General features: G+C 51.6%; 1 protein-coding gene and 1 long non-coding RNA gene across 4 annotated transcripts; one reads left to right on the plus strand and one right to left on the minus strand.

Annotated features, from left to right (window-relative positions):
- Window positions 1–4333: 4333 nt before the first annotated feature.
- On the plus strand, window positions 4334–51105 carry CTNNBIP1 (catenin beta interacting protein 1). Of its 3 annotated transcripts, none has more exons than XM_074334082.1 (5): window positions 4334–4783; window positions 26679–26763; window positions 31461–31579; window positions 32193–32283; window positions 48679–51105. In XM_074334082.1, the coding sequence occupies exons 3-5, from the start codon at window positions 31484–31486 to the stop codon at window positions 48735–48737; spliced, it is 246 nt and encodes an 81-aa protein (XP_074190183.1). In that variant the 5' UTR covers window positions 4334–4783; window positions 26679–26763; window positions 31461–31483; the 3' UTR covers window positions 48738–51105. The 3 variants fall into 3 exon arrangements, with proteins under 3 accessions (XP_074190183.1, XP_074190185.1, XP_074190184.1); XM_074334083.1 differs by lacking the exon at window positions 4334–4783 and adding an exon at window positions 11590–11643; XM_074334084.1 differs by lacking the exon at window positions 26679–26763 and having other exon boundaries at window positions 4432–4783.
- A 1384-nt stretch (window positions 51106–52489) lies between these two features.
- Window positions 52490–54229, minus strand: LOC141572049 (uncharacterized). Its single transcript, XR_012497072.1, has 2 exons — window positions 53787–54229; window positions 52490–52870 (listed from the first exon to the last, which is right to left on the minus strand). It is a non-coding gene; the product is annotated as an uncharacterized LOC141572049 (long non-coding RNA).
- Window positions 54230–55036: the final 807 nt, after the last annotated feature.

Genomic DNA, 55036 nt, shown 5'->3' on the forward strand with positions numbered 1-55036 from the left:
AGCTGCACATACCCCACTCATGACACAAAATACGCATATTCACTGATCTACAAAATGCTTTCATCATTGTGTTTAATAATTCCTTATTATCTCCAAAGTAAAATTAGATGACAAGTTATTTGCAAAAGCAAAACACAGGAGAATGACGCATGACTGTGGCATTCTTTGTCTCCTGTGTGCCTAGCTTCCTTATCACTGTCCTCAGAGAAGTTAGAACTGTACCAAATGTCAACCGGATGACAAACAGCAACCAAAGCAAAAGACAATTTTTTTTTCTACATTACTGGGAATTATTAATTCATGTTTAAAATTTGGTTCTCAGAACAAAAAGAATTGGTTCTCACTTTTTCTTTACTAAAATAATCTCATTTTATTCGGTACACAGTCTTCCTTTCTCTCCCATTCTCACTTTGCACCCATTCAACTCATAGGCAGGAAGGCCGTCTTACGGGGTAAAGTTTGAGGACCACTGTTGCTATAACTGTGTCAAAATAGTTCCCCTGCAGTGGGCTGTGGCTCCACAGCTGTTTGTTTCATACTTGACCTGAAGATTTTGCTCTTATAACTAATCCCTTTGGTATAGAGGATAGAGATTTGTTTTTTTCCTCCAGAAAGTAACTAAAGCTATATATACGAGTATGTCTGGGATTACAGAGACCCCTCCCCAGAGCTGAAAGGATGAAACAGAGAATCAAAATTTGAAGAGTGAAGAGTGAGGAGAGGGTTGATAGCATTGGAGTTGGGGAAGTAGAAGTGGCTGGCTAATGGGAGGGAACGTTCCAGGTGGGGTATTTAAACATTTATTCATGCAATAATACCTGTCGGGCATCTGCACGTGCCAGGTACTGTGCCAGGTGGGAGTGGTTCCCAAGGAGGGCCTCCTTGCCCTGCTGGAGTTTATGACCATACTGGGACTGGATCTAGCACAGGTTAAGAAAAGTCTCCTTGAAGAAGACCAAATATTCAGTCAGGTGAAGGGGGGAGAAGTGGGGAAGAGCCACTGAGGCCAAGAGAACAGCACACTCCAAAGTCCCAAAGCACAAAGAAGTATCTGTGATCAAGGAGCAGGGAGAAGGCCTATGTGTAGCCCAGGTGGAAAAAGTACTTCAAGATCAGGCTAGAGCCAGATCATGCAGGACCTTGTAGCCATGCTAAGGATTTTGAACTTCATCATGAAAACGAAGAGAAATCATTAAATAGTAGAGGTGTGACGACGTCAGTACACTTTAAGAAAATTCCTCTCGTTGCTGTGAGGTTAAGGAGTTGGGGGTGGTAGAGAAAACCTGCATGAGAGAGCACTCGGAAGCTACTGCTGGTGTCAAGGTGAGAGCTGATGATGGGTTAAACTGGGTCAGAGATGTGGAGATGGTGGGAAGTGGAGAGATTCAAGATACGGTTTTGGAGTGGAAGCAACACAGACTGGGTATAAGGGATAAAGGGGTAAAGGAGACTGGTGTCAAGGAGACTCATTTCTGGTGTAAGCAATTGGGTGGAGTGGTGCCAGTTACTGAAGGGGGGACCACCAGAGGAGAGGCAGCTTTGAGGACCTACTAAGTGTGAGATAGTGTGAGCAAAGCTGGTGCAAGATCTGAAACTGGAACACGCTGTTAGGGGTCTCTCTCCTTTTCTCTCCCTTTCCTTTTCCCTCCCTCCAAATCTTGTTTCTGTCCAGGAACATTGCCTCATTCTTTCAGAATTTTCCATGTGGCAGGTGAGGATGATGCTAACATTTTTGAGGTCACATCCTTATAGTTCTTGATTCAATAGGAAAGAGAGACCTTCCCTTAATTTCCAATTCAGAAATTTAATGGGGCGGCTGGATGGCTCAGTTGGTTAGAGCATGAGCTCTGAACAACAGGGCTGACAGTTCGATCCCCACATGGGCCGGTGAGCTGTGCCCTCTACAACTAGATTGAAGACAATGAGCCGTCACTGAGCTTCCGGAGGGGAGGCCAGATGGCTCAGTTGGTTAGAGTGCGAGCTCTCAGCAACAGGTTGCCGGTTCAATTCCCACATGGGATGGTGGGTTGCACCCCCTGCAACTAAAGACTGAAAATGGCAACTGGACTCGGAGCTGAGCTGCGCCCTCCACAACTAGATTGAAGGACAACGACTTGGAGCTGATGGGCCCTAGAGAAACACACTGTTCCCCAATATTTCCCAATAAAATTTATTTAAAAAAAATAAATTTCAGGGAAGAACTCTGATTGGCCCAGCTCCAGTCACATCCTACTTCTTAGGCCAATAGTCAAGAGAATGCAGCACTTGCATTGGTCCAGGTAGGGTCCCATGTCTTCCTTGTTTTCGGTTTGTTTGTTTGTTTGGTGCAGGGGAGAGGGTAGATACTGTAATTGATAGCCTCATTGGCACCTCAGTGGGGTAGAGGGTAGGGAGAAGCTGATCCCCAAGGAGAAGAGATGGTGCTGAGCTGTCAGTACTAACATGTTCCCTATCTCCTAAGCCTTCACTGTTTTCTTCTAAGACCCTACAGATGGATGGAGCCTGAGTTATTCCTGAAGTAACACTGCAATGTAGAAATGCAGAATTTTCCACCTCTGTGCTGACGGGGTAGTTGAGATACTGGCTGTGTTGATGAACTTATTGTAATTTTGAACTATAAAAATATATTTATGAAAGCTTAGAAAAAAGGACAATCCATTTCACACTGACACATTTTCATTTTATGCATTCTTTCCCACCTTCATCCTTAATTAAGCATATAGCTTTTAAAAAATATGTAATTTATACATTGTGTCTCGAATAGCAAGCATCTTGTTAAATTTTAATTCATTTGTTTAAACATCAATATTTACATAAAAATAATTTGAATGTGTAAGTTTTTGCATTGGTGTGCTTTGGGAGACTTGAAGGATCAACTGGTACATTGTATTGGCAAATATCGGTTGAGCTCTTGGTATGGGTGTAGTAGTCTAGACACTGTTGGGGCTACAGACATAATTAAGATCTATTTCTGGCCTCTCAAAACTTGATAAAATTAAAATATTCCTCAATTGTAACTATAATACAGTGTTAAGTCAGAGTAATATGGACATTACAGAAAATAAACAGTAGGGCCGGCCCGGTGGCTCAGGTGGTTAGAGCTCCATGCTCCTAACTCCGAAGGCTGCCGGTTCGATTCCCACATGGGCCAGTGGGCTCTCAACCACAAGGTTGCCAGTTCAATTCCTCGAGTCCCGCAAGGGATGGTGGGCTGTGCCCCCTGCAACTAGCAACAGCAACTGGACCTGGAGCTGAGCTGCGCCCTCCACAACTAAGACTGAAAGGACAACAACTTGAAGCTGAACAGCACCCTCCACAACTAAGATTGAAAGGACAACAACTTGACTTAAATAAATAAATAAATAATTTTTTTAAAAAAAGAAAATAAACATTAAGTAAAGTATCTCGTATCTTTCTTGCATAGGGAAGGGGAAGAAATGATGTCGGGGGAGTGGAAGAGGATGAGACAGAAAAGGGGTGAAAAGAAAGGTTGGGGAAAGCCGGGCAGGAGTGCTTCTAAAATGCGGTTAGTGTCACACTATGTATCTGTTAAAATGTTGAAAATAAGACCACACTTAAAGTCCCTTTAAAAGGGATGGTGGGTGTTCGAAGCAACTCGCATTTTTCCTATAAAGGGCTGTTTCTCCCTGTACTCTCTCCAGAGACCAGGTAGCAGATAGAATCAGACTTTTTATAGAAACATTTTAATCATGGGCCGCTTTTCCCCAACAAAATGCACTCACTACCAATGCACACGATATTCTAAGTTTAACGGTCCCACGGAGGCCCATCTATGGGCTCTCTGGGCTCCGTGGACACAGGTTAGACAGGCCCCCAATTCAAGAGCGGGCCTAACTGCTTCAAAAGGTAGCAATGTTCCCAACTCCAAGACTCAGGAAGACCACGCCTCCAAATGTCCAGCAACCTCATCCATTTCACACTTTTTAGGGGCCCTGGGTAAGACGGACTCACCAAGGACTCCGCCGGGTCTAGCAGCTCCCATTTTTAAACACAGACCCGTGTGTGGGAGAGGCCATTCTTTCCACGGGATCACTGTGCTCCTGCAGCAGCGAGGGACAGGCAAAGTCGCCTTACCTCAGCGCCAGCTCCATCCTTAACTGGGGCTCCGCCCTCAGGCCACCTCCTTCCCCGAGCCCCCGCCCCTGCTCCCCAGCCCACCTCCGGCCCCCGCTCCTCCCCTTTGCTCCAAGTGCGGCTCCGCCGCTACCCGCGACCCTGTTCCACTAGCCCTTTTCGTGGCTCCGCCCCGAGCCCATGGCCCCGCCCCTTGACGAGTTGCCTAATAAGCGTCCCCTAGCGCCCCGCAGCTCCCGTCCCGCACCAAGAAACCCCGCCCCACTGACCGATGTAGCCAATGAACGCCCCCTGCCCCGAGCCCCGCCCCACCGCAGACCCCGCCCCCGGCGCCCGGCCCTCGGCGGCCCCTGCACCCCCGGGGCGTTGCCTTGGCCGCGCCTTCGCCACCCGCGCGGAGCCAGATGCCGCCCCCTTCGCCGGTCCCTCCTCCGGCCGCCTGGCGCCTCCCTCCTTCCCCGCCGCGGTGACTCACGGAGCGGGAGGCGGAGGCTGAAGCGGCCGCTCCCGCTGCTGCTGCTGGTTCTGCTGCTGCTGCTACCACCGCCGCCGCCGTTGCTGCTGCCGCCGCCGACGCCGACGCCGACGCCGTCGCGGTTGCTCAGGCTGAGCGCGCCCCGGAACAGGCCGCCGCGCGCTGCGCACGGACCCGCAGCCCCCGCCGGCCAGGCCGGGTCGGGCGGCCCAGGTAAGCGCCGACGCCAGCTCGCGCTTGTAGCGCCCAGGCCCGCGCCGCGCTCGGGCTCCGGGGAGCCGCCGGCCCTTTGTCTCCTGGGGAGGGGCCGCGGAGGGCGCCCCCGACCCGGCTCGGACCCACCGGCTGGGCCCCCGGCGCGGCGCCCTGGTTGGGACCAGGCCTCCTCGCCCGGCTGGGCCGCCCCTGCCTCCTGCCGCTCGCCGCCCGCTCCCCAAATCACCCTCCAGGCGTCCTCACCTTCTCCCGGGGGTCGCTTCCACAGGTGTCTGAGCCACCCACTCGCGTCGCTCATCTCACCGCGTCGGGTTGGTTGTCACCGTGTGTCAGCACTCCAGGTCCCGCGACCTCTTGTCTCTTTCCTCACCTGAGCCCCACTGTCAGCATCCTGACCCTGGGTATGGAGCTCCTCGTATTTCCCCAAACTAAATGCTGCCAAGGTGTGGCCACCGGGCTGCTCTTCCTCTCCACACTTGGACTGAACTGCCCACTCCCCATTCCACCTCTCCTGGTGAGCGGTCCTGCACGGCACGCTTTGTAGGCATATGTCTCTCCGCTATGGCCAGCGGTATATGTGAGCCTGCAAAATTAACCACTTGGAGCCCCACACCGCACATCTCACCTTCTTTTCATCACCCCCACCCCAACCAGGTTCCTTTTTCTTGAACCTGGTAACCAAGCCACATGGGTCTGGACACCCAGCCTGTTAGGCCCCACATGCCCCCCTCTCTTGTGTGCTGAACTTGTCTGAGCAGTGCCTGCTGTCAGGTTAGCCCCTCGGAAGGCCGAGGAGGCCTGTGTTGGCAGCAAATCAAGAGTTTTATGAATAATGAGATGTGTGGCTTGCAGCACCTCTTATCTGAGGATCTAAGTACGCTATAGCTATTAATTATTTTGTCTCCAGCCACTCACAGAACTTAGGGAAGTGTGCCTGGCTGACTGCTGGGTAAATTGAGGCACAGGGGGTGTCGGTAAAGGACCCGGAGGCAAGTCAGAGTTTGTTCTGAAGTTCTGTTTCCAAACGCCTTGGCTCTGAGCTCCCTGTTACAACTGTTGGGCTCTCGTTCCTGGCTTTAGAGCCTAAGTGATACTGATCTCTTAGGCCATTAAACTGTCCAAAGATACCAAGTTTCCTCTGATTTAAAGCAGGACTTTGAATCGTAAATAAAGGTGCCAGCTGGTAAATGCCAGTGTGTCATTCATGGTTTCCTGGTGGAATTTGTGGTCCTTGTAAGTACAAGTTGTCTCAGTGGGATAGAGAGTCATCCCTTCAATAGTGAGTGCTTACTATGTGGCAGGCACCATTCCAAGCACTGGGGCCACAGTGGCGAAGATAGAGGCAGCCCCTGCCCTCCTGTAGCAGGACATTCTAAAGAGGAGGGGGTCAACGAATAAGCAGACAAAATACTTTCTATAACAATAAGTGCTATGAAGGTGGGAAGAACCAGTTTGGATTTGATTCCAAGTGCAGTTAGAAGCCATTGGAGGATTTTAAGCAGAGAAGTGATATGATCTGGTTTAAGTTTTCAAAGATAGTTCTGTCCTCTATACTGGGTCTGGATTGTAAGATGCAAACAGAAGCAGGGGTACCAGTTGAGAGACAAGACTATTGCAGCTGCCAGGGAAGAGATGAGGGTGGCTTGGAGGACCAGGGTGGTAACAGTAGAAGTGAAGAAGTGTCTTGAATAGCAAGCAACTTGTCTGCTCCCCCTGGGAGAGGCTGAGAGCTGTACAGCAAAACTTCAGGCAATGCTGACTGAGATTGATAGGTCTAGCAGAGAGTCTCGAGACTTCACCATGCTCAGGTTTAGCTCAGCAAACCTTACTCGCTGCCCATCGTGAGCCAGGTGCTGTGCTAGACTCTAGGGATATAGACATGAACAAGGTACCTAAGGAGTAGTCTCCATGTTATAATGTAACATGCTCACAGAAAGGGCACCTCCTTGATGGAAGAGGGTTTGTGGATTTAAAAGCCAGTGAGAGGTGGAGGAGGGCAGAGCACATTGGGCTGCGTTCCCACACCTGGCTGCCCTTCTGCTGCTTGAAGATGTTGCCCAAAGAAATTGGGACTGTTCTCCTGATAGGTAGGAGAACAACAACTCAGTGGCCATGAACTTGAACCACGAACCAGAATAAAACTTGATCTCCATGCTGCTCCAAGGCTGTGCTATCAGAACATGTCAGAACTAGAGGACTGTGGGGATTATGTAGGCCAACCCCTCTTTTATGGTTGGGTACCTGTGGCCCCTGGAGGCTGAATAACTCTTGAAATCCCATAGCAGTTTGTACATTTCCTTATGGTATCTGCCACTCTCTTCCTCTATTTCAGCAGGATCTCTATTGGATTCATCTTTGCATCCCTCACAGCATTTACAAAAAGTAAACTCATCACGTGTTGGTTGATGTGCCTGGGTGTTTCACAGCACCGAAAACTAGAACCCAGGAATCCTGACTCAGTCCCTGTTTTTTCGTCAGACCATGCTTCCTTTCGGATGCCTCCTCATGCTTCATTTCAGATGTGTGACACAGTGGTAGACCCGGCAGTGTCCATCTCACTGAGCTTGGAGAACAGGGCAGCCCTGCCCTGATGGGTCTGCTCTCTCTCCAGCCCTGTCTACAGGGGGCAGCTGCTGAGAGTGCTGACCAAGGAGTTATTCAACGTGCAGCAAATATGAAGTGTAGCTCGTAATCAGAGCGTGGACTTTGTACCAAGACTATCTGGGTTTGGGTCTTGGTTCTGCCTGTCATGAGCTCTGTGACTTACAGCAAGTTACTTAACCTCCCTGTGCCTCACTGTCCCCGCTTATAAATTAATAATACTTCCTTCATGGGGTTGTTGGAAGGATTAAATTAAGTAATACCTCGCTAGCAGATGCTTAGAACAGCGCGGAGCACTGAGTACCTGCGTGGTTGAGGTAGCAGATATTATTTCACCATTATTTATTTATCTTATCTCCCAAAGAATTGAAGCTCTTTGAAGGCAGAGATTGTGTGGGTTTTTTTGTGTGTGTGGTGTTTTTTTTTGATCTACTGTTATAGTTCAGTGCCTAAAGTTTGTAGGCACTTAGTAAATATTTGTTGAACTGAATGATTTAACGAGCACCTACTATGTGCCAGGCACTGTTGTGGGTGCTGGGGATATAGCCAAGATACATAGTCTAATGAAGTTTATCTTCTAGTGGGCAAGACAGACAGTAAACAAGTGAACAAGTGAACAAAATAACCTAGAATGGTGAAAAGAGATACAGGGAGAATAAAGCAGGGCAGTGAGATGGAGAGAGACTGGGACGAGGTGAGAATCATCACTTTAGCCAGTTCTGAGGTGGTGACTTTGAATGGAGACCCGAATGTTTAATTCTGAACAGTGGGAAGGCACTGCATGGGAACTTGTTCTGGTGGTCCATCCTCAGAGAAAGAGCAGGATGCTAGGACGAGCAGTGAGTGGGCTTTCCGTGTCCTGGGAAGGCTTTTGGAGGCCAGCAAGCAGTGTCGAGTTTATTTCTATCAGGTTCCTCATTTTTCTGGCCTCAGCACCCAGGAGATGTGGGCTGGGTTAGTGGCGGTCCAGGTGTGTGTCTGTGTGCCCTGGCATTTCCACTGAGCCTTCTTTTCCCCCGAGTATGTAGGTAATCAGTGAACATTTCTTGAGTTGAATGGATGAGCACTGCCAGCTCTTAGCATCTTGTCCTATAACAGTGGCATGTCCTGTGTATTCTGCTCGCCTCTGCATGACTGAAAGCTTCACATCTTGGCAGTGACTCTGAAGGAACTTTGGCGTTTTGCTGCTGTTCTTCATATGTGCACGAAGGACACCCACACACAAGTATGTGACAGTGTCTTAGTTGGGGGTATACCGGGATCGACTGGGCAGCTTTCCTCCACCACCCCTACTTCTCTTCCGGTCTCCCGCTGAGTATCACCGGGTCCCCTGTAGAGGGTTGAGCTACACTGTCACCTCTGAACAACTCCTGTTGGGTCACTTGATCAGGAACACGGTGGTACCCAGAAAGCATTGGCTGTCTTTGGTCTGGTCTGAACGGAGTTGGGTAGCTCAGTAGAACACTCAGAGAAATGGCATTTCACACCCAGGGCTTCAGCTCGCCAGGAATCCAGAATTTGCCTCTGGAAACTGGGTGCATTGACCAGCTTTGCAAGTCCTCACCCAGGCATCCTCTTGTCAGTGTCCACGATGCGACTTGCTCTTCATCTGAGAGGCCAGCAGGAATAAGTGGGAATCAAACAGGACTTCTGTGTTGCGAGTCACTTTCGGGGTCCTGGGGCATTTCATTGGCAGCATCCGAAACGCCTGTTAGTCATATGTCATCTGTAGCCTTATAAAAACTAAACCCAGAGTGAGTGCAACCTTTTTCTCATCTAACTGGTTTTTTTTTTTCATTATGAGTGGTGTGTGCTCATTTAGAAAAGGAGAAAATGAATGATACTGGTATTTTACATACGTTGTCTCATTGAATCCTCACTAGTTTCTGAGATACACACTGTAATTACCAGTGGCCCAGATCATATATATTCAGAAACTGAGGCCTGGAAGGATTAAGTAATTTGTTTGATGTCAAGCTAGTTGAGAACAGAATTGGATTCAAACCCAGAAGAAAGTCTCATGAGCGTGAGTTCTAAGCACAGTATTAGCTTCTCAGCAGAAATAATAGAGAAGAAAAAAGATCGCCGGTGAGCCCAGCGTGGGTGGATTTGTTAGGGTGGCCAGAATCAGCTCACTGGCTGCTGCAAAGAGTTTGAATCCTCCGCCCTTTCCCTGTCTCTTTTGACCTTGGGCAAGCTAATTAACCTCCTTTGCCTTACTTTCCCCAACTGTAAATGGGGATAATGATACCTGTACCTTCATAGCTCGCAGGGGCATTATGTGTTTGAGCCAAAGTGCTTTTGAACTCCTTTTATAAAAGGGCGCCGAGCACCAACTGCTGTTATACTCGGTTATTAAAGACCTATTACGCCCTGATTCTCCCCGAAGCCTTGTTAAAAGGGAAACCAACAGTCCACAGTGGGAAAGGTGTGCTTCCGTGATGGGCACAGCTGGACCAAAACATTGCTTTCTCCTTCTGAAGTGTCTTCCGGATTGAGGGTCAGGAATGTTTCTCCGTTCTTCGTGGTCACGTACTGTATAAGCTCCTGTAAACAGGTGCGTGTACTGTGCATCATACCACGATTGAGGACCACGGATGATAGCGGGGCAGAGAAAGGGTTAAAGGGCGTGGGTGCTAATCCTGGCTCTGATGTCTTTATAATAGAAGCCAAGAACACGGAGATGCCAAGAAGTGATGGCTGTCTTCCATTCATCCTTCCTTCCTTCCCTCCCTTCTAATGATTCATTAATTCAATTAATAAATATTTACTGGGCTTTTATTACGATCTGGGCCACTGGGAATTCTGTGGTGAGCCGGATAAAAATAATTCTTCCCTTACAGTCCAGGGCCAAGAGGCTTATTATCTAGTTGGAGGCGTGTGAACAAAGGATGGACGTGTTGGTGAGGGTTTTGAACTCTCAGGGGGGAGAGTCAGGATATAATTTCCTGATGGGCACATTGGTCCCCATGGGTACCTGCCCTGGGAGGGCATTAAGGCAGTGGTCTCTTTCCACAGATTTTTGAAATTACCATGCACCAGTGCACCAGTGAATCGGTTCCTGTCATGAAATGACCGCCAGACCTTGTCTCTCCAGAATTCTGTCCATGCCTGACAGGTCTGCCTCTGCCAAATTTGGAAAGCAGTCACATGGCTGCAGGCAGACTGGGGGCTAGCTGCCCTGTGCTCTCCCGTTTGCCCACGGGTTCCTAAAAGAACTAATGCCTGTGGACACCCGTGTCCTTGAGCCCCTGTTTGGGGTCAATCCATGCAGAGTGGGGTGAAGAAAGTTTCTTTCTTCCCCGAGTCTGCCCAGCACCAGGCCTTGGGATCCCTTCAAAGAGCCAGGTCAGGGAGGCCCAGCAGTTCGTGAGAAAGCAGTGTTCTTGCTCTCTCTCTGCAGCCAGGACGGGTGGAGAGGGCAAAGGGCTGGCAGAGGCAGCTGCCCACAGTCGGAGTGAGAGGAAAAGTGCCAGGACAGTGTGGTACACTCCTGAGTGATGGTCCTTTCACCCAGCCCCTGGCATGCCACTGTCTTCCTGGTGCTGGTCAGCTGCCCCCTCAGTCTGGGGGGCCCCAGAATCAGTCCACATCTGATCAGGAGGAAATGGCTGGCCTGGCGAGGAGACCAGGTCACTCAGTGTCCCTGGACTTCTTCAAGTGTGGTTGGAGCCCACAGGGACACAAGTTCAGCAGGGGGAATGTGACCCACTTTCATACCCTCTCCCACGTGGAGAACTAGGGGGCAGGCTTTTGGAGACCAGCTCCAATGGAGGTTTTTTCAGGCCTGAGCATCTCCTGAGTATTCAATCCCCCTGTTTCCTGCTGTGGAATCCTGCTGTCCACGGTCCACGTCCCTGAACTGAATAAAGACATGAGACAATGAAGTTACCGCCTTGTCATTCCTCAGTCCTGTGGGGATCAGGGTCCCTTGTGATTCAAGCACCTCTCACAAAGCGAGCCCCACCCTTGCTTCTCCTGCTAAATCACTAGGCAAACCAGGGACCCAGTTTCCAGGGAGATGGGTTAGCCTTGACCCCCCTGCCTAGGCCAGGACCTCACAGACCCCTGCCCCTGCCCCATCCTGACACTTGTCTTTGCAGAATAGTCTTCTGCTGCAGGAATATGAACTGAAACGTGTTTCGGACCCTCAAGGTCTCTTCTGTTCTCTGCAGGTAGAGGACATTTGAATGATTTTCCACTTGTCATTTTATGTTCTGTGAGGCGGAGGGAGCCTGATTAAAATACATGAGCCTGTGAGTACTGCCAAGATGATTTGGGGATTTGAAGCTGGGTAGTAGTTCTGAGCCCTGAATAATGATCCAATTTTATTTACAAAAGGGGGGCCAAAGGTGGGGTGGGGATACTGCCAAGGTGAGCTCCGGCGAGGCTGTGATCTCAGCCCTGTGACCTCCGTGTGCTGCACACTCGGCTTCCCCACCGCGGCACAGGGTGACCCGTTCCCCGCAACCCTCTGTCTGTCCCTGCTGGTGGCACTGCCCGGTGGCCTTTCAGGGCACATAGCGTTCCTCCGGCCGCTTGCTGAAGTTGCAGGAAGATGGGGTGCCAGTGATTTGTTAGGAGGACATGGTGGGGCTCCTAGGCCAGCTAGCTGGTTGTGGGGGCGTCTCTCCGGGGTGCTGGCTGTGCTCTGCACGGAGCAGCCTTCCGGAGCTTAGGTGGGACACGGTGGAGCGGAGTCGGCTGGCTGGAGCCAGTGTCTTCTCCCACCTGGGCTGAAAGTGCTGCTACCACCTTACAGGCCGCACGTGCCCATCACCCTCCGTTTGCTCCAGGTGGTGGCTGCCCACCCTCTCCCACTGTCTCCGGGAGGAGAGGGTTTCCTAGGCCGTCCTGCGAGCATCCCTGAATGCTCAGCAGCAAGCACTGCCCTGGACTGGCCGGACCTCCCAGAGGGGGAGCTGCCTTTTCCTCTCATCTTCTGACCCCGTTCCACTTCCTTTCAAAAACCAAAATCATTCCTTGTTTTTGGAGTGGGTAATATGTACATAGTACAGAATTCAAAAGGCCGTATGGTAAAAACAGTTTTCCTCCCTGGATTCCCAGCCCTGAAAGAGACCGCTGGTAGCCAGAGTCTTGGGACTCTTCACCAGACGTTCTGCACGTGTACAAGTGTACCGTGCACGTGGCTGACCTCACGCAGGCCTGACACGCACTATTCCTTTGACACTGTAATGCGCAGTGCTCTGCACCTAACTTCTTCACTTCACAGTAAATGCTACTATAGAGCTGTGCAAACCACCACCACCACCAGCACCAGCACCAGCACCACGGTCGCCGTCATTCGGCTAATGCCTCGTGAGCGTTTCCTGTGTGCTGGGTGTTGTTAAAAGTGCATTCCTTATATGATCTCTTTCACTCCTCCCAGCAACCCTCTGACCTAAGGACTGGTATTGTCGACCATTTGCAGATGAGTAAACTGAGGCACAGAGAGGTTAAGTCACTTGTCTAGGTCATTTAGAACTACAGCACTCATTTTAATGGTTCCAGGGCATTCCTTGGATTGGTTATATTTTAAAACCAGTCCCCTGTTGGTGAGGATTTAGGTTTTCTGTCTTTTGTTAGTTAGAATTAACAAGGAGTATTCTTCAACATATATCTTTGTGCATTTGTGTAAGTGGATCTATAGGGTAAATTCCTACAGGCTGAATTATTAGAACAAAAGGTATATCTGTTTAAATTTTTAGTGTTGCCAAATTGCCCTCCGTGGAGATATTAACATTTTATATTTCCCCCATACCTTGGCAGAAGCTGTTAAACTCTTTGATTGTTGCTAATAGATGAGACGTGGTATATCATTATATTTCTAATTTGCATTTTCCTTATGAGGAAATAAAGTGTCATTTCTTATTTTAAGAGCCATTTATGAACAATCTGTTACATTATTTACCCATTTCTTTCTTGGGTTGGCAATCTTTTTCCTATTGATCTACAGGTATTCTTTATACATTGAGGAAGTTTGTCCTATAGCTGTGATACATGTTACATGTATTTCCATAATTAGTCATTGTTCTTTTGATTATGTTTCTGATGATATGATTATGTTTTCCATGCAGAGAGTTTGATTTTTCTATAATCAGATTTTAATATCTTTTATGACTTCTGGTTTCATTTCCTATTATTTTCTCCTCCCACTGTTTTCTTTCCTGTGTTTGCTTCTAATATGCTTACTCTCTATTCTGTCCAGTTAAAACTTTGCTCTATTACCAAGGGATCAAACCTGGCATCATCAGAAATGGGGCGAATGGGCATTGTGTGTCTCCAGTGGGACACTGACACCGTCAGCTATGACAGTTTCTTGCCATTATGTTTAACCTTACTCTAATTGTAAGGAACAATCGGACAAATCCAGGTTGTGGGACATCCTAAGGACAGTGGTCCTGGTCTCTAAAAAATGCTAATGTCCTGATAAACAAAGAAAAGCTGCTGAACCATTCTAGGCTAAAGGAGGTGCAAGTACGGGAACCAAATGCAATGAGATTCTTGATTGGGTCCTGGGTTGAAATACAGTAAAGGCCAACGTGAGGGGAGTGGGGCCGGGGAAATGTGGATATGGGCTGTGCATCAGAGAATATTAGTGGGCCAGTAGTAAATTCCTTGGGGGTAAAAACGCTATTCTGGTCATGTAGGAGAAGGGCCCTGGGAAATACATGATAATACACTTAGCAGAGTATCGTGATATCTGCGACCTACTTGCACATGGCTCAGGAAAATAAGCAGACATACCCCATCTACCCACAACAGGGAGAGGCATGAGACAAATGTGGCAAAATGTTAACAACTGCTGACTCTGGGCAGGTATTGGGATGTTCCTTGTACTATTCTTTCAGCTTCTTGGTGGCTTTGAAATTTTTCAAAATAAAAAGGTGAGGAGAAAATCAACTTTGTTCCATCTGGAATTTATTTTGGTTTCAGTTCCCTTGGCGTTGCCTGGCTCTCCTGGATTATTGTCCCGGATTTCTGGTTTCTTTCCCCTCTTTTTTTTGTGTTTTGTTTGTTTTTTATTGAGTTGTTAAAAAGATGCAGCCTATTCTAACAGGATAAATATTTTTAACCATTTCACTTCAAGTTAATGAAGGCTCTCAAATGAGCAACACTCCTCATTGAGGAAAACAAAAAGCTGCTGTCGACAAGCGACAACACACACACACAAACAAAAGAACTGTGTAAAAATAACTAACTGCTCCCATATTTTTTGAAGTCTCCTTACAATGGGATGATATGCACATGACCTTGCTGCAAACTTGCCATACAGACTCGTAGTACATGTGGTCTGGGCGATTCGGTCCACGAGGTGCTAACTTCAGACAATGCAGCACTGTAGTCCTTTCAACAATGCAATTTGTTTTACTCATTATCTTTTCTTCTAGACTGAAATACAGGCTAGAAAGAAAATGCTGCCTAATTAAAAATTGGTATTGTTTACAGGAAAACTTGTATAATTTTGTATTAGAATTTACAAGTATATGTTCAAATAGAATTTGCCTCTCCACCCCCTTCCCAGCCACAAAATGGGCATGAAGTAGAATTTTTAAAAATGCCTTAATTTTCAACTTCATGCAAACTAAATAAAGAGGACCAAAACAAAGCTTAAACAATGGATCCCCTCTTTTTACAGCATGCGCAGTTGTCTGTTTCCCTTTCTCTTAGGAATTTCTGTTTTGGGTGAGCTATTCTTTTTCGGACTTGGAAGTTTTTGTGATTGAGTGTCTTTCTGTCAGACTTACATGCCTTTTCTAGCAGCAGGTAAGAACTAGTGTGCATTGGTGCCTGTATTTGTTTCGTTTTGTTTTAACATTATGTTACGTGCTCCAAGTACATTGGAAGGAAGTTTAGTTCTCTGAGAGACTTAAAGTCTTCATGCTCAGGATACCACCAAACGGATGTGCAGTGTCATTAACCCACTCTCAGTGAACCTTGATAATAAGATTTTCCTCTCAGCTAAGAGTTTTTGCAAGAGGTCAGGTTCTGCTCGCATTCTGTGGATATGGGCTTGTAAAAGGCTCCTGGGTTTCATTTTATGAAATGTCACAGTCTTGGGTGAGTAGCCGGCCTGTAAAACCAGGAGGCTTTCAGCCAGGGGAGCACCAACAGGCCAGTTTGCCAGGAGCTTCTCCCTTTCTGTGGCTTGATGACTAAGGGTTTCGTGGCTTTGGGAACGGGGATGTCATTACAAATGGATGTTGGCGATTTGGCTCCTGAACTGGGTTATCTGGGTGTGCCTGGCCTGGGTGATTATGCCTACACCCATTGGGAATGGGGACAGTTTCTTAGAGCCCTCACACGGGGCCCTGCGGCCTCCACTCCATTTCTATCCAGCTTGAGCTTTTTGCGTGGTGGCCACGGCCCTGAGCAAACCCTCCAGGTGCTGTGGGTGGGTCCCTGCTGTATTCAGTGCTGTGTTTTCCTGGGTCCTCAGAGCAGCGTGTATTTGTTCTGGTCATCCGTGCCCTCCCCTCCTGCCATCACCACCCTCGCTTTCAGACTGGACGAGGTTTGTAACCCCTCCGACATGCTCATCCTCATGCTGCTTCCCCCACAAGCTAATGGAATAAACGCATGTAGATTCTGCAGTTTCTTTGTTTAAACTGTTTTTGATTTTGATTATCAGCTTGTTCAACATTTAGGGAGGAAGGAAACCAAGTCTTCAGCAGCCTCTGAGGGGGAGATTTCCTCCTTCCTTGGATTATTTTTTGTTTGGAGGGAACTGGGGAGGGGAAGGAGAGGGAAGGCCACTGCCTGTGTAATAGGGCAGAACAGTTATCCAAACAAGTCATGTGGCTTGTGTGACGTCTAGGTGTAATGAATCCTTGCAATTTGTAGCAATGATGTGGGTATGTTTTCAAGGTAAACAAACATACCTGCATTTTAATGCAAATTAGCCATACTTGTACGCTGAAAGCCTATAGAATAGTGGAGGCAGGAACTCTAAAACCTATTTTCTTAAGAGTTTTCTTAAGAGTTTATAGAAGGTTCACCCAGGAGACCACTCCTAGAGCCTCTCAGCTGGGTCCTGAGGACAGCCACCCCCAGAGCTGGGCAGTGAGCAGAGGACTGGCTCTGGAGGCCATGAGGCTGCCAGCCTGCCCACTTTGGGGGCACAACTCGGGCCCGAGCGACCTAGTTGATTTAATGACCTAATTCTTGCAACAGGAAGTTGGAGGCTTTCCTGACCCTGGGATTCTGAGGGGCTGCAGTGAACCAGGTTCAGAAGCTTCTTTATTTGACCCAATTCTAGGAGACTTTCCTGGAGGGAGAGTGGGGGCCAGGAGAAGGGCTGGGTGGTGATTTTGGAGCAGACCAGCCTGCTGTTGGGCACCGAGAGGGCCGGGCAGGCCATGTCTGGGCCTGCCTCTGAGAACAAGGCTTGTCCCGGTGTGAATGAGGGTGGTGTGAAGGTGTCCGGATGGCTCTGAGTGAAGACCTCATGCAGCTCCTGAAAAATACACGGCACTGTGTCAGATTTCCCCTTTCCTTTTAAAAAATAAAACAAAACACCCAAACTTTAAAATTTCCCAATTGAGTTAACAATTTAAATGGTGACCCTGTAAGAGTTGGCATAACTGTGGGCAGCAGGGTTGATGGTGCTTCTACGGGTTGAAATTAACATTCTGGCATCCTTCCCTGGAGGTGACCCAAGATCTGGGACGCCTCCTGGCCAGGCTCCTTCCCCGGGATTATTAGGCTTGGAACTGGACCTTCCAGCCTAAGGTTGACTTCAGCTTCCTCCCTAGGACGACTGACCAGCAGTGCAAATGGAGTTTTCCCTTGGTGAGGGGCAGCAGTGTTGTCAGCATGCTGGGGGTGTCTCGGGCTGACCCAGGTCACAGGAGAGGAAAGGGTCCGTCTGCCACCAGCTTGCGTGGCTGAGCTTCTTGACACTGCAGGTGTTCAGCCGTAGTGAAGGTGGTCCGGCCTGGGAGACCGCCTGCCCAGAAGTGGGGGTGGGGGGCACTTGCACCCTAGAGCTGAGGGTTCCAGCCCTTACCTTCACTTATAAATGGACAAGGGCTCTGCAGTCTGCTTTACCCACCCCCCTGGAACCTGCCAGAGGCCGAAGGTCAGGAATCAGGTTGAATCAGAGGAAGATCCGGAGCCGGATTTTGTAGGCGCCCTGGCTCCTGCCTGCAGGTCTCAGGCTCCTGCTCCACCGGGTGTCAGGGCTCCAGCTGTTCTCTGGGAAGAAAAAAAATCTGCTTTTAAATTAGGTCAAAAGATGCCTTTCTTTCCTTCTGTCCTTGTTTCCCCTACTGTGCGGAGAGAAAAGCCCCACCAGTCAGAGCGGCAGAGCCGACCGGCTTGGCCCAGGATCCGGAGTGTCCTGCTGCAGCGCGGAAACTTCCTCCCACTCCACGTTCCCTTCCTGTTTGCATTGTTCTCAGGCTGGCAAGCAGGCCTGCCAGGTACTTTTTCTTAGCTGTAAAAAAGTGGGTTTCACCCAATTCAGGACTCGAGTGACAGTGAGAGCTGGGTAACTTTTTTTTTAACCAATCAGGCCAAAATCAAAGGATAAATTTTTTTTTCTAATTTTTATTGGGGAATTTGGGAGGACAATGTGTTTCTCCAGGATCCTCAGCTCCAAGTCAAGTCGTTGTCCTTCAATCTAGTTGTGGAGGGCGCAGCTCACTGGCCCATGTGGGAATCCACCTGGCAACCTTGTTGTTAAGAGCTTGTGCTCTAACCAATTGAGCCAAACGGCCGCCCCAGGATAAATTTTTTAAAACTAGAAGTTCTAAAGAGGTGCCTTATACCAGTCCAGTTACATCAGCATTATATTCTGGGTACAGACAGGCTCCTTCAGTTCCTCCATGTCTTAGATTCTCTGAGGAGGGGACATTCCGAGACCAGGGGGCTTACTTCGCGGTCCCCAAGTCAACAGAACAGGCTCCTCAAATCTATTCATCCGTCAGCACGTTCGGCGCGCCCCATGTCACTGGCAGCACTAGTTCATCCGTCCAGATCCTTCAGCACAAAGACCTACAGGCTTTTCAAGGGTCCACAAAAATACTGACGACGTGGGAGAGAAAGGATCAGCGCCCTCTGCTCTTAGGAGTTACATGAGAATTGTAACCTTCTCTGCTAGAACCGTGAACACTCAGTAGGGAAGGGTGTTCTAAGGCACGGAGGGGTGAAAGGAGCCTGGGGCAACTGGTCACTCTGAGGTGACCACCACACAGAGTTTCTCACCCTCGGTGCTATGGACATGGGGGCCAGACCACTCCTTGTGGGGACTTCTCCTGTCATTGTAGGATGTTTAGTGACATCCCTGCCCCCTACCCAGTAGCATCCTCCAAATTATAACAGCCAGAAATGTGTCCAGACTTTGCCAGATGCCCGTGACTGAGTCCCACTGCCGTGCAGGGAACCCATGAGCATCTGGAATCTGACCACCTGCCCCTGCACGAGGGCACAATGGAGGGAGCCCTTTTCTCTCACTTCCTGTCCAGGGTGCAGGTCCTGGGGGAATTGGCGCCTGGGCAGGTTTGTGCCTGTCCTGGAGCTCTTTGTATGTATGATGTGCCTGCGGGCCTGTGGGGCTTGCTCTGAGGGGGAGTCACGCCACAGAAAGGAAGAAGCACCCCCAAACCCCAACGGTGCTTCCAGGCACCGCCTTCCAGCTTAACTGTGGTTTTCTGTGTTGATACCTTTCCTGTGGTCATCAGGACAGCTGGGCAGGGCGGCCACGCTCTGGTTGTTACTGGGCCGTTTGGAATCAAGTCAGGTGGATCTGATTTTAATGCTGCGAGAATCTCCCCCAAAGGGCCTTCAGCAGGGTGGTTCGCCCCTGGAACAGAATGCAGTGCGTGAAGGGGCAGGTCGCAGCTCGGAAGCAGGAGGTGTTCGAGGGTAGTAGTCATGAGTTCAGAAATCACTCCAGGGCCAGCAGACCAGCAGCCAGAGAGGAGAATGGCCCATCTGCACTTGGGCTCCATAGCTGCTCCCCACTAGAGGAGGGCCGCCTCTGGCTGACGGGGCCGTCTGATGGGTTACGGAACTCCACACAGATCCAGGGGTCTTCAGAGAGCAAGGGCATTCTTCTTCCCACGGCCACACCCCACTCCCCATTTCCTACTGGCTTTTTAAGATTTTCCCGATTTTCAATTTTGATTTCAAATCTACAGAAAAGTTAAACTAGTGCAGTGAAACCACTGTCTGCTTCTTACCTAGTTCATCATTGTTAACGTTTTACACACACACGCACACACACACACACTTTTTTCCTTGAACCATTTGAAACTAAGTTGCAAGCATTGAGGCATTTCACCCTTATGGGCTGCAGCCTGTATCTCTTAAGAACCAGGATATTTTCCAATATAACCACAGCATAACCATCACACACAACACATATAACATCGTACAATACTGTTAGCTGATAAATACTCCCTGTTAAATGCTCTCCAATTGCCCAGTCATGACTCCTCCTCCTCCCCCTCCCTGGATCCCATCAAGGACCATTTAGTGTATTTAGTTGTTTTGCTGCCTTATTTTCTGATTGGCAGTAATTTGGGGCTCTAGCTTTCTTTTTTTCTATAGTAGATTTTCATTTTAATTTCAATTAAAATGACTAATGCTTCAATCAATTTCTGAGCCAGAAGAGGCTGATAGGCTGGAGAAAAAACATGAATTCAAATCCAGGCTCTTCACTTATTAGCTCTATGGCCTTGAGCGCTTACTTACCTTCTGAGCCTCAGTTGTCTTGTCTTTAAAATGGGAATATTCTTACCTTGCAGACTTGTTGTGGACTCACATTAAATGAGACAGTGTGCTGAAATATGACTGACATTGCCTGGTCCTTAGAAAACAGCAGTAATTGTCATTGTTCTGCAACCTTGCCCCGCTTCAGAGAGCTGGAAGGAGCTTTGGATCAGCTTTGAATTTGGGTTGGCGATCTTGGGACACATTCCTCATCGCCTAAGAATGGTGCTGCCTCCTGCTAACTCCCTGACTCTCAGGGCCGTCATTAGACCTGTTTTGCTCATGCTGGTGGAGCGTGGTTCGAGAATGCTGAGCCTAGCTCTGGATGGAGGAGGCTGAAATGTGGAATTTATTAATTAAGGAAGTTGCTCATGAGGCCCTAGAGTCTGGGAGGTTGCAGTTTAATTACTGAGAGTAGAACTCGTGGAAATTACCTCTGGTGCCCCAGTTTTGATGTCACTAGAGGACCTGAGGTGCTGCCCAGCGTGCGACGTGCAGACACAGCGGCAGATCAGGCCTCAGCCTTGCCTCCCTCTCCCTGGGTCTGAGCTCGTTTTTATCCATTTGCTTGTATACTGGAGAGCAGGCTAGCAAAGGGGTAAGAGCTCAGGCAATCTGGGGAATGGGTGAGTACAGGCAAACGACTCGGCATCTCTGTCCTCATTTGTGAAACCTTGTAGGGACGTTGGTTGTGAAGACTGAACAAGTCACGTAAGTGAAGCGTTAAGAACAAGGCCTGGCCAATTGTAAGCTAGACAATGTGTCAGCTATTTCTTTAAAGCAGTGTTCTCAACCGGGGGTGACTTTCTCAACCCCCAGGAGACACATGACAACATCTGGAGACATTCTTGGTTGTATCCACGTAAGAACATCCAAACCTGGAGAGAATTTTTATAAAAGTGTATTTGAGCCAAACAGAGGACACACCCAGAAGCAAGAGCTCTACAGAATGAGGAAAATGCTTCCGAGAATGACAGTGTGCAGCTTCTTTTATGCATTTGGAATGAGGGAAGGAACAAGGAAGATTACCTGAAGATGGGAGAAAGCAAGATGGGGATGGGCCTACAGGAGCGTTAACAAGACTTGAGGGTGGTTTTACCTAGATGCACAGAAACAATGGTCAGGGCTTGCTTAAAGCAAAGATAAACCTTTTACTAAAGAAGTTGTATGTCTGGGGCGTGTCTTCCTACTGTGACCTGCCCGGTTAGGAATTTATGATCAGATCACCCTGTGAGGTTATTTTCCACAGAACTCTTTGTCAGCCACAGTTGTCACAACCAAGGGGGTGGTCCTACCGGCATCTACAGTCATGTACTGCTTAACAGTGTGGACACATTCTGAGAAATGTGTCGTTAGGTGATTTTGTGGTTGTGCGCACATCGCAGAGCGCACTAACAGAAACCTAGAAGGTCCAGCCTACTGCACACCTAGGCTGTAAGATGTAGCCTATTGCTCTGTAGGGGAGGAAAAGTCATTTTCCCTCCACCCTTCTGGGTTCTTGGCTGAGACCTCTCTGCAATACAAGACAGATTAACAGAAGAAAAACACGTGTAATAACATGTGTACTTCCTGTACACATGGGAGATACCCAGGGAAGCTGAGTAACTCACCAAGAGGGTAGCAGTCACCACCTTCAATACCATCTTCAGCTGAAGACAAAAGGTGTTGGGGGTCGGAGATGTTGGGGGAGTCAGTTATGGGAGTAACCAGCAGAAGCACAGGAAACAAGAGTAAGGTTGCTATGCAGATTTAAGTCTGCACTGATAAGAGTTTCTAGAGAAAAGGTCATCCCTTCTTCCTGGTACAAATGGAGATCCCTTACTCACGTAAATATACTTTACAAAGGGTAACTTTGGTTTGCATAGCTTCTCTCATGTCTTCTGTTTCTTAAAATTAACCAGCCTAAAATAATCCTTATGCCAAATAGACGTATTTGGGGGTGACAAACTCTCCCCGTACAGCTCCTAGGCTACAAACTTGTACAGTATGTTACTGCACTGCATACTGCAGGCATCTGTAACGCAATGGCATTTGTGTAATTACAAGGGCTACAACGTCACCTCGTGATAGGAATTTTCCAATTCCATTGTCGTCTTATGGAATCACTGTTGTATATGGATCCATCGTTGACTGAAACTTGACTATGGTAGGTAGGGTCCCGGGATGCTGCTAAATATTCTACACGACAGAGAATTATCCGGCCCAAAAGGTCAGTAATGCCAAAGGCTGAGAAACCAGAGATTTGGGGCAGCATGTAGAAAACATGCAAGTGAGGTCCTGTTCCCCCGCCCCCGTCGCTCTTTACCCCTTGTCATTCCTTTGAGTAGGTTGGGGGCTGTGGGGTGAACTGGGAGGGAAGAAGGGAGGAAAAGGAAGCTGGGGGTATTTTAAACCTTTGAATTCTTACTGTTTGTTTCGTTTTACCCCCATCCTATAACGAAACGATCACTCACTGACATTGTCTGTGTAGCCTTCTGATCTTACCACTAATAATAGTAACTAAGTTACCGAGTGCTTGCTATGTACCAGGCACTATGCCTCGTGCTTTCTTTATATATTATCTCATTTAATTTTCACAGCCAGCACTTGGGGCAGGTACCACTGTCACCCCCATCTACAGATAAGGAGACTGAGGCTCAGATGGGAGGGAGCTAAGCTGTCTAATATTCAACTCCTGGTCTTTCCGCAAAAGTTCTCCACGTGTGTCTTCCCCCATCTCAGTTGCTAGGAGCTCCCGCCTTCAGTGTCTCAGCCTAAAGCCTGGCAATCACTCTCATGCGCCCCTCTTCTCACCCTTCACACCACGCCTGCCAGCCCCCCTGATGTCCTGCCCACTCCAGACCCCACTGCCACTGCGGCCCTTTTGCGTGGATTCCTGCCACGGCCTCCTCGCTGGTCTCCCCGCTTCTCCGTCTCCGAGTCAGGTGGCCCTGCTAAAACCCAAGTCAGACCAGGCCACGTGGCTGCCCTTTCTTATAGGTCAAGGCGGGCTTGTCACAGAGGCCTCCGTGGCCTCCCGTTGCCCTCCCTGGCTCACGTCCTTCTTGTGGCACTCACAGGCTTTCTTCCTGTTCCCCCAGCACCCCCCACGTGCCCCCACCCCAGGGCGTCCCACAGCTCGCCCCCTCACCTCCCTCACGTCCCTGCTCAGGAAGGCCCACCCGACAACCCCACACTCTGGTTCCGGCTGGGTTTTTGTCATAGCACCTGTCACATCCTCCCGTACTATATTATTTACCCGCTGATTTGGTTATTCAGTTTTGTCCTCGCTCTTCACTACAATGTATATAGGGATTTTTGACTGTTTTTTCACTGACGTAGCCCAATACATACTAGTAGCAGGTGCTCAATAAATTTGCTGAATGAGTGCATTCTCCACGGCCACATGGCGGGCTGGTAAGTGGCGTGGCCAGGATGCCAATTCTTCACCTTCTCTCCTTCTTCCCAAAGTGTCTCCCCCCCAAACTGTCCCCCACCACCCCATCCAGAGCACGGTGTCTCCCAGAAGTGCCCTAGGTGTTTCCCAGGTCTGGTCGGTCACCATGTTTTGACTCAGTCTCCAGAACGCTTGGCAGATACTCATGGTGGTACTAACTATCTGAAGAACGAATCCATGCTTTCCATACCCCACGGCTTCTCTGTGGCCCACGGAGTCCAGTCCTAACCGTTCAGCCTGATCTCAGAGCCTTCGCTGCAGACCCAGCAGGGCAGGGCTCAGGTCAGGCCTCTGGCCCCCACTTCCTGCAGCCACGTGGCATTCCGGGCTCTTACCCTATTCCCATCCGTCAGTTCCACTTGCGAAGGTGTCCCAAAGCCTCCCATCCTCACTGTCCCTTCTGCGTCACCCCCCAGCCCAAGCCCCAGCTCTCACCTGGGCCAGCGGGGCCTCCCCTCCAGCTCTCCACATTGCAGCCTCACTGGTCTCGTAAAGCTCAGCGTCTCCCTGACTCCCCACTGCCGAACGCCTCTTCTCACCTCTCTTAGGGACCCACCTGGTCTGGCGCTGGCTCCCGAGGCCTCAGCCGCACCTTCTTCCTCCAGTTTCTCCGAAGGTCCAGTCTCTTCCTGCTTCAGGGCTTTTACGTGTGTGCCCCTGAGCACAGGAGTGGCCCCCCAACCCAGCTCCTCATCCTTCAAGGAACAGCTCAGAAGTTTGTGTCATTTATCAGAGTGTCTGTGGAGGCATTTGCCTGGGTATGACTGGGTCTGTATTCCCCACTCACTGGGGGCCACTCAGCACAGTGGCCCATGCTCTTTTGCTCGCCTGTGTATTCTCAATGCCCAGCACAGGGCCTGACATATAATAAATAGATGCTCAGTAATTGTTCAGGAATGTCTGTTCCCTGAGCCTGTAATGCCCTTCCCTTCTCTACCAGCAAACTCCTATTCATCCTTCAAAACCCAGTTCCAGTGTCTTCTGCCCGGAGCCCTCGGCAGCTACTCCCTCCTTCTCCATGTTCTTGCAGAGCTTTGCACATCCTCTTACTCTGCCGCTTCCTACCCTGGGTCAAGGGTCTTTTCCTCCTGGCTCTGAGCTGCTCAGGGGGAGGTGCCGGCATTCTGGGAGAGTTTGTATCCTAACGTGACATACCTTTTGGTCGCGTTATTGCGTATTGTTTGTGCTGTGCTTTGTTTGCCTTGTGCAGTGTGCTTTCCTCAGCCGTTTGGTCACCTCCTGGGAGGCGGGCTCAGTGGCACAGCCCCATTTTTGTATCTTCCACTCCCTGAGCTGACGACTAGAAAGGTTTTGGTGAATCCTTCTTGCATCCACGTCATGTCTGCTTAAGGTTACAGGGCCCGTGGCAGTTTGAGAGCACCCTGGTATCCTTTTTGGGTCCCTTGTTCAAAACTTATTAAGAATTTTGGGACAGTGACAGCAGAGCTTTAAACCCGAATGAGGCTCTTCTAAGCGCCCAGGCCTCATGCTCGCGAAGCCATCCTGACCTCGTGTCTCCTCCGGGAAGACGTGGGGTGGAGGTCATGGTTTCCTTTTCACAAATGGCAATCTGCAGGCCCCAGAAGGGCAGTGGCCGACCTCAGGCTGCATAGCTCATCAGCGACAGAACAGAACTGGAAGCAGTGTCTGGCTGTTGGGTCATGTGCCCCGTCCTACGCTGGCTCTGGGGCCCATGGACTTTGAGCCTCGGTTTCTTCCTCTATGAATTGGGGACATTGATCTGGTCAGAAAATGACAAAAAGCACAGCTGGCCGTGACTCCCTGGACAGTCCTGGCAGGAACGCCACAGCATCCCTGTGATGCCTTCAAGTCGTGCAGACAAAGTTCCTCTCTGCTCCTTGGAAGGGCCGAGCCCTGGGGACAGCAGGCGGCTAATTGGCGGTGGTGGGGGGTGGAGAAATTAAAGCCCCCTCAGCAGTGGGAGGAGGTTGTCTCTTTTCATCTCTTTTTGAAGGAATGTGGAGACTTGGGTGGAAAGTTCCCTGGGAGTCCGTGGTATTTGGGTGCTTTGCTATCTAGGGGAAAGAAAAGCAATTAGTCACTGTCACTATCTGTCCTCGGAGGGGTGGCGGGGTGGCCATGCCGGGCGATGGCTCTTCCATCCCAGGGCCATCCCTCGTCAAAACGATACATTGGACAGAGACCCAGAGCTTAGAACGGTGCCTAGGGAAGGCTTTTGAAATCTCACTTTCTATGGGAAACACGTTTTCCTTGGCCCCTTGGGTGAGCGAGCAGCTTTCTTTGCAAAAATCGCTGAAGACAGAGAGTTTCAAAGCTCCTTCGTCTGCCCCTCCCTCAGCATGTTTCTCAGCGGATTTTCCTCAGACCTCCGTCCCACTGGGAGTGGCAAGGCTGCCTTTAACCCTGGTGCTTCTAGGGCTGTGTCCCCCTGCGGAGGAGGTGACCTGGCAGCAGCAGGCAGGCCAGACCTGGGTGCCCCCCTCCCCTGCCTCCCCGGTGTCCCCGCCTATTCGTTTGAGCCATGCATTTGTCAGATTAACCTGCAAAGGACCTGAATGGTGAGGTTGTGTGTGGGAAGCGAAGACAAGACAAGTGTTCTTTGATGCCTGGAAGAGGTGTTGGGGAGAGGTGGACAGACATGTGGCCAGGCTAGGAGGTTGTAAGTTATCTGCAACTGTGCTGTGTGTGCGTCAGTTTCTTTCCATGTGCCAAGTGCACAGGCACCGCGTGCGCAGAGCTCAGAGGAGGCGCAGCGCCCGGGTACCTGTGCCGGTGCCTCCTGTGAGGTGTGTGGGTGCGCCTGCTCCTGCAGGTGTGGGACTTGCCCATCAGCTGTCCTGAGTGATTCACGCTGCTCCGCGACATCTCCCAGCACAGATCTCAATTGGACTTGGTGACTAACCCCAGGGGAGGAGGGTGACCTGCTTCTGCCGGAAATGACAGGCGAGCACAGCCGCAGTCAGCACCTTCTCCCAGAGGTGTTGGTGCAGATTCCCTGGGCTGGCCAGACACACAGGTATTTCTGGACTGTGGCAGAGCCTGTTGCCATGAGCTTCCCTGTGGTCCTGTCAGCATGGGCGGCTGCTCCAGGTGCAGCTCTGGCAGCCATAGGGCCCTGCTGGCTCCTCCCATGACTTGTGTTCTGTGTTTCCACAGGGCCGCACCTTCCTATTTCTCCCCGACCACAGCCCGCCCATCCCAGTTGAGCACCTGTTTGCCTGAAGTTAATTTCCAGAAGCAGGTAAGGACTCCAGGGGAAGGACGACCCATGATGGGGCCGCAGAGCAGTGTGGGGGAGGGGACTTTGGGTACAGGCTCCAAAGGCGGGCCATGAAGTTAGCACAGGTCATTGCCAAATAATGCTCATTTCTTCTTCAGGCGTGTGGGTTCTTACGGTGAATGTTGTGGTACTGCTGGTTTCTTTTAGGCTGTTAAGATGTGTGCAGTCTCTGAATTCATATTTTACAGAAGCTCTGTGAATAGCAGTTATATGGCGTTGTGCTTTTGTGCAATGTAAACATTGTACAAATGTAAACGTACATTTTTAAATGTGAGCATTTAAAATAGGTCACTTTTTTTTTTTAATGGACGAAACAAAAGACAAGTGTTGGGACCCATGGGGCAGAGGGGCCTTATGTATTTAAAGCACCCCTGCTGTCTGGCCCAGCCTGAGGTTGCTCAGTATTTTCCAATCAAGGACCAGATCACCGGTATAAATGTATATTCCTTTCTATATAAATGTGGGTGTTCACACAGCGTTGGCTTCATGTTTGTAAGTAAAAACGAGTGCAGGTGGCTATGTGTGTATTCAGGGCTTCTCATGCCTGTCAAAGGGAGGCCAGCTTTCAGAGCTCTTGGTCAGAATGGGTCTGCTCTCCAGGTCCCTCCTCTGTTGCCTCCTGATTCTTCTAAAGTGAGATCAGCGGCTTCAGAGCACGACTCATGTGCTAGAGGAGACTAGGTCCCTGTAGAGACTGGGCAGAATGTCTCCCAGAGGACGCAGTGTGGCCTCTCAGGCCATGGGTTCCCTTTGTCACTTGGGATCCTTACCAGTGGCTAGAAGCCCCTTCCTCACTGTCCATTACCAGCCAACCTTCCTTCACAGAGATGTGGGCTTAGGGCCAACAGGAGTGTTTGTGTGTCAGGGTTGGGGGATGTTTCTGTGTGTCTGCAGCGAACGTATGTACCTCCTCGTTGCATCTGTCCCAATCATGTGTAGTTTTCTGGAATCACTCCCACTTTTTGCATAACACATGGATAACTGTGGCCTGATAGATAGTCACAGACTTCTCTTGTCCTGTTCATGTGGATAGTTGACAGCTGTCTGTTTCTTTCTATTTTCCATTCTTTAGCTCATCCATGCCTTTCCCTGGTTAGCTTCCAGAATGTTGTATCTTAAGAGAGGGAGCAGGTCTATCTCTGACTTGGGCAGTTAACACAGAGATTTTCTTAGGATTAAGAATGGAAGTGCCACCCTGGTAGGCGAGGGGACGTTTGTGGGGTTGCCTGGAGGCCATAATCGAGAAGCATCATTACTTTTGGCTCTCATGGCTGAGGACTGAATAATTGGTGTGTCTAAATTAGTTTCACTTTGGACTTACGCAATTTAAGCACATTTTAATGGAGACCGGTTCTGGGTCCCTACAGGGGAGAATAAGAATTCTCAAATGAACTTAATCTGATGCTTGTCAGAATTGTGATAAGAATGTAATAGCATGTTTGCTTAGCTAGGCACCCAACCCGAACCCACTTCACTATCCTTATAGCACACCAGCGACTGAAATGTCTGTGTCGTTTGGGTTATTATGATTTCTTCTCATCCATTATTTTCTTCACACCAATACCCTTGATGCAGATTTTGTTTAGGATGGAATGGTGTGAACAGGTCACGAAGGTCTAATCCTTTTGGATGGGAGGTGGGACTGTGTGCCCGTTGGCACATTCGGGCCCGATCCAGCCCTGGCTGCTCCCTCTGTCAGGAGGCGGGGTGGGGTCAGCTCAGACGGGAGCTGGAAGCAGCCTAGAAGACCACCGTTTTTAGAAATGACAAGCATCTTCCCCAAAGCAAGAAGAAACAGTTTAAGTATCAGTCTCTGCCAGGGAACTGTGCTGAGGGGGGAGTGACCTGGCCCCAAGGGCACATTCAGGCACCTGTGACCCTGTAAGCCACCCACCTGGTAATCACAACACGAGAGTGGGAGGTGTCCGGCGACAGGGAGGCTGTGATGGTAGAAGATGATGGAACGACAACAAACTGTATAGGGTGCCGGGGGTGGAATTGTTGTTCAGAGCAAAATTCTGTAAAATAGACCTCATGTAAACGATTCACAGTGTGTACACACACACACACACAGTCACACACTCACACACATATGCACTCCTGTTGGTTCTGAGCTTGTGTCTGTTGGAGGAAGCTTGGCTGGTCAGGAAAGGCCAGTGAGGAAGAGGTTCCCATTCACCATGCAGCCAGGACCCCTCCTCCTGGGATGTACAGCAAACCCAGATACATACCCTTGTCTGGGTAGAGCTGGCCCCCAGAATGAATGAGTTAATGAGTGAGTGAGTGAGTGAGTGAGTGAGTGAGTGAGTGAATAGATCCTGCTCTGGGACCTGGGACTGGGGCGTGGTTTGTGACAGGAGGATCAGAGTAAGGGCCTGGGCCAGACGGGCCTATTGGGTTGGGGGGCTGTCTGGCAGTGGAACTCGGGTTCTTTTGTGTGTGGCGACACCTAGTGGCCAGTGCGTCGTCTTCCACGCTGTCTTGACAGGACAGAGTTGGAAGATTTTACTCCTGGAAGCCCTCTCTCTGTGTGAAGGCTTCACGGAGCGTTTCAGGTGTCCTTTGGACACGATAGCCCACGGCACACAAACTACTCAGGAATGAGAGTCCTTTGGAAAAGCTCAGTCTGGCTCTGGAGCCTGGATTAGGTGCTTTGGTCTCTTTCAACACGATGACATTTGGCCCTAAATTGATGTGGATGATGTGGATGGCAGGGGGCAGCTTAGCCACCACCTGGGCTGTTTAGTAAGCATCTTCCAGGCGCGGTGCTGGGCTGCAGGAGGACGGGGTGACTGAAGCAGCCATGGCCCTGGCCTTCTGGTCAGGCTGGGGAGAGACAAAAGCAAGTATTCCAACAGGGTGCTTTCAGAAAACTGGGACAAGACAGGGCTACGTGACTGGAAGGGCTGGGGCAGGGAGGGGTGGGGAGGGAGAGGGAGGATACACAGAACCGGCTCTGGCTTTGCTGTCAGGAAAGGCTCCCTGGAAAGGCGTCTTTGAGTGAGACGAAGGATGAAAAGAATTCAGTTCCAGGCCCAGGGGACACTCAGTGCAAAGGCTGCCGGGGCGGGGGGTGGGGGGGAGGAGAAGAGCTTCTTGGCACGTTCTAGAAACAGACTGGGGCCAGGAAGGCAGAGCGGCAAGGGGAGGAGGAAGGAGCGGGAAGCAGCCCCACCCCCATCCTGTGCGGGGCCTTGTGGGGGGGCCTCATGGGGTCCTGACAAGGATTGTGAGTGTTTTCTGAGGTAGGGTGAAGCCAGGAGTGATGTCATCTGTTCTGGCTCTTTTTTTAAAAAGATCACTCTGGTGGGCTGGTGGGGTGCTCAGCTGTTAGGACGGTGGGGTTGTCCGCAGCCTCTGTGCGTGAGGCCCTGGACGGCGGGGCTGCCGCTCTTTAGAGAGCGTCCTTGAGGCGGATTCCCACTCTTTCCCCGATACCAGTTAGGCCCTTTTCTGAACCCGGAGGAGGGAGAAGGGGGCAGACAGTAGATGAGGGAGCCTGCGGCTTTCGTGGTGGAAAGGGAAGCCCTGAACGGGACCCTGTCACATCAGGCCTACAGCTGCTACTTCGGCCCCAACTTGCCGGCTCTTTGGCCTATTGTGTGGGCGTTTAGCACCCGGGCCCCTCTTTGCTTATGGGGACTGAGCAGTTGACGGGCTCTCCAGGGAAGCTGCTGTTCAGGGCTCGGGCACATTTCTGAGTCCACCCTTTCCATGGAGACCCCGTCCCTAGGAGAGCCCCCTGCCTGGGAGAGCCTGCTGCTCCCGAGCTCGCTGGCCCCTGACGGATGGATGGTGTGGGGAGTGTCCTGGGCCCGCCAGCCCCGTTCCTTGCCTTGGTCCTCCGAGCACAGCTCCTTGGCACCAGGGCTGCTGAGGCTCCACCCCCACCAGCTGCTGCGTTATTTCTGACTCATCCAGGAGTTACAAATATGTAACCTAAACTCCTCCACACCCGGCTTCCTCTCCACCAGCTCCCGGAGGGGAAACCCTGGGACTTCTCTCCTGGGACGTTTCTGCAGGTCGGGCCCCTGCTGCCTGCAGGAGCTGCCCTCCGACAGGTGGGGTGGGCCTGTGAGGGCGGTGGCAGTGAGCCTGGGTGGGTGCCTGTGCCCTACAGCCCCAGGCCCAACTGTCCCCGTCGAGGGACTCCTTGGAGCCCAACCCAGTAGCTGGCCTCTTGAACTCATCAGGGGCTTTCGCTGAGGGAGCTGTCTTGGTGTTTGGGGGCTGGGTATTGACGTCACAGTTTCTCCCACAAAGGCCCAAGCCAGCTGCTTCTGAACATATCACTTTTGCTCCTTGTGGAAGTTGCTTGTTTTGAAAACCTGGGCTACTTTGGGGTCATGTAGCACATCTCTTGTGGCTCGTAGCCAGAGCCTTGCTGGCGGGTGGCTGGAAGGTTGGGCTGGCTGGTAGTCTGGGTCAGCTCAGCCCCTTGGGCCCAACAGCTCTGTGCACAGAGGGGCCACCATGCCTGCTCTAGGTTATAGCTGCTCAGTCTGGCGGGGCTTGTGGGGACAAGGGAGGAACAGGCAGCTCACCACCTGGTCTGGGCTCAGAAACAAGAGCCTGCAGCATAGTGGGCTGCCAAGCACCGTGTCTCTGGGAGTATCTCGTCCTGACACCCCCCCATCACTATGCTTCTCGCTCTACAGGAGTCTCCAGAGCTGGCCAGGGGATGAACCGCGAGGGGGCCCCCGGGAAGAGTCCGGAGGAGATGTACATTCAGCAGAAGGTCCGCGTGCTGCTCATGCTGAGAAAGATGGGGTCAAACGTGAGTGCCGGTGGGATGTCACACCACAGCCCCCAGGGAGGGTGCCTGACGGGCAGAACAGAGGCTGTGGCCACCTCCTGTAGCCCCCGTGGTCCAGGAGGGGGCTTGCCAAGCCTGTGGTTTGGATCTGTGGCTAATTCATATGGCACAGAGCCCAGCAGGTCCAGTTCCGGGGACACTGCTGGGGCAGTCTTCCCAACCTTATGCCAGCTTTGGGCCAGGAGGGTGAGAGTTCTAATGGTCCCGACCTTCCTTTCCTCCCCTCTCCCACCTGCTGAGAGTCTTCTCTCCCAGAGAGGCATCCAAGGGGCTCTAGGCAGGACGGGCACCCAGAGGGCAGCACGTGTATGTGCAGGGACGTTTCTCCAAGTAGGGCCTGCGTCTTCCTACAGGCGCTGCACTGCACTAGGTCGTCTCAGGGCCGCTGTGTGTAGCAAGGCCTGTGGGACCCAGGGACCAAGTGTCGGGGACGGGAGAGGGATGCTCGCTCTGGAACTGAGGGGTCAAATCTCAGTAACTGAGGCCCAGGGAGCAAAGAAGGATCACGCAGGCCTGGGCAGGTACCTTCGGGAGCCGTGGGCCCACCCTTCACCTGCAGCTCTCGCCCTTGCAGCTGACGGCCAACGAGGAAGAGTTCCTGCGCACCTACGCGGGGGTGGTCAGCAGCCAGCTCAGCCAGCTGCCGCAGCACTCCATCGACCAGGGTGAGTCGAGGGCCAGGGCTCTGGCCAAAGCCTCCTGGGGCCACCCGGTGGTGCTTCCTGTAGAAGCATAGCCCAGCCGTCCTCCATGGGCGGTCCAGGAGACGGACACAGGCAGACAGGGAGGGGCTGCAGCTCCTGCCTAGTCTAATCCTGCAGAAGGTGAGAAATGGAGGTGCCTGGGGACCCATCACTGCAGAGGTTCTGCTTGTTGCCTTCCTCAGCCTTTGGCCTGACCCCTGCCCACCCAGTGCCCTGTCCAGGGACAGCAAAACTGCCCTTATGTGCTAGGACCTGGCCTGGGCGCAGGCTACGTGGTGGCTGGGGTATTCCTGTTCCTAACTGTGCTCAAAGGGGAGGCCCCACAGGCCCTGGAAGGCTGTGTGCCCTAGGGAGTTACTTCTTTTTGGAGGTGCCCTCAACCAATCATAATAAGAGTGGCGGGTGACATTTGAGTATATTGTCTAGCAGGCGTGTGCCAAATGCTTGATACGCTTCATTTCATTTAATTGGAGTTAGCTACTGTTTATGTTATTTTCAGTTAACTGGCAAGGAGACGGGCTCAGAAGCAACAAGTTATTGGCTGCCCTTGGTCGTGCAGCCAGTTACCAGGGGCCCCAGGATGCAGACCTGCAGCCCAGCTCGGGAGCTGGGTTCTGGGTCTGTCACTGTCTGTCCTGGGGCAGCAGGAGGCTGCAGGGCACATACGGGGCTCCCTTTCTGGAAGACTTAGCCTGGCCCTGGGGCCCAGATCCTGACCGGCATCTCCATCTAGTCCTTTCCTTTTGTTCTTAGTACACTGAGTTCGATTATTGGTCCTAAAATACTGGCGCCTGTTGCATGTCCCATGTAAGGGGCTCCCCTAAGTAGCGTGCTGAGCGGCTTGTTTGTCCATCCGTGAGGCCAAAGAGGAGAGCAGGTCTGGCACACAGGACTGCTTGTCTTGAAGCTGCCCTTTTTCTCCTGGATGTCACAGGGCTCTGCCCTGGCACAGGGCCCAGTTCCTGAGCTCTGACGCTGGGTGTGACCCGGCCTGTGCACCCAACTCAGCAGAAACGTACAGGATGTGCCGGTGCCTCGGGCGGCTCTCAGGGACAGCGGCCTGCCAGGGCCACACTCCTGTGGCCATCTGTGCTGCACTGACTGCACGGTGGGCAGAGCTGCGATGGAGTTGAGGGGGGTGGAGTCTGCCGCTGCTCCCCCCCACCACCACATGGCGTATTCTTTCTGGGAGAGCTGTTTTCTCTTCCAGGTTGATCTGGGTTTCTAACATGGGCTCCTCTCCCCTGCTTGCTGAACCATATCTTCTTGAAACCCTCAGGTTTCTGAGTCCCTGGGACGTTTCCCTTCCTCCCACCCCAGTCGTGGGTGACTAAGTTAACCTGAATTTGAGCTGGGGTGGTACGAAGGCCTCTAGTAGAATGCTCTTCATGGAAAAAGTAAAAATAAGCTGTAGAATTGTATGTCAGTATAGAAAACAACAAAACAACACTTATACACCTCCCCACACACGCACACACTCAGGCGTGGACGTGTATAGAAAAAGAAAACTGAAAGAATATATTCTGTCAAATATATACCAGGCTGTCAAATAGAAAATTTTGATAGAAGGTAGAACTATATAAGGGACTTTCACTTTCCAAGTCACACATTTTTGTAGAACTAACTTTTTTAACATTGTACACACATTTGTAATAAAAGGTAGTTTAAAAAGTATCATTACAAGAACTTTTTATCTCGATTAGCTAAACCAACAATTGAGAATAAAAATGAGCTCTGTCAGTTGTTTAAGGAGGTTACGGTGACCTCACCTGGCCTGAAACCGCTGAGCAGTCAGGAGTGAGTCATAGGCCTGTGGGTGTGACCATGTGGGCCCCAGAATCCAGGCCCTCCTGATGGTGGGGCTTTCACAGGACACCCAGGCCAGCCACAGACATGTCTCTCTGGAGCTAAACCAGGAGCTGGGGTGGGGGTGGGGGTCATGTGGGGGCTTGTGGCAGGAGTGGCTCTCTGCTGCTGGGGTGCCCTTCAGACTGCCCCTCACTTCCACAGTTGCCTCTGACCTGAACCTTACGGGAAGACATGCACTGCAGAAAGCCCCAACCTTTCGGCATTGGAGATGGGAGGGGGCTGTGCCTGGAAGAGCTTCACAAATACACTGTTATTTTCCTTGGGGGCCTAAAGACACCCCAAAGAGACTCACGATAACAACAACAAAACAGCAACCAGTCCAGTCTCTCCCATTTTGGAAGTACATACCTGAGAGCAGGACCTTACATTTCTGCCCTCGCAGTGGGGCCAAATGGGTCTCAGCTAAAATTCTAGTCTGTCTCCCTTCTCTGCTGGTAGAGCCGACCTCAGCTGATGCCACAGGCATGCTTTTATCAGAGGCTCCGGTGCTGCCCAGGTGGCAAAAGCTCTGGATCATTGCTTCAGTGCACGGAACCCCAGCATGAAAGGACCCCAAAGGCCCAGGAGCACTCCAGGTGATGGGCTTGCCAGTTCTGCCGAAGCCTGGTGTGAGTGCCTCCTGCCACTAGGTGGCGCTGTCTCTCAGCAAATGCCCTGAGCTCCCCTGGGTGCTGGCAGCTGTGATTTATTGCTGTTCCAGCTCCCCTCAGTAGGGGGCCTAAGGCTGCCCAACCAATGGAACAGCGGATGGCATTGGTCCTGGGGTCCTGCCCACCAACTATAGACCTGCACACGCTTCCCTTCTTGGGCTGGAGGGGTCTGGTACCAGGGGCGCTGCTTCCCCTCCCCAGACCCACCGAGGAGAGTGGACTGGGCATCCCTCCCCCACTGCAGTCTGGCCCCTAGCCCTGCACCCAGGCCTCCCAGCCTCCCCTCATCCCATTCTTCCCTTGGTGAACTTGTGTCCAATATCTGCTGGGTCCAGGCAAGTGCTGGAGCATGGCCTGCCCCTTGGGGCTCACTAAATGGTCCCAGCAGAGAGCACCAGTGGCCCCCGGTACTGAACTGAACAGTGGACCTGCCTGGCCTCTGCTGGTCCAAGACCACCCATGGCAACCTCCTTGTAGGAGCCCTCCTTTTCCTCCCCTGTCTTCCATGATACTTCTCTCTCTCCCTCTCCCTCTCTCTGTCTCTCTACTCTGCACCCCACCCCATTTTCTACCTCTCTGCTTATTCCCCCTGTGAGCACCTCCTTTCCCTTCATCATATCCTCTCGCCTCTCAGTGTCATACGGTCCCTTGGGAGCTCTTATCCACTCCTGTGACTTCAGAGAGCTCTGGCTGGCGCCCTCAGCCCAGACCCCTCCCCTGACCCCAGAACTCTGCGCTGGTCTCTACGGACCAGCCGGCCACAGACGTCCCACACTCAGCAGGTCCGGGTTCATAACCTCTCCCCGCCCCACACTAGCCTCCCACCCGTGTTCTCTGTCCTGACGAATGTTCGCCCACATACCCAGTGTCCTGGGGACCCACCAATCGCTCCTATCTTCCCCAAGTATCTAGTGATTCTCCTGCCTTAATGCCCCTCAGATCGGCTTCCTCTGAACCCCCATTTTGGTCTGAACCCGTATTCATTCTTGTCTCGATTGCTGTAAATGGCTCCTAACTGCATCTTGACTTCTCATCTTGCCCCCTGCAGTGCACTATCTATTAATACCTCATAGCCAGAGGGACTGCTGAAGGTTACATCGGCAGGTCTCTCCCTCACTTAAGATCTTTCTGTGGCTCCCTACTACCTTGAGGATAAAATCGTAGTGTGTGTTGGTGCCTTTCTACCTCTGCATTTGCCCCTTGGCTGCCAGGAGCCCAGCCCTGACCCCTGACCCCTGACCCTTGACCCCTAGCTTCCTCAGGCCAGTTCTGGCTCTCCAGTGATTTTCTTCACACACGTGCGCCTCTGCTGTGCTACTCCCCACACCGTCTCCTGGTTATCTCTTGACAAACTCTGAGCAGCTTGAGCTTGGGACTGTGGCTTACCTCTTTGTATTTGTGGGGTTAGGAGCCCACGGTGCCCCAGAAAGGCAGGAAAGTGGAGCCAGTTCTCTGAGCACTGTCTCCTGCTCCCTGAGAGTGGCCGATTGGACCTGACAGCCAGGCAGGACTGACTTTGAACCAAAGGAAATCAATACTCTGTGGGAAGGTCGTCTTGCTGAGAAGGCCCAGCTGTAGCTTCCAGAGCAGGCTCGGCAAATGCTGAGTTCATTCCTTTCTTATTACCAGCTTCTCTCTCCATAACATATATCAATTGTTTTTCCTGGCTATAAAATAATGCATAGTCATTGTAGAAAACCAGGGAAAGGTAGAAACAGCTGCAAAGCTTTAAGGATTGAATCCTTCTACAGAGCTATAATTGCTATTACCTTTTGTTAAATCTTCCGTCAGCCTTTTAAAAATATGTATTTATTTTTCATCATACAGTTAGAACCATATCATATAAACATTTTAATATCCATTTTAATACCTATTCTTTACTTAATGATAATTTTACAATGTTCTTAAACAATTTTTAGGAAAACATTTTGGCAATTGTATAATATGCAGCCATATGACTGTATCATCATTTTTGGCCAGTCTTTCACTGTTGGACATTTGTTTCCTAGTTTTGTTATTAATTACAATAACAGCAAACAATTGTTGAGCTCCTCCTATGAACTGGGTTCCTTGTCAAGCAGCATACAAGGGATATCCCAGTGAATCCTCACAATAGCCTGTGAGGCAGGTGCTATCACGGGCCCCTCTTTCAAGAAGAGACTACAGGCCCGGAAACATTAAGTAATAAGCTCAAGGTCATAGAGACGTCAGTCAGACACTGCACATCCTTGAGCATAAATCTTCATTGATTTTAAGATAAATTCTAGAAGTGACTTACAGGCCATATGCATTTTTGAGCAGGACAGTGTTTTGCCTGAGGAACAGGTGTGATTCAGGCAGTGAACATGGTGTTTCAGGAGGGCACAGGCAAAATTTGGAAGTTTTCTATTGCCTTGTTATTCTGGATCCTGCAATGCCTTTGAACATGCCGGTTCTCTGACAGCTCCAGTGTCTTCCTGCCCTGGCACTGCTCAGGGTACAGGACGCCCAGCGAGTGCCCATCCAGGCCCCAATGCACTTTGCAGTCACCTGCAGAACTGTCACCCTTGTGTGGTGCATCCTATAGGCCTTTGTCAGGGTGTCTGGGGGCTGTGAGGGCCCCGTCTAGACGTGGTCCATTTTGTTAAGGAAGCCCTTGTCCATTCTCTTGCCTTTTCTTGGCCCTGCGAGCTGTGTTGCTGGCATGGTGGCTCCTCAGGCCTGTTGCAGCCTCCGTCCAATCACATTCTTTCTCTAAGAGACTTTCCAGGGAAGGTCCCCAGCCTGGAGCCAGCTGGGCTCTCTCAGGGCTCTGCTGGCTCTCCCCCTCGGAAGCCAAGGCTGCTGGCCCAGGATGCTGCCAGCGAGCCTAAAATAGGTCGTTTGGCCTCAGGGTTACACTGGAACCTTCGTAAAGGAGCTGTGCTCACGGACAAAGCAGCAGGCAGCCAGCATCTCCAAGGGAGTCGCCCACCCCCTGCACAGCGCTTCACTGTCGATCACCCCACTTGACCCTCTCAGCGGCCCGTGTGTGGGGGTGCTGGCACCATCTTCTCCGTTTTATAGCCAGCGTTCTTCCTGGAACCCCGGCCCACACCCTTCTAGCTTCTGCTCTTTTCACTTCCTCTGTGCAGCCCTCTCTGGCCCCTTCCCGGGCCGGTCACTGCTCGCCATCTCCTGAATTGCCTGTGGATCTCTCCTTCTGTGTATCCATGATCGTATTATGTCAGGAGCCCTGTGGGGCTGGGTCTGTGCTGTGTTCAGCCTGTAGCCCAGCTTCTGGCACAGAACAGGGTTTGCTGGATCCTTGTGGACCGAGCCTCGGAGGCGAGTCCCGTGAGAGACTCCTCTGTGTGGACCACCTGCTGGGGGTCCTGGGACCCCTTTCCCCATGCGCGGCTCTGAGGCTTCTTCTCCCAGATGCTCCAGGTGATAAACTCTGGACTGAAATTACAGTCAGGTCCTGGGAGAATTCCAGTCTATGGATGGGAAGCTAATCTTTTTTTAACTTTAATCAACTCTTACATGAGAATTACCTGTAACCTAACAGTAATCAAGTTGGACCAAAAAAAAAAATCACACATACATTGAATCCAACAGAAAAATCAACCAGAAGGATGTGGTATGTGATAACTTGTGTCAAAGAAAAAGGAAAAACAAAACAAAACCCACAAAGGGGTAAGGAATGTGCTGAAAGGCAGGGCCATTTGCTCAATTCAGCATCTGGTTCTGGCCAGGGAAGGGCTGGCTGCTTTGACCCTTCCTTCACCAGCTAATGGGTTCTATTGTTTGGAACTGAGAACAAAGGCCTCCAAGCCCTTATGCTACTCTAATTAACCTCCAGACACCCTGTAAGAGGCTGACCTCTGCCAGGAGAAGAGCCTCAAGGGGCCGCTCTTCCAGCTGTGGGATACTCGCTCACATGAGCCCATGGGTCTGTGTGCCAGGCGGGCGTGCTGCCAGGTAACCAGGTGACGGTTCCCGCCCTCGAGCTGCTGGCCCAGCATGGCAGGCAGAAGAACAAATGTGTAAAGACCTTGGGGCACACAGATCACAGTATGACTAACCCTGAGGGAGGGGAAAGCCACAGAGAAGAGGTGCTGTTTGCATGGGTCTTAAAGGATGCGTGGGAATGTGTGGGGGCCGACGGGGAGGAGGACGTCACAGGCTGAGGGAGCCCCTGGAGCCGGCCCAGCCTGGGCGTGTGGTGGGGGTCTTCGTGTCCCCCCGAGAGATTGGTGTGGTGGTTGCCGATTCGGTGGTAAGTGGCTGGAAAGGCCAGTGGGTTCAGGACGGAATTTATTCTGAAGATTTCAGGGGTCACCACAGGCCTGAAGGGGAGGGATAGCCAGGTCGATTGTCCTCTTAGGGTGAGCGCTGGGGAGAGCTCACGGGGCAGAGGGTAAGGCAGGAAGACAGCCAGAAGGTCACTGTGATGTCAGGTACGTGATGCAAGTGCATTTCAGAAGCTGGCCGTTTAGGACTGAGAACCTGCAGGCTGGGAGAAGAGGTGGGGATGGGGTCTGAGACCGAGGGCCGAGTGGATGGGCAGCTGCAGTGGCTGCAGTGGAGAGGCAGGGAGGGGAGCTCTGAGTGGGAGGTGCCTGTGGGGTCCAGGAGGGGACCGGAGCACAGTCAGCTCAGGTCAAGGTGGGAGTAGATGGAGGACTGGGTGTGAGTGAGTGAGGGCAGGAGTTGACCTGGTGAGGACGGGAGGGGGGCGGGAGCTCTGGGAGAAGGGGAGCGGGGAGACCCCCCCCTCCCCCCACTGGAGGCCAGATTGGCGTGCTAGGGAGGAAATGGGAAGTGAGGCAATGGAAGCAAGAGGACAGGTCTCTTTCAGAATGTTGGCCGAGAGGGACCACAGCTGGGGGCGGGGGTAGTGGAGGTCAGGGGACCGTGGAGCATTGAGTTCTCCCAGTGTGGCCATGGGCCCCCACCCTGAATCGCCAAGGGTAGTCATTGAAGTCCAGACTCCTGGGCCCTGCCCCAGTCCTAGGAATTAGAATCTGCATTTGAAACAACCCCAAAGGTGACTAGGCCCCCACTAGAACTTGGGACCATGACAGGAACTTGAAGAGGGTCATTCCTGACCCCTGAAGGGAGCCACACACTCCTCCCAGATGCTGTCCCTTCCCTGCAGCCAAGCTGTCTGGTCTAGGAGCGTTCACGTTCGGGGAGACCAGAGTTAGAGCAAAGAATGGGTGCCTCACCTGGGGAGGCAAAGACCAAAGATGGGTGGTGCGTTAGCCTCAGCAGGGGTGTGGTGGGGGTGATATGGGTTTTGGGGAGCCAGGCTGGAACTAGAGCAGGGGGTTGGAGGGCAGGGCTGGGAGTAGAGCAGGGGGGTTGGGGGATGGGGCTGGGACTAGAGCAGGGGCTTGGGGGTGGGGCTGGGACTGGGGGGCTGGGACTAGAGCAGGGGGTTGGGGGATGGGGCTGGGACTAGAGCAGGGGGTTGGGGGCGGGCTGGGACTAGAGCGGGGGTTGGTGAGCGGGGCTGGGACTAGAGCAGGGGGGTTGGGGAGCGGGGCTGGGACTAGAGGGGGGTTGGTGAGCGGGGCTGGGACTAGAGCAGGGGGTTGGGGAGCGGCGCTGGGACTAGAGCAGGGGGGTTGGTGGATGGGGCTGGGACTAGAGCAGAGCAGGTAAAACCCGAGTTATGACCCCACAAGATGCTGTTTGTGATACTTGATGCTGCGACGTTATCCTGGTTGGTCAGATGGCTGAGACAGGTGCGATTCATATATTTCACAACTGAGGAAACCGCGGTGGGTGTGCAGGGACTCGCCCTGCACTGCACAGGAGGCAGGGTCAGACCCAGGCCGGGGTCCTGGGGTACTAGAGTCCCCCAAGGTAGCCCAAGCTCAGGAGGGCCCTCGATGGCTGGTCAGGGGCCCAGCGCCCCTCCCAGGAGCCAGGTCCACGTCTTGGCCCACATGCCCTCTTCCAGCAGCCTGGGTGTCTGGTGATAAGGTTGTCAGCCAGGAACTCAGTAGGTGCCACTAAGCCTGGAGCCTGCTTGGCTGCTGAGACCTTGGTGTATCAGGGCTGCTGTCCCCATGGCAACCAGTGTCTTGCTGTCTCTGGGTAAAAGCCATCTCCTGGGAACTTTGGGCATCAGAGCTGATACATATAGAAGCCCAGGGCTGCTAGGCTGCAGCTGCTAAAAACAGCATGTGCCACCCAGCGGTCTGGGTCTGTGGGAGGAACCCAGTCCGGGGTGGTACCTGAGCCTCATCCCCGTGGAAAGTTTCCCCCTTAGAGGAGTGTCTGGGACCTGTTTTCCCAGGAGCCTTGCCTCCTTGCTCATCTCCCCAGAGCCGGTAGCTGAGCCGCTGTAGTGTTGAGGTGCCAGGTAGCAGATGCTGGTTGGTACTGACAGCAATATAACGAGCTCACAGGGTGAAGAGATTCCACAACCAAAAACTGTGTGGCCAGAGAAGGGGACAGACATCATGTTTCCTCTCCAGCCCCTGGCTGTGAGCATGGGGCATGGCCTGGGCCCGGCAGGTCGGGTTCCCTGGATGGCTTTGAAGCACTTAGCCAGAGTTCCTGCTCTTCGCTGTCTCCTGCTTCCAGCAGCCATGGGATTTTGGAGATGGGGTTTCAGGGTTGTATTTCTGAGTTTTTCAGGCCGCAGAGGTTTGCCCTCATTAAGAAGCTGTTAGGCCCCTGGGGAGACCATGAGTCATGAGGTCCCTGCCCTGCGAACGTCTGACCCTGGAGTAGTCCTGAGAAGCCCTGGCCCGCGAGAGGTGTGGGGGTTTCAGAGAGGCTCCTGTCCCCCGAGCACGTGGCCATGGGGGGCTGGGCTTGAAAGAGCCCATGGCTCCAAGTCGGGTAATGTGGGTGCCTCCACCCGTGGCTAATGCCACTCTGGGAATCCCCCTGTTTTCTGGTGACACCTGCACAGGGCTGTGTCCTGGACTCGGGCCCGGGCCAGCAGCCTGTGGGAGCTGGACCAGGCCTTGTGGACCTTATGTCAATTTCTAGGCTAGGGTTTGCCCTCAGGGTTGTTTTCTCTCTCCCCAGCCACCTTTGAGCACCAGCTCTGAACTGGACTTTGCAGGAGCTGGAGCTGAACGAGCTCTCGAGTTGGCGTGTCCCCCTGCAGCCTGTACGCTCCGCATATCGTAGCCGCCGGGAGGCCTTGTCCTTCCTCACACGGTCTCTCTCTGCCGGGTCCCTCCTGGAGAGGGAGGTTGGTGTTGGGAGCTGTCATCACCCTGGGGCCTGAGCCCAGCTCTGTGTGAGCTCCAGCGCCGTGCTTTTCTAGGACTGAGCTCTGAGGTCCTGGAAAAGCATGAGGGGCTCCACTAGGACTTCCCTACCAGGTCTAAGTAATAGAAGCTGTGAGTACCCCTACCTACCCATTAGCCTCAGGGCTGCAGCCATGTCCGGGTTCATCCACTATCACTGAACCAGCTGTGAACATATAGCCGCAAGGAGTACGTTCTGGCAATTTAGGAAACAGATTGCGGTGCCTAGTGTATTGATGAAAAGACCTTTGCAAGACTTTAACTTAGAGCCTCAAATACCAAGAGTGATTCTCCAGACATTGGGGGCTGTGTCTGAGTACCCTGAGGGCTTTCTCCAAAGCACACTGCCCCTGCCCCCTGCCCCGCAACACCCTGTCGTGAGCAGGGCTTCCTGATGGCAGCATGCAGCTTCCCTTCAGTCAGCGGGGCATGGGCCGAGGGTGGTGCTGGCGTGTGCAGCCTGTTCTGGGCCTTGGATTCTGCTGTTGTGAATTCATCCTGAGCTTGCAAACAGACCAGTGACCCCATTGTCTGTCTCCCGCCCTCGGCCAGTGGCCAGCTTCCCTTTTATAAGCTCTCACATATTTGTCATTTTTCTCTCCCCAGTCACTTGACTGGACTCTGTTACAGGGGCACAGCTGGCATTGGGCGTGGGATGGGATGGCCTGCTGGGTGCCCTGCCCTGGTTCAGGGAGCTGTGCCCTCGCCAGCACCTTGGCCCTGCTTTCCATAGCAGGTGAGCCATGGGACTAGGGGTGCGTCTGGCAGAGCAGCAGGCCAGGGCAGGGCGTGGGGTTTGGGACAGGGGCCCAGATTCAGGACTACTCCCAGGTTGGCATTCTGGGTTCGTGCTGAATTTTCTCCAAGGCACCTCAGGGCTGCTGTGGTGGTGTGTTTTAAATCCTGTGTCTTGGTTCCATTCCGATCGGGATGGATGGATTGCTCCAGTCCCTGCTGGAATGTGAACAGCTACATTGCTCTGGGTGAGTGGGGAGGGCAGGCATTGCCTTCTCCTGAGAGCAAACAGCAAAGTGTGTGGTGGCCATGAAGGCGTGGAGTTCGGAGTCCGAGTCCGATCCTCCCTCTGCCTCTGATTCACTGAGTTGCTTCTCTCTCTGAGCTTTCAGGTTCCTCATCTATAAAATAGCGATTCGTCCTGTAGCCCAGGAACTTTCCCAGGTGCTGTGAATATGTGAGTGAACAAGACAAAGTCCCTGATCATATGGAACGTGCTTTCCAGTGGGGACACAAAAATCACACCAGTATGTAACTCCACGGATTGAGCTGAGGTACTAAAGCAGACTACAGCCGCCTGATGACGCAGACACATTTAGAAGCTGTGGTCAGGGAGGGCCTGGGAGGTGATTTTGCACAGAGACCGGCCTGAAGTACGAAAGCTGAGATGGACTCGGGGAGAAGCACTGAGGCCAAGGAAACGGCAAGTGCAAAGGTCCTGAGGTGCAAGTTACTCGTGCCTGGAAGACAGCCCGGCGGCTGGAGCCCAGTGAGGGGAGGGTGGATGTAAACGGAGGAGGTGAAGAGGCAGTCAGAGGCCAGGTCGTGATGGGTCTCACAGGCCATCGTATGGAGTTTAGAATTTACTCTGAGATGAGACATCCTGCAATAAAAAGGCTTTGGAGAGTTTGAGCAAAGGAGTGGCTGTGTTTTTAAGAACTTCCTTCTGACTGCTGTGTGGAAAATGGACCATCAGGGCCCAGAGTAGGGAGATCCAGGAAAAGGGGTACAAGAGGCTAGTGCGGGGTAGAGGTGGTCTGGACCAGGGTGGTGGTAGGAAGAATGGTAATGTATTCAGGATATATTTTAAAAGTAGAGTCAATGGGATTTGTTGATGTGTTGTGTGCAAGGTGGGGGGGTGAGGGGAGGAGGAATAAGGAAGACCCCAGGGTTTTGACCAGCAACTAAAGGATGGAGGAGCCATCCGCTGAGGTGAGGAAGGCTGCGGGTGGCGCAGGCTTGACAGCCGCACCATTTCACATCCCACCAGCAGTGTGTGTGGGTTCCTTTTCTGCACGTCCTTGCTCACGCTGGTTGTTGTCTCTTTTTGGTTCCAGCCATCCTAGTGGGTGTGAAGTGGTATCTCATTGTGGTTTTGATTTGCATTTCCATAATGACTGACGATATTGAGCATCTTTTCATGTGCTTGTTGACCATTGGTGTATTTTCTTTGGAGACATGTCTATTCAAGTTCTTGGCCCATTTTCAAAATTGGGTTGTTTGACTTTTTATTGAGTTATTTATACCTATGTCCCAGATACCAATCCTTTACCAGATATATGCATTGCAAATATCTTCTCATTTTTATTAATACTTTGCTTTTAAACTTTTTAAAAATTTATTTTAAGTATGTTTTTCCAGGACCCATCAGCTCCAAGTCAAGTAGTTGTTTCAATCTAGTTGTGGAGGGCGCAGCTCACAGCAGCCCATGTGGGGATCGAACCGGCATCCTTGTTAAGAGCATCGAGCTCTAACCAACTGAGCTAACCAGCCGCACCTATTAATACTGTTTTTATAGTATTTGAAGCATAACTGTTTTTAACTTTGATAGAGCCCAAATTATCTATTTTTTTCTTTTGTTACTTGTGCTTTGGGTGCCATAGCTAAGAAACCATTTCCTAACCCAAAGTCATGACGATTTACTCTTACGTTTTTTTCTAAGGGTTTTATAACGTTAGCTCCTATATTTAGGTCGTTGGTCCATTTTGAGTTATTTTTTGTATATGGTGTGTGGTAAGGGTCCAGCTTCATCCTTCATATGTGAATATCCAGTTGTCTCAATACCATTTGTTCAATCCTTTCCCATTGAGTTGCCTTGGCACCCTTGTCAAAACTCGATTGACCATAAATGTCACGGTGTATTTCTGAACTCTCAATTCTATCCCATTGATCTACATGCTTATCCTATGCCAGTTGCACCTGGTCTTGTTCACTGTAGCTTTGGAGTAAGTTTTGAAATCCGAAAGTGTGAGTCCAACTTTGTTCTTCTTTCTCAAGATTATTTTGGCAATTTTGGACCCTTCATGTTTTCATATGAATTTTAGGAGCAGCTGGTCAATGTCTGCCCAAAAAGGCAGCTGGGATTTTAATAGGGATTGTGTTGAATTTCTTTCAGTGATGTTTTGTACTTTTTAGAGTACAAATTTTACACTTCATTTGTTAAATGTATTCTTAATTATTTTATTGTTTTAGATGCTATTGTAGATGAAATTGTTTTCTTAATTTCCTTTTCAGATTGTTCAGTGCTAGGGTATAGAAATACAAATGATTTTGTATTTTGATCTTGTCTCCTGTAATTTTAACTTGTTTATTAGTTCTAATCATTTTTTAGGGGATTCTTTAGGATTTTCTATATCCGACGAGATCCATGTCACCTACAAATAGTTTTACTTCTTCCTTTCCAATTTGGAGATTTTTCTTCTTCTTGCCTAATTGCCCTGGCTAGAACCTTCAACACAATATTTAACAGAAAGGGTAAGAGGAGACACCCTTTTCTTGTCCCTGACCTTGAAGGGAGAGTGCTTTCAGTCTTTCATCATTAAATATGATAATAGCTGCGGGTGTTTGGTAAATGCCCTTTATCAGATTGAGAAAATTCCCTTCTATTCCTAGTGTGCTATGTGTTTTTCACATGAAGTGGTGTTTAATTTTGTCAGATGTGTTTTCTGTGTCTAATCAGATGATTATATGGTGTTTGTCCTTTTCTCTATTGATCTGACATATTACATTGATTGATTTTCAGATGTTAAACCAACATTGCATTCCTGGGCTAAATCTCACTTAGTCAGAGTAGGTAATAATTTTTATGTGTTACTGTATTCAGTTTGCTAGTATTTTTGCATGTCATAGGTATTATGAATATGTATAGTAATAGGAAATACTGGTCTGTAATGTCTTCGTCTGGTTTGGGCTATTTTTATCTTTTAATGGATTAGAGAGTATGGAACAGGAGAGACTGATCAGCTTCTCCCCTCCTGTAATCACCCACATCTGGTGGGAAGGGACAGGCAGAAGCTCTGCTGAGTCCAGACAGTGTCAGCAGAGGTACCAATGGGGTAGACACAGCCCCATCTGTAAAATGAGATAGGAATCCTTGCCAACTGCCTGGAGGTGGTGGGCTGGGCCTGCTGGCTTCTTTGCAGCATCTTTCTGTTCTGAGCTCTGTGATTCCAGGACAGTGATAGCTCCCAAGGGAGACATCACATACTCACCTTTAGAGAAGAAGGGAGGACCGTGGTGATCAACCTCTGAGGGCCCTCCTGGCTCTAAAGCTCTAACAGCTTGAGTCATGATAACTGACTGAGCAGCTCACTCTCCCTGTTAGGTAACTGGCCCAACTGTCATGGAGAAAAGGAGAGGGAAAAGGTGCGTCCTTGCCTAGAGGCCTGCCGTGTTCATGATCAGGCCCTTGTTGAACGATGAGTGCCTGGCCAGCTGGTGGTAAGGACGGGTCAGAAAACGCTCTGCAAGAGCCTGCCCCCTCTTGGGGTCCGAGGGAAAGTAGAGCCCTGTGGTGAGGCCTGGACAATAGCACGGTCCTCTAGGAACAGAACAGGGCCTGGGATGGGCAGCAGCTCTGCGGGCCCTTTCCACACCTGGCTCCAGCAGCAGAGCAGGTGGCCCTATAAATGAGAGCCATGGATTCCCAGCCTTTCACACCATTGCCAGGGCTGGGGTGACCAGCTGGCAGTGTGGCACGGGTGGGACTCGGGCAAATCCTCTGCCTCAGGTGTCTCATCAGAGTCCCTGTGTGACCTTGAGGAGGTTACTTTCTTTCCCAAGTCTCAGAGGATAGCCCAGGTACACACACCGGGCAGCTGCGGTGTTGGGAGCCCGGCCTCTGGGTCTGGTCTCCTCCAAGGAGTCAGTGGCCATTCCCTCTGCTGACCCTCCATTTCCACCTGGGACAACTGCAGTGCCTGCAGCTCAGTACAGAGGTCTAAGGTCCCTGGGAGAAAGCCCCAAGGCAGGCAAGGAAAGAAGTGAGTGGGCTGCCACTGCCCGTTGCTGCCGAGGCATCCTGTGCTGACAACTCCACTTTCACAGTCACCCTCTAGCCCCCCACTGATTATTGAGCTGGGGAGGCGGCACTCGGGAAAAGCCGGCATCTGTTAGGTAACTAGCTCAGCTGCCATGCAGGGTATGATGTAATCCTGGATTCTGTGGTTGCTAGGAAAATTCTGCCTGCTGATACTGCGTGGTCCCAGGACTGAGGTGAGAACAGAGTGTTCCCGAGAAGAGAGGGGAAGGATTTGTAGGGCTTTCCAAGGAAAGGAGCCCCATCCCAAAGAGTCAGACAATCTGAGCTCCTTTCTAGAAGCTTATTCTTCTTCTCAGGAATAGAAGTTGTGCTGGTGTCAGGCAGGGTGGGGTGTGCGGGGCAGGGTTACAGCACCTTGTGCTCTGGTGCCACACAGAAGGCACGTCTGTGATGTTCCATCTGGTGGACGGGTCCTCCTGTTGCAGCGTCCGTGGTGGGGTGCAACCTCCGCACCTCCATGAGGCAGGACAGTCAGGAAGGAGGTCAGTAGAAAGCTGCTAGTGTGAGAGAGCAACAGCCCTGTGTGTGGACAAAGACGGCCAACACCATGGCTGGGGGGTGGGGTACGGAATCCTGCCCTCTCCCCGGCTCCATTTCATAGGCCAGAAGCCTCACTGCCACTACCCACACCGGCTCACCCCTCGGTGGCCTTTCTGTGTCTGCTCCGCCCATCCTCCCCTCCCAGGAGAATTCCCAGTTAGGACAGAAGAGAAGTATGTCAGAAAGGCCACGGGCAACATGCTGTTACTGTTCTGGGCACAACCCAGAGAAAGGGGAGAAAGTGGCAGGACTCAGGGAGGTCCGGGCCCAGGGCCCAGGAGGCTTTGTGGGACCTGCCCGTCACCTCACCTGCCCCGCAGAGTCTGTGGCTCAGGCAGCTCCTTCCTTCCCCAGCAGCTTTGCGTGGGGGGCGGGGGGGGGGACAGGTCAGTATTTCAAGCAATTTCCCTCCTCCCTCCTGCCTTTTCTGGCTGCATGTCAGAGCCTGTCTTATGGAAAAACAAAACAAAGGAAGTGATTTCACCAGAATCTCAAATCCACGATTAAAAACAATAATAAAGATTATGGCTATTATCTGTCTCTGTAGGAGCCAGGCTGGCTGCAAGCTGGAAATGGGCCTGGCGATGCTCCTTGGAGCAGGTGTTGGGTTTGGACAAAGAGGAATGGCTATTAGAAATCATAATGAAGAAGGTCCTCCAAAGGGATCAAAATAAGAGTCTCAAGAAGAAAGAGGGAGGTTCCCAAGGGCCCTGGGCTTTGCTGACCTTGAAGCAAGGGATGTGAGCGGGTCCCTGCTCCAGGAGCAGCAGCCGTGGGTTTTCCTCACGCTCACCTCTTAGCCTTGAGCAGGCCTCAGCCTCAGCCCTGCAGCCCTGCAGCCAGGCTGCTGGGAGGACCCAGAGGGGAGGTAGGCTTCCTTGGAAGTCCCCTCTCTGGGTGGACTGATGCTGCACCTAAGGGCTGCGGCCTCCTTGCCTGGTCCCAGGTTGCAGCCCATTGCCAGAGGTCCACCCAGCAATTCTCTTCCCCTGGTCTGCAGGTGCAGAGGATGTGGTGATGGCGTTTTCCAGATCGGAGACGGAAGACCGGAGGCAGTAGCTGTGAACCCCTTGGAACATGCTGGAAGCTGGCGGAGGCCAAGAGATCTGTGTGGACCTCGGCCGGCTGAGTGGCAGCTGGTCACCTTCCCCACCCCTGCCCCACTCCACCCCACCCCACCCCATGGCCACTCAGCGGGGCTGGCGTCGAGGGAGACACCAGTGATGCAGTTACGATTGGCTTAAAGGGACGGACTCATGATTGGCTGCAGGAAGAAACGTTTTTATTTTTAAATCTTGACCAATGGAAACCTTTTATTTTTATTTCTGACTCTTTATTTTTTTTTAAATTTGCGCCTCGGTATATGGCTTCTCAGGAAGCTCTCCGAGCTCTGGTGCTTTATTTAGGTCATGTTTTAGGAATGTGAAGAGGTTGGATTGGCTGCTCAAACTGGAAATGGATTTTGATTGGCTGGCTAATGGGAAACTTTTTTTTTCTTTGATTGGCTGCAGGTGTTCTGCTGGGAGCAACAGCTTCTCTCTTTTGAATGCTGAAAACAGGGTTTGGGACATTGGTTGTTATATTTGACTTGGGAAAAAAAAGAAACCAAGTGCGCTTTGCAATATTTATTACACAAAGAGCTTGCTGCTGCTTTCACATGCTCTGTTTGTGTTTGCATTTGATTGGCTTTCCATACGTGTGTTTTGTTTCCCATTGGCTCACCCCTGACACCCGTTGCCATGGCCTCACCACCACTCTGCTGTGCACGGTCCCTCTGCAGCCCAGGGTCCACCTGGAAAGTGCATTTGCTTTAATGACCACACCTGGCTCCACCAGCACGGGGACCTTGAGGACCCCAAGCAGGGTCCACAGCTGGAAAACGCGGTTCCCAGGGAGGTTTGTGTTGTCGTGAAGGAGCAGCCCAGAGCTTAGAGGTGACCATTAGCCAGGATGTATGTGCAGCACTTCCAGGAATTGGCAGCCAGCCAGCTTCCTTAGGCGAGAATGGAATTGCTTGACCGTCCGGGCCTCTCCGGCCTGCTCGTGCTGAGCAGAGGCACTGCACTGGGCGGGCGGCTCTGCCTTTCGCCATTCCCTCCGTATCCCTCTTCCTGAGGCCTCACCTGGGAGTTTCTCCTGTAAAGGACAGGAGCTGCTCCTAGCTGTGAGACCCCACAGTGTAGCACAGGCTTTGGCCCCGGAGTCCAGAACCCACACAACAGCCCCAGCTTGGCTCGCAAAGCCCGGGAGTCTTTGGCTCCAAACACCCACCCCTGACCTCCCCCAGCCAGGCTCCCGAGGTGTCTGCTGCAGGGACAGTAGGTCCTGGCCAGCTGGAGTTCCCTTATCTGAGGCCAGTGCCCCTCACTGCTGGGCCTTCTGAAGGGTCACTCTCTATGTCAGCCTGGAAGGAACAGCGTCATTGTTTATTTATGAAGTGCTTCACTGGGCAAGGCCCACCAGGCTGGTCCTCAACCCTGACCCCTGAAACCCAGAGCAGCGGTCTTTGAATGGCTGCAGGCACCCCAAGTCTTCCCACTTGCCTTCCGCCTTCCCCTGCAGGCGGCCTGCCCTCTCCTTGCATCTCTCACAGGAGTGGATTCTAGGTGGGGAGATGGAGGAAGAAGCAGGCCTGGGGAGGGGATGCCACCACCCTCCCCCTGAGATAGATGGCTCAGGCCCCCTTCTTGCCTGCGTACCCAGAGCCAGGAGAAGACTCTCAGAGCCAAATACCCGCTTCTCAGGGCTTGGGGCTGTCGTGGAGCGCAGGAGCTAAACGCCAGTGTGTCCCAGGCCTGAGACACACTAGAGAGCCCGATGGCTGGTGGGCGCTCCCCGGTGCTCGGCTTGCCCCAGAAGGAGGACTCGCGTGTCATGGCCTGGACACCGCATCCTCCACACACGGCCCCTGGCCCTAGTCAGTTGACCATTAACTGCAAAGGCCGTTGGTCCCCAGGAGACGAGGACTGTGGGGACCCCAGCAGGGGCCCGAGAACATCTTCCTCCGGGGGGCAGTGCGTGTGTGCACGTGCATGAGTGAGCACACACACAAATACTCACGTGCACACTCAGCTCAGTGGCCTGCAGCGCCAGCTGAGCCCCTGGGGAAAGGTGAGTGTTTTCAGTCCCTCTTCCCGCCCAGGTTGTAATATCTGTTACCAGGTGTCAATGCCAGTGTTGCTGGCTGCCCCCTCTCCTTGTACCTGTAGCTCCCACAAAGGGTCTGTGTCCTGGCCCTTGGTGTGTTTTCTGCCCCAGCCTGTCCTTGTCAAGGTCATGGGCCTTCCTCTTGTAACAGTGACAGCCCTGATCTGTCTCATCTTCTGAAGAAAAGTGAAAGTGTTGCCGTGGCTTCTTATTTCAACTAAAAATATATATGTTGGAGAGAAAAATTAACAATAAAGATTTTTAATAGCTTGGTACGTGAGCTCAGTTATCTCCCTCGGAGTTGGGTGTATTCACTGAATTCCCGCATCATATGGGCCGTGCTGGTGGGGCCCTCCTTCCCCAAGGAGGCGCCAAGCAGGGACAAAAGAGCTTGTTTGTTGAATTGTCTGTGACCTGGAGTAGAGCTCAGGGTTTGGAAGAATTTCCAGGTCTACCCAGCCTGACTGACAGGTCTGTAGGAAGGTTGAGCCCCCTTTTTTTTTTTTTTTTTTTTTTTGTTTTTTTTTTTTTTTTAAAGATTTTATTGGGGAAGGGGAACAGGACTTTTATTGGGGAACAATGGTCAAATTGTTGTCCTTTCAATCTTAGTTGTGGGGGGTTCTGTTCAGCTTCAAGTTGTTGTTCTTTCAGTCTTAGTTGTGGAGGGCACAGCTCAGCTCCAGGTCCAGTTGCCGTTGCTAGTTGCAGGGGGCACAGCCCACCATCCCTTGCGGGAGTCGAACCGGCAACCATGTGGTTGAGAGGACAAGCTCCAACCAACTGAGCCATCCGGGAGGCAGCTCAGCTCAAGGTGCCGTGTTCAATCTTAGTTGCAGGGGGCAGAGCCCACCATCCCTTGCGGGACTCGAGGAATTGAACTGGCAACCTTGTGGTTGGGAGCCCACTGGCCCATGTGGGAATCGAACCGGCAGCCTTCGGAGTTAGGAGCATGGAGCTCTAACCGCCTGAGCCACCGGGCCGGCCCTGAGCCCCCTTTTTGACCTGGAGATCCCAAATATCGTCCTAGATTGGTCTGGGGTCAGTAATCTCTAGAGGTCACCTCATCCTCCAGTCTCTGGAGCAGACACTGAGCACCCCTTAAGGCTATGGGGACCCTTCCATCCTAGACACCGTAACATCCTGTGTGATGGCAGTGGTTCTGAGAATGCTTGTAACAAAAGTCCAGACAGACGGCCGGCCCAGTGGCTCAAGCGGTTAGAGCTCCATGCTCCTAACTCCGAAGGCTGCCGGTTCGATTCCCACATGGGCCAGTGGGCTCTCAACCACAAGGTTGCCAGTTCGATTACTCGACTCCCACAAGGGATGGTAGGCTGCACCCCCTGCAACTAGAAAACGGCAACTGGACCTGGAGCTGAGCTGCGCCCTCCACAACTAAGACTGAAAGGACAACAACTTGAAGCTGAACGGCACCCTCCACAACTAAGATTGAAAGGACAACAACTTAACTTGGAAAAAAGGCCTGGAAGTACACACTGTTCCCCAATAAAGTCCTGTTCCCCTTCCCCAATAAAATCTTTAAAAAAAGAAAAAGTCCAGACAAAATATCCATCTCTTGCATCATCCCAGAAATGGAAGATTTCTTGGTATTCAGGTGTAATTCAAGTTTGAACTCATGTATGCTTTAGGAATTTTTGCTTTGGAAGCATTTTCTAGAACTCTTCATTTCTACCCTTCAACATTCCATTTTAGGCCTTTTTTTTTTGCAATTTACATGAACTCGCTTCTTTTTCCTTTACAAAGAGTTTCCTTGGGTGCTAAATGCTATGGGCTTTTAGAACGTGTTGAAGTAAGGCGCAATCAACAGCATTCAACCTTAGTGTTGGGAGAGATGACGGAGGTTGTCCAGCAGCCCGTGCAGTGGCCAGATGTGTAAGCCCCCTCTGAAACATCTCGGAAAAGAGCTTGTCCCACCTTTGCTTGAAAACCCTTGAGGACCAGGGGACTCACTACCTCACAAGCTGGTGCATCGTATCTTCAAGTACCTTCCATTCATCCGTATACTGAGTTGGACTGTCTCTAACGTCCTTTTCCAAGAGTTTACAGCATTGAGAGAAAGATAAAATAAGACAGCTATGTTAACCAAAAACTACATAGGGACACATACCCAGGGCTCACATTACGTGTAGAATCCCCCACACCCACCCAGTTTCTGAGTGGCATTGTTAGTCCTTAACCTTGCAGTGAATCAACACATCTAAGGTGGACCATTGAGCAGAAGGAGGGGCTGGCTGGCCCTGGTCCCACCTGCCCAGCCCCCAGCACAGAGCCTGGAACTGGAGCTGGGAGGGAGGGGTGCTCCCAGAGACTCCCCAGGTCTCCACTGGGAATCAGGCCACACAGGAAAGATGAGTGGGGCTACTTCATCCGGCAAAGGGAAAATGCTGGGGGGCAGTGCTGGGTCTTTCCGAGTCCCTCAGCAGGCAACCTTCTGGGTCCACGTTTCTAGGTACAGGTGCCTGCAGCCAGTAGTGACGCCAACAGGTAAGATTGGGACTACAGAGGCCAGAGACGGCTTAGAGCCAGGCTGAGTTGGGGGAGGCTGGGATGGGCTGAGAAGGGAGCCAGGGCACCCTGCCTTTTGTTGGTGCTTCCCCGCCCTGGGGGGAGGGTGGTGGAGAATGAATAAGTGCTTCATCTCCCTGTCCAGGCAGGTGAATAGCAGCTGTGAGAATCCAGGCTGCTTTAGCCTTTGAACTGGAAGGACCCTTTGTAGCAGCGAAAAACGATCCCTCCCTGGCACCTGGTTCAATGGTGGGGGTGGGAGCAACCTTCCGGGGGCTGGAGCTCTGTGGGCCCTAGGGGACTTCGCCACCAGCCACCTGTCCTGCCTTCCTGGAAGGGTCCTCTCTCTTCTCTCCCCCATCCCCAACCTCTCTCTGTGTTGCTTATGGCCAGCTGCCCCTTTCCCTTTCCTGGAGGATGAAATAGGCCCAGACTAACCTGAGGCCATGTTTAGAAAACACTTCTCTGTCCAACGAAGGAACTTTCTCTTCTGGGGCAACAGCTGGGTGTTAAGGAGATTTGGAGGGCTTGCTGTTGTCCTAATTGAAAGAAAGACCTCCTCAAAGGACAAAGGCAGTGAAATGCTTTCTGAATATCAGCAGGTGCCTGGCCTTCACTTTTCTCCTTGACATTGGAACCTCCCCCTCACCTCTCAGTTGGTTTCCTCAATTGGAGGTCAGGAGAGCTGTTGACCTGAGCCCCACCCTTCCTGGGTCTCTTCCCCAGGGAAGGAGCAGAGTGTGCAACAGGTGGCGGCCCTGTTTGCACACCTGTGGGAGCCCCACCCCACCTGCACAGACCCAGAACCAGAGAGTTTCTGCCTCCTGGCCCTTAGCCTTGGCCATGGAAAGAGGTGGCTTTTCACAAACATCTTTTCTGTGGGGCTCTCTGTGTCCCAGTCCTAACACTGGTGCTACCTACGGGCAGGTGCATAGCATTTTATATACACCATCTTCAGTCGTGTGTGAGGTAAGTATGTGGTTTTATAGGTGAGGAAATAGGGATTACATAGTTTCCTTAAGGTCAGTGTGGTACAGCCAGAACTTGAACCCAGGTCGTCTGACCCCAAATTCCGTGTTTGTAACCACTTCTGGCTTTGACAGGAGGAGGCGAGGTGGGGTGGGGAGTAAATCCTGCGTCACCGGGTTGCCCAGGAGCCTCTCCCCAGGCCAGCTCTGTGACCCCAGGACCAGTATGGTATTTGCCTGTGTTCTTCAAGCCCCATCATGTCCGGTTGTAATAGGTTGTTAGAGTACATTTGTCATGTGGGTTAGCCCCCTGCTGGGTGCTCATGCCAGCCCTCAACCCCATGCAGCTGCTGCCTTCTCAGATTGGATGTGAAGCTGTTCTCCCACCAGCTCACTCAGCCCCAGCAGCCCCCGCCCCTCACCTTTCACCCCCCTCGTGCTTCCCCATGGGGACCTGGCAGTTAGTTCTTCTCCAGGCTAAGCTGGTTTTTCTAGAATAAGTTGCTCTTCCACTTTGTACGGACTCTTCCTGTTCACAGCCAGCATCTGGCAGTCTAGCCTGGAAGCACACTTGTCCCCAAGTGAGGTCAGCAAAAGAGCTCTGAATTGGGGGACCACAGCCAGGTTTGGAGGCCCGCCTCCCTACTGTGACCTCTGTACCCTTAGGCAGGTCTCAGCCTTAATTTTCTCATCTGTCAAATGGGAATAATAATAAACCCA

This window comes from Rhinolophus sinicus, linkage group LG06, assembly GCF_036562045.2.
Source record: "Rhinolophus sinicus isolate RSC01 linkage group LG06, ASM3656204v1, whole genome shotgun sequence".
Taxonomy (NCBI): Eukaryota; Metazoa; Chordata; class Mammalia; order Chiroptera; family Rhinolophidae; genus Rhinolophus; species Rhinolophus sinicus.

Bases quoted from the DNA above. Each gene is read 5' to 3' on its own strand.
- CTNNBIP1 (XM_074334082.1), top strand. From the start codon at position 31,484: ATGAACCGCGAGGGGGCCCCCGGGAAGAGTCCGGAGGAGATGTACATT. The intron at 31,580-32,192 runs GTGAGTGCCGGT...TCGCCCTTGCAG, and splicing joins TGAGAAAGATGGGGTCAAAC to CTGACGGCCAACGAGGAAGA. The intron at 32,284-48,678 runs GTGAGTCGAGGG...CCTGGTCTGCAG, and splicing joins GCAGCACTCCATCGACCAGG to GTGCAGAGGATGTGGTGATG.